Below are 72,089 nucleotides of genomic sequence, written 5' to 3' on the forward strand. Positions count from 1 at the left end.
TGCCATACATTCTATGTACGTTTCTTACTGCTTTTATATTTTTTACTCCTGGTAACTTATCTACAGTGGTTAGTCCAGTCTGTTACCTTTTTTCATGAATGCCTATCATTTTCTTTGCCATAAGCTCCCATCATTAGCAGTTAAATCCTCCTACTATTTAATGGGGGATATGGAAATTGTTAAGTATGAGCTATATCGTATCATCTATGATTCACTTTATTGTAAGTAACAGATAACCTGACTCAACCTGCTTAAACAGTAAGAAGTTTATTGGCTCATAACTGCTCTGTGTGGAGGTCGGTCAGGCTTTCGGATTGATCTGACTCTTTTACTGTGTGTGTGTGGAGCCTGTTCTTTCTGACTGTGCTTCGCTCTTTTCTGACTCATCTTCAGTCTAAGTCTGGATCCATTTGTAGTTCAAAGATGGTTGACAGTAGTTCCTAAGTACATGTTGTGCAATTTTGTAGTTAATTACTGTTTCCTAGTACCGTTTACAACATACCTAGTATGTTGTACTTAATTTGATATTTGGGTGCAAAATATAAACATACAATAATTGTTCATCCATTTACCCATTAATGGACATTTGGGTTGTTCCCAGTGTTTCAACTATTAAATATAAACGTGCCGTGAATATTCATGAACAAATCTTTAATGGATAGAGGTTCTCATTTCTTGAGTGAGTGCCTGAGTTTGATATGACTGGGTTATGTAGTTTGTGTCGCTTAAATTTCACTCTGTGAATAACTGCCAAAGGGTTTTACAGAGCGCTTGTGTTGTTTTCTGCTCCTTCCGACAGTGTGTGATAGCTCCGTTTGTGCTTCATCCTCACCAGCAGTGGCAGTGTCAGAGTTTTAAGTTTTAGCCAGTCTGAGTGGACGTGTGGTGGTATCTTACTGTGGTTTTCCTTTGCTTTTCCCTGATGTCTAATGATGTTGAGCACCTTTTAATTGTGCATGTCAGCCATTACTCTCACTTCTTTTGTGAAGTGTCTGTACAAATATTTTTAAAAATTTTGGATTTCTTTTTATCAATTTGTAAGTTCTTTATATGTTTTAGATGCAAGGTCTTGTGTCATATATGTGCATTGTGGTTACTCGCTTGTCTGTCTTTCCTTTTCCTTTTATTTTCCCTTGAAGAACAGGTTTTAGTTTTGAGGAAGTCAGATTTATCGTTTCTCCTTAATGATGACTGCTTTTGTGTCTTAAGACACAAAACTTTCGGCTAGTATCAGCTGTTTTTCTCTTCATTACTGTGTGTATCATATTCCCCTGCTAGAGTGTAAACTCCAGAGTAGGGTAGCTTATCTGCTTTTTTCATAGATGTATCTTCTGCCTAGGAAATGCCAGGCACATTGAAGTTGTTCAGAAGCAATTTTTGAATGAATGGGTTTTGTTTGTCTTATAGACTTGGAAGTTTTATACCAGTTAAGCAACAAAGCAGCCCCAAGCTCCTGGGAGCACCATTATACATTGCTTGTCTTGTTCTCTTCCATGCTCTGCGTCTCGCCTGTCCTCACACTGTCTTGATTGATTCCTGGCTTCCCCAGTCCTGCTGCTCGTTCTTTTGTTCTAGGCCCTTTATTTTTGTGTCAGTGGCGCAGTTATTTTCTTAAGCTTGCCAGATGCTACCCTCTTCCCTTTAGGGTTTACCTGTAAACCAATTTCAAACAAATCAGTATGATATTTACTCTGTTTCTCAAAAATGCTACTTTTTTTTTGTTACAAACTGACTAAAGTTTATTGTGGATGATGAGATAGAACCTGCCATCTTAATATTCGTCTTTCCCTTTGTTCTTATTTTTCATAGTGGTCACCTTTGTTTATTCTTCTCTATGGAATACTATTTCTTTCCCTCTTGCCAAAATAAATTCTACTTACTCTTTAGAACTTTTACTTATTCTTCAGATCACATCTTTGCCTGAATCGTCTTGGCTGAGGGTCTCATGCTCTCATGTTTTACCCTTCTGGATTGTTTCTTCTTTGTTAAGAATCCATATATTCTTCATCTTCGGTAAGGCTTTGGTTATAGAGGTGATGCTTCCTGGTTGATCACTTTTTTTTTTCCTTGAATGAATTTGATGATGACACTGCATGAGAAAGCAGTGCCTTCTATTAGCTTTTACCTTGTTTAAAAATCATTTTATTTTTAATTTTAAAACATACATAACATAAAATTTGCCATTTTAACCATTTTAAAATGTACAGATCAGTAGTGTTAAATACATTCACATTGTTGTGCAACCATTCTCTAGAACTATCCATCTTGTAAAACTGAAATTTTATACCAGTTTAGCAACAAAGCAACCCCATGCTCCTGGAAGCCACCATTATACTTCCTGTCTCTATGAATTTGATTCCTTTACCTCATATAAGTGGAATCTAGAAGAATCAGTGTTTGTTTTTTGGTGTTAGCCATCTCAATGGATGTGATTTATTATCTCATTGTGCTTTTGATTTGTATGTACATAATGAGCATCTTTTCATGTGCATGGCCATTTGTATGTCTTTGGAGAAATGTCTGTTGAAGTCCTTTGCTTGTTTTAAAATCAGGTTATTTTCTTGCTGTTGTTTAGCTGTAGCAGTTCTTTATATGTTCTTTGGTTATCAGATATGTGATTCAAAAATATTTTCTCCCAACAAATAGGTTACTTTTTCACTCTGTTGATTGTTTCCTTTGATGCACAGACTTTTAATTTTGATGTAGCCCAACTTATGCATTTTTACTTTTATTGCTTGTGCTTTTGGTGTCATATTCAAGAAATGGTGGCCAAATCCAGTATCGTGAAATTTTCGCCTTATGGGTTTTCCTGAGAGTTTTATAGTTTTAATTTTATGTTTAGGTCTTTGATCTATTTTGAGTTAACTTTTGGATATGATGTAAAGGAAGGGTCCAACTGCATTCTTTTTTGCATGCAGGTATCTAGTTTCCCCAGCACTATTTGTTGAAATGACTGTCCTTCCCCCGTTGAATGGTCTTGCCACATAACAATCATCACATAACACATACAATCATCTGACTGTATAGGTGAGGACTTAACCTCTGGGTTTTCTGTTCTCTCCATTGATCTATATGTCTGTCTCCATGGTGGTACTATACTTTTGATTACTGTAGCTTTATAATAATTTTTTTGAATCAGGATGTGTGAAAGCTCCAACTTTGTTCTTTTTCAAAATTGCTTTGGCTGTTTGGGGTTCCTTGAAATTTCATGTGCATTTTAGGATAGATTTTTCTGTTTCTGCAAAAAATGATGTAGGGATTTTGATTAAACCTGTATATATCCCTTTGAGTAGTATTGACATTTTAAATATTCCAGTCTGTGAACTCAGGGTGTCTCTTCATTTATTTGTGTCAGCTTTAATTCTTTAAGCAATGTTTTGTAGTTTTCAATATACAATTCTTAAGATCCCTTGGTTAACTTTATTTCTAAATATTTTCCATTTGTTTCTATTATAATATAGTTATTTTCTTAATTTCCTTCTCAGATTTTTCATTATTAGCCTAGAGAAATAAAACTGATTTTTTTTTTTTGGTTTTGATTTTGTGCATCTCTGATATACTGAATTAATTATTCTAATAGATTATTTTTTAGTTTAATATTAGGGTTTTCTATGTATAAGATCTTATACTCTACAGAGATAATTTTGTTTCTTTCTAATTTGGTTACTTTTAATTTCTTGCTAAATTGCTCTGACTTTGACTTCCAGTACTGTATTAAATAGAAGTGGCAAAAAATGGACATCTTTGCCTGGTTCCTGACCTTCATAGAAAAGCTTTTATATATACGCATTTCACTCTTGAATATCATATTATCTGTGGTATGCCCAATTTTTTATTGGACAGTATTGGTTACAACCAGTGTTCACAGTATACTGCTTCTAGATGTAAACTTACCAAGCTTATTGGCATTAAAGTTTTAAACTTGGTCTTCTATTCCAGTAAGCACCTCAATAATATATTTAATGACTTAACAGGTGTTTATATGGCTCTTGTGACCTTATCATTCTGTTTGGGAACATCTATTAAATAATTGATGGCATTTTACAAATGATTTAAGAGAGCTAATGTAGTACTTTTTGCCACTAATATTTGGCAGGTCAGCCATTTTGATTTTAATTTTTGGAGAAGTTACTGGGTCAAAAATAACATACCAAGAAATCTTGCTTCTATTCATTTCCATCTTCTTCCTTGCTCCCTATATGTAACCTGTGTTTTTAATGAAAATATAAGAAAATAGAATAATATATTTTTTCTTAAATAAAAAATAGTACTTACATAAAGAATGGCATGCTATTTACACAAAAGTTTAATTAGTATATATACTGCACTTTTATTTTTTTCATTTCATAGATCTCTCATAATACGATTATCTCTTCCATAAGATTGCTTTCATTGTTTTTTTCTCTCTTCTGTAACTGTGATATAGCAGTTAATTTTTTGGAAGTAGCATAATACATTCATTCATGTATGTACCTAATTTGTGCCAACTCTCTTGCTAGTACAAGAATTATTAGGTCAGTTATGCATTTATAATTTTGTATAAGTTTATTTGTAGGAGAGATTATCAGAGTAAGATTGCTAGTGCGGTGGGTACAAGACCTATGATGTTGGTAGATATTCCCGGATTCCCCTCCTTAGGGGCTGAATCATTTTGTGTTCATGTAAGCAGTGGGTATGTATTGAGAGTGATCATTTCCCACAGCCTTGCTAGTAGTGTATTGTCAGTCTGCTCGATTTTTGCTGTTTTGATAGGCAAGAAATGGTACCTGAGTTAGTTTTAATTTGTATTTATCCCTTTATGAGTCTGATTGGGCAGCTTTTCAAATGTCTAAAAAGCCATTTGGATTTCTTTGTGATTATTCATCATTGGGTTATTTTGCCACCAAGTTGCAGATCTTTCTCTCCTGTGTTCCTGAAGCACTTGTGTATATATATGTTATTAATTGTTATATATGTTATATACGTTGTTAACATCTTAATATGTTATTAATATATATGTTATTAATTCCTTGTAGGAGTTCTAGATTTTTTTTTCCATTTTGTCATTTTGCTTTAGCCTTTGCCTGTAGCACTTGTGCCATGCAGAAGTTTAATTTAATTTAATTTAATTTAATTTTATTTTTTTCCATTTACTTTTATTAGTTGGAGGCTAATTACTTTACATCAGTACAGTAGTTTTTGTCATACATTGAAATGAATTAGCCATGAATTTACATGTATTCCCCATCCCAGTCCCCCCTCCCACCTCCCTCTCCACCCGATCCCTCTGGGTCTTACCAGTGCACCAGGCCCGAGCACTTGTCTCATGCACCCAACCTCGGCTGGTGATCTGTTTCACCCTAGATAATATACATGTTTCAATGCTGTTCTCTTGAAACATCCCACCCTCACCTTTTCCCAGAGTCCACAAGACTGTTCTATACATCTGAGTCTCTTTTTCTGTTTTGCATATAGGGTTCTCGTTACCATCTTTCTAAAGTCCATATATATGTGTTAGTATACTGTAATGGTCTTTATTTTTCTGGCTTACTTCACTCTGTATAATGGGCTCCAGTTTCATCCATCTCATTAGAACTGATTCAAATGAATTCTTTTTAATGGCTGAGTAATATTCCATGGTGTATATGTACCACAGCTTCCTCATCCATTCGTCTGCTGATGGGCATCTGGGTTGCTTCCATGCCCTGGCTATTATAAACAGTGCTGTGATGAACATTGGGGTGCACGTGTCTCTTTCAGATCTGGTTTCCTTGGTGTGTATGCCCAGAAGTGGGATTGCTGGGTCATATGGCAGTTCTATCTCCAGCTTTTTAATTATTTTTTAAAGATTTTTTTTTTTATCTGCGTTAGTCTCCCACCTCCCCTTTTTGGCCTCTGAATCTTCAGTTACAGTTAGAAAGGTACTTTCTGAATGGACTGGACTATCATCAGCCACTTAAATTGTTCAACCTAGTGTGTGGGAGAGACACTGGAACATTTTCAGGACAATAGGATGCAGATATAGTCTTGTATAATAGCATTCAATACCAGTCTGCATTTGTGTGAGTTGGAGGCCACTTCATATGTGAAGAAAGTGTTTAAAGAGTGTGACCATTCTTTCTAATCTGCATTAATAAAAGACATGCATTTAAATTTGGTCAGCATTTGGGAAGAAGCATACTTCTTTGCTCTTGTATCCTCAAAGAAGAAGCAGAATAACTGTTACAAAGTTCTGAATATATCTCTAGCCATAGTCATTTCAATATCAATTTGTTTCAATTTAGTGCCTTATTAGTAATATATTCAGTAATTAAAGATTTTAAATGTGAGTATTGCTATAGATTTGAACATATTACAATAAGTGCATACATGCCACATAAGTAGTTGTAATAATATTATATTTATTAGCAACAGCTGTTAGGCAACATGAAAATTACGCTCATTAAGTACCACTGAATACATACTATTACGACACCCTTGCTAAATGAACCAATTGGTGATAATTTAAATTTAGATTTTTGTCATAAAGCTTTGTTTGCATAAATAGGGGTTAAACTTGTGCTTTTTCTTTAAGTGAATTTGTATGATTGTTCTGAAATTAAAATCAGCATTATCTGTTAAGTTGTTGCAAAGCTAATCTTTAAAAAAAAAAAAAAACTTTGAAAATAACCTAATCAAATATAATATGTTGAAAATCAAAGTTTCAAAGGATTATGGAATTACTTTAGCTGTTTATTTTTAATGCAAAATGTTGGATTTTCATTCTAGAATAAGCTAGAAATTACATATTTAGTAATTGACCCCCCATTAGTTCAAGCAGAAATTGTGAGAAGCAAAAAACAGTTTTGGCTTCTCTCAGATGTCAGTGTTTAATAAAAAATTGTCAAAACGTTTGAAGTCCTAGCTTATAAAGATTTTGTTTAAAGCATTTTTGTGTTCAATAGACTTGTAAATGTGATTGAATTATTATAGTCCAATTATTTTTTTAGTCCTTTTTTTCCTCGACAAGGGAGAAGAAATGAAAAAAAATCTTTGGATTCTTTCCAAGAGCTCTATGTGTGTGCATGAGAAGTTCTAATCACTTGCTTCAGGTTTGAGTTTTATTGGATAGGCTTGTCTGGTGGGTTAAAATCCCCTCATGCTGTCGCAGATGACAACTAGCTTATTTTCCTCCCCTTAAAAATAGTAAGGGTTTATTTTTTATAGCTGTCTCTGACCTGGGGACATAAGCCACTTTGGCTTCGTATGATGCTGGCTTAAAGAAAAGAGTGCAATGTGAAAAGACAAAAACAAGCAAGGGCGTGGAAGACAAGGTAAGGAAAGGAGCAGACTCAAGGTAGCATCTTTTCATGTGTTTGTTAGCCATCTGTATGTCTTCCTTGGAGAAATGTCTGCTGAGTTCTTTGGCCCATTTTTTCATTGGGTCATTTATTTTTCTGGAGTTGAGCTGGAGGAGTTGCTTGTATATTTTTGAGATTAATCCTTTGTCTGTTGCTTCGTTTGCTATTATTTTCTCCCAATCTGAGGGCTGTCTTTTCACCTTGCTTATAGTTTCCTTTGTTGTGCAAAAGCTTTTAAGTTTCATTAGGTCCCATTTGTTTATTTTTGCTTTTATTTCTAAAATTCTGGGATGTGGGTCATAGAGGATCCTGCTGTGATTTATGTTGGAGAGTGTTTTGCCTATGTTCTCCTCTAGGAGTTTGATAGTTTCTGGTCTTACATTTAGATCTTTAATCCATTTTGAGTTTATTTTTGTATATGGTGTTAGAAAGTGTTCTAGTTTCATTCTTTTACAGGTGGTTGACCAGTTTTCCCAGCACCACTTGTTAAAGAGGTTATCTTTTTTCCATTGTATATCCTTGCCTCCTTTGTCGAAAGATAAGGTGACCATAGGTTCGTGGATTTATCTCTGGGCTTTCTATTCTGTTCCATTGATCTATATTTCTGTCTTTGTGCCAGTACCATACTGTCTTGATGACTGTGGCTTTGTAGTAGAGTCTGAAGTCAGGCAGATTGATTCCTCCAGTTCCATTCTTCTTTCTCAGGATTACTTTGGCTATTCGAGGTTTTTTGTATTTCCATACAAATTGTGAAATTATTTGTTCTAGTTCTGTGAAAAAAACCGTTGGTAGTTTGATAGGGATTGCACTGAATCTATAGATTGCTTTGGGTAGTATAGCCATTTTGACAATATTGATTCTTCCAATCCATGAACATGGTGTATTTCTCCATCTGTTTGTGTCCTCTTTGATTTCTTTCATCAGTGTTTTATAGTTTTCTATGTATAGGTCTTTTGTTTCTTTAGGTAGATATACTCCTAAGTATTTTATTCTTTTTGTTTTTTTGAGGTGACGGAATGAAATTTTTTAAAGAAAGTAGTTTTTTTTTTTTTTTTAATTAGGGATATCAAAATTGAGTAATTTTTCATGGTGGATAAATAATACTCAAGGCCAACAGATCATTTTTGTTCCTTAGGACAGAGTTTTAGATTATACTTGATAGACTTATTTTTCATTTCACACATTTCAGATACACATATTTGAGAAATAATATTGCTGCTCACTTTTTGGTAGTATCTAGCCTAGGTTTTAGAGGCAATTATTCTAGTTTTTTTACTTTTAGAGTATTGATTTTTATTTAAAATATATAATTTTTAGGGGTGGTAATAGTAATTATTTTCAGTATTAGTTTCCATTTATTTAAATATAAAATATTTAAAGATATTTAGGAAATAACAATTTAATGCTGATAAGAAAATGTCAAAATCTTGACATTATTTCAAATGTCTTATGAAGTAAATTCTGTTGAAAAATTTTAATAATTCAGGTTTTTTCATTGTTGATACTTTCTGTATGGCAGTGCACAGCTAGCATTCACTGAATATAACTTCCCCCTAATGGTAGTTGCTTGTCCTGACAAAAATAGGTTTTTTAATCCAGGAAACACGATACTTAGTTTTTGTTCCACTGTAGGTTTAATGCCACACTGATAATTTAAATATCCAGTACATCTTCTGTTTTAAAAATATCTTTATGGGAATTTTCTTCTTTTTTTATGTTGATAATTCTGCTTGTTCTGCACTTAGAATGGTCCCTTTCAAGAATTAGATTGGTTATATAAATTTAACACCGTTACATGGAAGAAAACTAAGTGGAATGCCTTTTTTGAAAATATTTCTTTTGTTATCTGTATGTGTAGAATAAAACTGTTGGAAGGCAGCTCTGTTCGTCCTCAGCTTGTGTCTCTCAGGGGGAGTAGACAGAGCAGAATGTTCCAGCTGTGTCAAATCAGGCATGCTGTGTTTGGCCTTGATTTTGGGATTTGCTGTAATTTGTTTTTTAAATGAATATATAATTTCCATTGTTGATTTTTATAGCTGTAAATTTAAAAGAACTTTTAAATTATTAATTACAGTTGTCTTATAAATGTAATGGATGTTAGACAATTGTTTTTGTAACCATCACTTGTTTGGCTTATCATTTTAAATGCCATAAATGGGAATGTTAAATGTTTCACTATTTGAGAGCAGTCACATTGTATCCCTATCTTGTTGCTAGTGATTCTTTGTACTGGAAGTCTCTCAAACCTTTGAAATTAGACTGCTCTTTTCTCTTTTCTATTTCCGTTTGCATCCAGTGCCAGAAAAGCTTAATTAAGCACAGTTTTAGTGAAGAAGAATGAAAATAATATTTTAAGAATTATATACAAATAGTAAAAGACATCAAATGCTATCCATCTTTAAAACTAGTTTCCAGTTCTTGCGTAAAATTCCATGTCATTTTTGCATGTTGGTTATTGAAGAACATTTTTTTCGGTATGCATTTAGTCTTTTAGCAATATTGGATTATATGGGACCTGTTTAAAAATTGAAATAGAAATAATTGCAAATATATTAACATATAGCACATACCACAAATATATTAATACGTAATTGCAAATATATTAAGAAAGTAATAGGAAGTCGGTAAATATTTTTGCTTGATATCTGTACATCCTGCCTGCTGTTTAGCAAAGCCATAGAAAGGGTATAAACCTGCTCATAGTGCATTGTTACTGGATGTTGTATTCTATTTTTGAGTATGATATAGTCAGACACGACTAAAGTGACTTAGCATGCATGCGTGCATTGGAGAAGGAAATGGCAACCCACTCCAGTGTTCTTGCCTGGGGAATCCCAGGGACGGAGGAGCCTGGTTGGCTGCCATCTATGGGGTCGCACAGAGTCGGACACAACTGAAGCAACTTAGCAGCAGCAGCATATTGGATGTAGCTCTAAAATAATTAAGAATACTGGATATCTTTTTGTTTTGTGCATGGATTTTTTTCCTCTGTATTAGGGAATCTAACATTCATTTGTTAGAAAGGAAGAATGTTTAGTTTTTATATATATCTCTTAGTCTGTTATTTTATTGTATGTACAGACATTGAATTTTTATGCACTGTTTCATAGAAGTCATTTTGGACAAGAAGCATGTATTGAATTTTATAGTTACTTAGTGATCTTATTTGCTTTCATTTGGCAAATACAGTATCAATAAAAACAAGCCTTATGTGATTATCTGCAGATAAAGATACATATATTAAATGCCTTTGCATTTAAATATCCATATTTGTTTATGGATATACAAATATCCATATTTGTTTATGTATATTTGTAAGATTCTTGTTACTTTTACACTGAAGAATACTGTCACTTGATTGACAACTGACATTTTGAGTAGATCTTGGAATACATGTTTAATCATTTTGTTTTGGAATAATATTTTTAATGTGACTGTAAGCAGTATGTACCTACTTGTATAGTTTTTTTCATGAATCTGTCATGTTAAGATGTGTGGAAATGTTTTCTTACTGTGCTTGAGGTGGTTAACCTTCAGCATAACATTTTAATTTTTGTACTAAAATATTTATGGTATGTTCTTTAGCAGGTTGCAGAAAAATTATTGTCATTATTAAAGGTGCTCTTTGTGTCAGATTTTTTAAAAAGTTATGTCCAAGGTTTTGGGAATATGATTTTTAACAAATAAATGAATATACATAGGTTTAATTGTTGGAAAATGAATGTGTCAGATTTACATACATTGAAAAAGACTTTATAATGGAAAATTTAATGAGAAAAAAGTTAACATTTACCAACCCAACTATTCCACGTAAAATCTGATGGGATTTGATAGAAACATGGTATAGAACTAGATATTGAGATCATTATATAGAATTTGAAATTATTATTATAAAGATTTTAAAATATGATGGATAAATACTTTAGCAAGTAGTTTTTAAAGAAGCTAATGAGGAAATTATATTGGCTTGACATTAAAACTGATATTTTATATAATTATCTGGGTTTATAACTTACAAGGTCTCTAATAGTTTAATAATTTAGTGTGAATTAATCACTACTGATCTCTAAAATATCAACAACATGATTTCCAATATATACAATTTTTTGGTCTCTTTTGCTGTATTTTTCCCTAGTTCATTATTTGTTTATGGTATTAGGCTATTATTGTGCTATTTAAAAGTGACTATGTGATTGTCTAATAATAAATAGATTATATTGAACACAGGAAATAGGTGTTGTCTTCTGAATTTGAAGATGTTACTTTTTGTTTTGACATTTTCATATTAAAAATTTTACACTTCTTTTTCAAAGGCAGTCATTTATAAACTTTTGAATGTCTGCTAGCAGAATGATGACTAGTGCTTGCATTTTGAATGATAGGGTTTTATTAATCATCTATTAAGTGTCTTTTTTAGGTTTAATTTGTAATCTGTGACAATTTATTGTTATAGAGAATTATTTAATGAGAAATTAGAAGTTAAATTTTATATTGCCATATAAAAATGTATTACATTTCAACTATAGTTCTTTCCTTGTTGTTTACTTTTAAAAAAATGTATTTGTCTAGCAGGTATTTACTAGTACATCACCAGACTTTTTCTCATGTTAAGTTTTTAGAGGGTCAAGTAAGCAGGATGGACTTTACTGAGTCTTACTCTTTCTTAAGGATAGAATTTCGTTGGATACATAATGTAACATTTTTCATGGATCATAATACATCATGTTCGAGATAGGTCTGTGTGGACCTCTTTCAAAGAGGTTACATTGCTGAAGACCCTTGTTAAATAGATGTCTTAAGACGGCCTGATCAACAAGGTGTGTGTGTTTGCAGGGCAGCATTGCGATTAGACTCTAGTTATGTTTTATACCCACTTTAGGATGTTTAAAAAATGATTACCTATTAGATGTACTCTATGTTTCAAAGATGACTTTCCTAATGTTATAAATCTTAAGTATTATATAGATTTAGAGCATGTTCATTTGTTTTTAAGCAGTCTTATTATTTTAAAATATTTGAAAGATATTATTTTATATTATATGTTAGAAAGCATAATTTCAAGTTGTATTTGAATATTCTTTGAGTCTTTATGAGACTGTGAATTAAAAAAGCATCTGTTGATACTTTGTTACTTAAAGGTTCACATTTTGGGGAGAATATGAAAGGTCTCTTGGTTGTATTATAATTGGAAGAAAAATAGTGAAAGAGAACTGTTACCAGATTTAGCTAAAATTATGCACATTTGGGGTAACTTGTACTCTTTCTTCAGTTCATTGACAAAAGAAAAATATTTTGAAATTTAGTGTATTTAACATAATTTATAGTAGTGCTACTAAAATTATACATAAATTACATATTTTCTCATTATTGAAAAAATATTAAATGATAAATGAATCTTCATGATCTCTTTCTCTGATCTATCTCAATACTAAGATATTTCTATTTTTAACAACGAATTTTAAAAAAGTAAAACTGAGAATAAGTCACTCAAGCTGATTTTCTCTCTGTCGTCTTCTCTAGATCTCATAACTCTAGATAGATTCTTAAGAATGTACCTGAGAATTCTTTTTGTGAATTGGTTTATTTTTTTTTACTTCAGTGATAGAGTAACCTTATTGATATGTTATTTTTCTTCCTAAGTTTCAATTATTTTCCCCTTACTCTCTATAAACTGCATTTTTACAGCTTTGTTAGTTGATCAGTTCGAAAAATAATTAATCTCTCATCCTTGATTAATTTTTAGAAATAGTTCGCGTAGTGAACATGATGATACATTACATGGCATTTGTTGAGTATCTTTTTGTTTATGAAGCTATAAATAAAAATGGAAAAACTTTTCAAATATGAAAACAAGACAGTAAGTGATCTTAAATTTTATAATAGGTTATAAAACTTTTGTATTAAATGAGTACTATGATACCTATCTTACTTGGCTTGCAATGTTGTGAGACTAAAATATGATTGTAGATTTTAAGCATTTTATAACATATTAATGTTACACAAATATAGTAATTATCTTTTAGAACTACAGTGATTTTAAAATAATGAAATGAGGTTAAATATTTCATTACTCTTTTAAGCAGTAATTTCAGAATCTGAACGTTAATTTTTACTCTTTTTGTGTGTGTGTGTGTGTGCATACGCTTAATTTCTAGATAGTATAGACAGACCATAACTATTGAACACTGTATTAATTAAATTTATAATGTGGAAGAAGAAATAAACTAAGAATAAAATGGAGGATTATAGTAAATATTTCATCAGTGTGGCATTTGGAGCACAACATGTGCCATCTATATGAACAGGATACTAAATTATAAATTATTTCACTTATTGCACTAATTTTTCTTTTTTGCACTAATTTTTGAAATTTACCTGTGGAAAATCTTTAAGAATGTGCTGTTTCACAATAAATTATTTTTCTTTTTTAAATCTAGTCTTTATAAACACAGTCTTGATCAAACCATTTTGATGTTGGCAGGCTATGCAAAATCTGTGATTAAATACAAATAAGGGTGTATTATATTCTGAAGAATATGGAAAATGTTAGCATTTAAGGTTGGTTGATTGCTTTTTACATATTTGTTGTACTAAAGACAGTGTTTCATATCTGATGTTTCTTGCCTTCATTTTAGGTGTTTAAATTGTTTTATTTTGAAATAATTTCAAAGTAAATTGTTCTAAAAGTAGTACAGATATCTCACAAACCCTTTACCTAGATTCAGCAATTTTTTAAATTGAAGTATAGTTGATTTACAATATGGTTATATTTTGATTTACAATATGGTGTTTTGTTTGGTATTTGATTTATAATATGTATTTTTAGTTACAATATGGTTGTACACCAATTGGTTTTGGGTGTACAGCGAAGTGATTCAGTTACACATATGTATGTTGTTTTTTCAGATTATTTTCCACTATAGTTTTATTATAAGACATTGCATATAACTCCCTGTACTAATCAGTGAATTCTTGTTTTTATCTGTTTTATGTATAATAAATTGTTAATCTGTTTATTAGATATATTAATTTTTAATATTTTGATTGTCAAAGCATACATTTTTCTTGATGCTCATATTATTAAGAATTTCATTTTCAGATTTTTAAATCAGGTTGCCTTCACCTTTGCTATTTAAATCTTTTGTTATATAAAATAAAGTGAACTCTGTAACACTGAATATTCAGAAATGGTTTTCATATATGCTTTGAGACTAAGACTGATAGGCATTAAATAACTGCAAGGTATAGAATTGTAAATGGTGATATTTACCTACATATTTTACAGAATATGTTGTCTTCTTTGTCATTGAGACTGTTGAGTTGAAATGATATCTTGGTAATGAATAGGGAAGTAATATATAAATATAAATAATTGAGGACAGTCACTAAACCTGTGACTGTGATATTGACCTGTGTTTAATCTTTCTGTAGCTACTATCCAAGTCTGACTGAAAGGTTAATGAGCAGAATAATTTACTGTTGCTACTAAGGGTATGTTTTCAGTTGTTACCTTGCTCTAATGACTGACAGAATTAGGTCTCTCTGTTTTAGTTTTTCCCGAGATAGCACAGTGATGGACTTCTATGTGGTGGAAGGTACAGTTCAGCTTAAATGGCCTTAAATTTCTTCATTTTGAAGATGCTTGGTCTATCATTTTCAGATGGTTATATCTAGACCCGAAGTGTATGTGTCCAGTCAGGTTCCCAAGGCGGGAAGTAAACGTAAGTGGCGTGCAGGACGTACTCCAGAGGGGTTGTGATCTCAGGTGCTTCTCTGAATAGAAGGTGTATATCAGTATTGTTGGAAGGACTGTTTGTCAGGCAGGGAGCTGAAATAGATTAATTCTTTTTCCTAATGACTTTATGCATCATTTTTTCTTAAAAATTCTCCTGTGTGTTCAACGGATAAGAAGAACTAAAACTGGAAGATGGAAGGAGAAATAAAAGCAGCATGTACATTGAACAGTCAGATCTTTAGTAACTGAGATTTGGCTGTAAGTGAAATGTTTCATTTGAAAAGAGGACAGAAATCATCAGTTGGAGTTTGTAATTAATTAAGTTTATTTTCATGTTATACTTCATATGAGTAACTTGGGTCTGACTTAAAAGCACAGAATTCAGAATCTCTCCCATTATTATGGTGAAATTAGGAATATGTTTTAACTACTGAACTGACTATGCATTAGCTTAGAAATGGTCATTTTTGGAGCATTTTAATTAGAGGGTTTTGAAGAAATAGTACATTTGTGAGTAGATTATATAGACTAATTAAGTTGATCTGCAAATAATAATGGAGTAAAAGTCATTCTTTTGTATTTCTACAAAGTGGTAAAGTTTACATGGTTGTATTTTAAAGGCTGTATAAACATTTACTACTTTACCTGTACTTTTGAAGTAACAAATGCAGAATTAGAATACCAGGCTTTTTTTCCTTCAAGTTTTAAGGGACTCTTCAACTGAAACTTAGGTTTATGAAAGTTAATTTCTTTGCTCACACTTTGGCATTTGGACAGTGTCATAACATGTGTGACTGCTTAAATAGAAGATACGTGTGAAATTACTCTCATCCTACTGTTGGATTGCCTTCCAGCAATGGCTTGGACTGCTACAATCAGGCAATCTGCTACTGAGGATATTTAAGTTTAGAAAAAGGAGATCCATTTTTTTTTATATATGTAAGAAGAAAGGAAATTGCTTTTATCCATGGAAATGTTGCTATACTAGCTTTGATTGCATCAGAAACATATAGGTAGTTCATGATATACAAATGAGCAGTGTTTTAAGAGTTGGTTTTTTAAGGTCATATATTTTAGGAGTTGAACTAGGAACATGTTTTCTTTCTAGGAGTGTGTTATGTAATGGATCCCTAATCTGGTCTGTGGTAACCTTTTACATGAATTGTAATGTTGATATTATAATGGGATCCAGCCAAACTTTATAAGAATGTTTCTGTGGGAAAAAAATTCTTTAGAGCACTAGCTTATTTTAGGTGGTTCAAAGGGTACATATCTGTCTTCTCATGTCGGCTCCATGGTGCCATCTGGGTGTATAGGAGTGGATATTGGGGTCTAGGGAACAGGTTTTTTTAGTTTGAAAACCAAAGGGTCTGACTAGAACTCTTCCTTTGGAAATACTGGAGCACACTCAGCAGTTCCTGGCATTGAGCCTACATCTCTTTTTTTCTACTTCCACAGTTCATTATTAGCCTCTTGTTACCACCTGTTCTTTTTGTAGCTAGGATTTCTTTCCTCTTCAATTATAAGGTACAAAATAGTATTAGCATTTCTTCATTTTTTCTTGTCATCAGAGCAAGTTCTTTATCTTTTTGAAAAGTTTTCTAAGAGTTTATCCAGATACCAAACAAATAGGGATTTGGGAAAGGAATAAAGAGACTCCTAGGAAGGAATCAGTCCAAGAAAAGATACTAATGGTGGGTATGGGGGTGCCCAGAGACTGAAAGTCACTTTCTGTATATATTTGGAAGAATACTCAGACTTCTTTGGAGCATTCCTAAGGAAGAACGTGAAGAGACTTAGTGATAAAAAGCATACGAGGAAAGGGTAGGTAAGTTTCTCCAGTGGGATCAGAGGCAGAAATGCAGTGATTTCAGTAGTGCTTATCTTACCCTCACTCCCTTTCCCCCTTTAGTCCTAAATTTAAATTATGTGACTTGGTCTGGAATTATGCCTTATTCAGAACCAACATGGCATGGCTGAAGTTAACCTGGAGAAGTTTGTTGACAGGTTTAGCTGGGAGGTTAAACCTCAGCCAGCAGCAGCAGATGGTGAAGGAAAATCATCTGTGGACTTTTCATCCTTGGACTGTGTAGCACATGTGTAAGTGAGGGATGCTTGTAAGTCACACATGACTTTTTGTTTAAAACCAAAGACACTTAAATTCCACGGTATGATGCTTCTGTGATGGTTGTTTAATATGGCAGTTAGAGAAGGGCCTTGCAGTAAAATTGAAGAAATGTCCTGACATACATAATTTGTTAATTGTGAGTAGATACTTCTAAATTGGTTTTTTGAAATAGTTTAAAAATATCTCAAAGTTCTAATGGAAATTAATATTTTATTCTTTCAATTTATTAGAATATTTCAAATTCTATATATTGTAACCACAGTTAGGTTATGTATTTGAAGCTATAGAGTTTAAGTGGTCAGTTTCTGACATAATTAAACATTTAGAAATATAGATAGCCTGATGGGATCATTAAATGGAAATAAGGTAGCTAAATTTGGGGCAGAGAATTTTTAAAAAATGGTTTCTTAGAGTAAAAATAGCTTTCACATTTTGTAATGAAGAGATACTTGGGTAGTCAAGGAATGATTAGGTCATAATATAAGGGTCAGGGTAAATGGATATGTGGTAAGTGCTTTTTTCTTAACCTCACAGTCCTTTTGCAGCTATTAAAGAAGGTAGCCCACTCACATACTACCTGTTTTGTGAAACCTTTTGTAAAACTGATTTTCTATAGGAAATTCTATTTCAGAAAATCCTGGTCATGCTCAGGAAGACCTTGAATTTTCCTCAAACAGAATTATTTAAAAGTAGCCCTTAATGCACAGAAATTCACCTGCTTTAAAAAAAAAAAACCTTAAATATTTAATTTATAGACTGATGTTTTATATTTTGATAGTAATTTTCAATTTTAGAAAAACTTTTTAGTGAGTTTTAGCCATCTGTTTTACATATTCTAAATAGAATAGTTTTCATTTGAAGTGTTGGATATAGAACTTGGTGTCTTAAATATAAACAGGTAAGAGATGAAGAATCCTTATATTTATTTATTTCTTTAATTACAAAGTCAGTACATCCTCATTAAAGAAAGCTTGGAAAACACAAAGCACAAATGGCAGAAATCACAAATTACCCATAATTCATAACACAGAGGCAAATAAATCACTGTTTATATCTGAGTGAATGTTCTCAGTATTTTTTTAATGTAAATATAATTTATATTTTCCAAGAAAGTTATATTTAATTTATGGCTTCACTGATTAATATATTTTGAACATTATACCACAACAAGAAATAGTCTTGTAGAACATTAGTTCTTCATGGCTGGGAGGTATGTTTATTTGGTATTTAAATTGTTTTTTGCTTTTTGTAGTATGGTTCAATGAATGTCTTGGCACATGCATCTTCATAGGTATCTTGATTATTTCTTTTGTTTTTAAAGGATGTAAAATGCAAGAATATCTTGAAAATGGCCCCTTTTCTTATTATGAAAATAATACATGTTGATTGGAACTTAGTATAGAAAAGTGTTTCTTAAAGTGTTTGTTTTCAGAGTTTTTGCAAGTACACAATCTACTAGTAACAGTTTGGTCAACTCCATTTTAGCCTTGTTAATGTATATAGGCAGCAAATGTAAATATTTATTTTAATATAAAAATGGCTCATATTAAGTGTTGCTTTGTGTAATCTTTTTCCACATTATCTCAAAGGTATTTTTCTGTTAGTAGTTACAGGACTGTGCTGTTATTTTTAAAAGCTATTTTGTAATCCATTGTATTGATGTGCCATGTTTTGTGTAACTATTACTATTATTGCATATTTAAATTGTTTCTTCTAATTATTATAAACATCCCTGTAGTAATGAGCTATTGCTATATCAGTTTCTCCTGTTTTCTTTCAATTTTGTAATTATATCCCAGGAATTTGTTCTGAAAGTGAAAATTTGGAGTCTAGTGGGTATTTGTTTTTGGAAATTTGCTACCTGTTGGCAGAATATACTTCAGGGTGGATGGTTGTGTCAGCTTGTACTCTTACTCACAGTACCTCTGAGTGCTCATTTCCCTGTGTTTGCTCTCAACCGTTTGTTATCCATCTTTTAATTCCTGAATATCAGTTAATGAACAGTGGCATTTTCAAAAAATTAATGTTACCTATTTATTTCCTTTTCAAAGCAAAACAGTTTTCTCATCTATTAAGGGCAAAAGATGGAGGAAATGAGGACAAAGGTTACTACTAAATAGCAGCAAGAGATGCCACATTGCTCATTTAGATTCTTTTAGGAGTTAAGCAGTTTTAAAGAATAATTGCTTGCATATATTCCACAAGCGAGGTACCCCCAAAATTAGATGAATATTTCTGTTACAATTTTTATAAAGCAAAATCCGTTTTGACTGCAGAACATACTAGCAAGAGTCAGGGTTATATGTGGTGTTACGGAGGCCAAGTTTGTTTGAATTTCTGTTCCACTGCTTAGTAGCCAGGTAATGTTGGGCAAACTGCATAAGCCTCTCTGAACCATAAAATGGTAATAATAGTATCCTCATATAATTGTTTCATTTGAGAATATGTGTGTGTGTGTGTGTGTATAATATGCTTAGCATAGTGCCTATACATTCTAGATACTCAAAAAATGAAAATCACCATTATTTGTTGTTGTTCCTACTCCTGTTACTATTATTTTTACTACTACTACAGTCACCATTGTTACTTTTACTATTAGTACAAATGTTCTTTCTCAATCCTTAATTTTACTTGATATAAATTAAAAAACGAAAAGCAAGATAGTGAGAAATAGTTGTAGTAGCAATTTCCTTAGGCATATGGGGTAGAAAGGGGACAAAGTTGTGTTTCTGTCAATTTACAGGAAGAAACAGAACTTAGAACATGAATTCTTAAGGCAGTGTTCACTGATGGACTGATACTTAGGAAATGACATCTTCTTGTTACGTCTCTCATAACACGTACTACTGAAATAGTTTTATTGTAAACTGCATACACACAGACAAAACTTAAAGCAAACTGGAGGTCTTAGAACCCTTATAACGGTCAGTCTTTTCTTTATTCCTTGATATTTATAGCAACATATCTCAATAGAAGCTACTCATTACAAAGAAGATACCTCCATGGGTCAAGATTAAAGGTAATTTGTTACATAGAGTATTGTTTCCAGTAAAACTTATTGTCTACATATGGGCCAGTTGCTTTCATTCAGGGATCACTTATAAGCAAATAGAAATACATATGTTTAACAGAATCAGAGGTTGATATTTATAGTGTAAAACGGGATTTTACTTATACTACAAAGGAGTTAACATCTTAGACTAGACAACTGAAGGTCACTCATTACAATTTAAACCTCTTTTTAAAGGCAGTCTTTCTAAAATAGCATGTTAAAGAGAATGTATGAAGATAATTAGCCTTTTCTTGGTGGCTCGAGGTCATCACTGTAATGATCAGTGACATTACTATGTTACATACAGTGATACATGCAGGGATAATTGAAAGGTATGGGGTACTTGACCTGACAGTCAGTGGTTCCAGACTTGTTACTTTTTAGGTATACTATCAAAAAGTGAAAGTATAAGTACTGAAAAATGACAGCTACTGAGAAAGGCATAGTCATTAAATGGTAAGGGGCAATTACTAGTGTCAGTGTTTTGGATTTTTTATATACTCACAAGTGATAATTAGAGAAGAGAGTATGAAGGTTCAAGTTCTTTTTTATATAAGAATTTCAAATTGCACTTAAAATACTATGACTCAGCAGTCTGTGGACACTATGATGGGAAAAATGTCAGCTTTATTTGCTATACACAGGATGATAAAATACTTGACAAACCTCACAGTGAAAGCCGCTTCACTTAAAAGAAGTAAGACTCTAGTTGGATAAGTTAAATAATAATAATTTTTAACATTTCAATCCAACACTCTGTGAAGCAGTGTATGTATATTCCTTTGATTCCTTTAATTCTCACATCAACCCTGTGAAGTCGGTACTGTTATTATCTCCATTTTCCAGATGAGGAAACTTGCAGCTCAGAGATGACAGGTAGTAAATTTCAGGGCCGAGGTTGGACTCTGGGCAGTGTGACACCAAAAATCCAGTGCTCTCTGCTACCTCTGTTATAGCAAATTGCTGAACCTAGTGCAAACACCTCTTTGAGACCTTTTTCCATGAGTAATGTGTGTCAGACAGCTAACCACCAGTGCGTCTGTCTCATTCATTTCACAGCATCACACATTAAACCTTCAGGTCTACTTGAGGCACTGGAAAGCATATTCTCTCTGAATATTTAAGTGCTCACAGAATAAAAACAGTGATAAATATATACTGTATATACATTTTTCATGAAAATGTATAAAGACTTTAACCCTCAAAAGGATCCTGTAACAATACACAAATTCATATGCTCTTCTATGTACATAGCTGTGAATAAGACTTAAAAATTCAAATCTAGTGGCTCCTGGATATAGGAGTCTGCTCTGAGTACTGCAAGAGTTCCTTAAATCATTATTCTGTCAGTGAAGCCTCTAGGAGTGGGTTTTGATATAAATTTATTGGACCCAATTTGACAGTTTTTTGCAGTAGGAATGTAAGCTATCAGATGCATTACATAGTAAAGGTCAATATTGTTTTAAGAAACTTTAGTTTTAGAGGTTGATAGATAAATGTATGGATGTTTCTGTGGAGGTTGGTCTAAACAGTTTGAAAAGGACCATTTAACAACTGCTTGAGTTCTGACATGAGCTGCTCCCTGTATGCTGAAACTGCTGATGATTCTCTTAGTCTTCTTCTCTTTATAAACCATTATTTTCAGTTCAAAGTAAGCATGCCAAAACTCAGTGGAACTAAACTCATTATCTTCCCTGCCTCCTCCTCAGTCTGTTTTTGTGTTGTGTTCTCACCTTTGGGTAAAATCCCGTAGTGTTTTTTCCTCTCGCATAGGGCAGAAACCCCAGGCTCTCTCAGACTCGTCAAAACCCCCTTGGCTCGGTTTCTGCCAGGCAAGCCTTGTTCCTGCTGTGTCCTCGCAGGCCCGCTCTGCCTTCACTGAGTCCATGTGTGGTTTGCAGAGCATGCCATTCACACTCCTCCTTGCTCAAAGTTCTTTCCCCCCTGTTTCTCTCCAGGCTCATCTTGTAAGACTTGTTGATTTATGACACTTTTTGGTATTATTATCTCCCCGTTTTTCAGAGAAGGAAATTTAAGCCTAGAAAGTTTACCTAAGAACTGATCAAGTTTTTCTCTTGGGAATTAGAAATTGGAAAAGAAAAAATGGATCTTTTTTTCATAGAAAAATTCTATTGTAGATCCTCCAGTAGAGGATCAGTTTGAAATGACAGTGTTTTACTTTTCCCCTTTATTATAAAGAAAGATTCAGGAGGTCTCACTGTGCACAGGTAGGGAAATTTTTTTTTTTATCAAGTATGTATAAAGGGTGTGACGTGAGGTAAGAGAATGAACGCTGAGTGTGAGAGGCAGAAACAGCGCCTAGAGAGGAGTTGAAGAGCTCTCCTGTGCCTAGGTCTTTTCATTCTTGTGTTGGTCAGTGTTGAGATTTCCTTTCTCTGGAGTTCATTTGAATTGACTAGTTCTTCTTGGCAACCCAAAGGGAAAAGTAAAGCAACATGTGTATTTGTGTGTACTTGCCAGTTTAGTTTCAATTAATTAGAGGAACTCTTCACTGAAAAGTGATTGTATTCCATAGGTTGATTTATGAATTTGATTGGAATCTAGAAAGTGGTTTCTCATGAAAACAATTATAAGTGCTAATAATGTTCTTTGGTTAGTTTATAAATGTGGGGTTAACCTATTAGATTTAACTACTAAAAGTTATAGTGAAATAAAAATAGATAACACTACTGAAATATAGTCACTAAAGTAGAATCAATAATTCAAATTAAGACGAAAATAGTTTTTCTTGAATGCTGGTACTTGAAGAAAAACAGATTTAATTAAAGAAGCATAAAGTAATAGATATAAATTTGGGTGGAAATTGTGGCTGCTTTGTATTTATTTAAAATAGCTGTATCAAGAGAGTGTTTAGTGTTCCTGATAAATTGTTTTGTGTTTAAAACCGCAAATACAATTAAAAGGGCTGGAGATAGATGTCTTGGGGCTGTGAGAGAGATGGAGGAGGGAGCTCAGTGTCTGATCTGCCCTTCATGGATGAGAGCAGTCTTCCTGGGGACCAGCCCTCCTCGGTCACTGCGCGTGTTTCTCCGGCTGCACTGGGCCTTCGCGGCTGCGCCCGGGTTCTCTCTAAGTTGTGGAGCGCGGGGCACCGCCGCGCTTTGCGGCTCCGCCTTCTTGTTGCCGTGATTTCCGTTCTTGCCGAGCAGAGGTTCTGGGGTGTCAGGCTCAGCAGCTGTGGTTCACAGGTTCTGCCCTCACGGTGCCTGGCCTTAGTTGTCCACCGCATGTGGAGTCTTCTCCGACTAGGGATCGAACCCGTGTCCCTTGCATTGCAAGGTGAATTCTTAACCAGGGAAGTCCCTGTTCACTGGTTTTTAATCTCTTTGGTTTATGGACTTCTTGTTTACACTCTTAAAATTATTTAGGACTGTAAAGAGCTTTTGTTTGTGTTTTGTCGACCTTTGAAATAAAAAATGAGAAAATTTGAATATATGATCATATATTCCACCATTCATCCACTTACCTCACCACATGTCATAGAGTTTCTGAAGAACTTCACTGTATATTCAGAGAATGAGTGGATATAACAATTAATGTGTTATTATTATTATTCAGATAGTTTTGACATTGCAGATACCCTAAACAGAGAATCTCTGGACCAAACTTTAGAAGTTGCTTCTATAGTTAAAACACTTCAGTTTTGAATTTCTTTATTGTCAATAAGAGAAGCCTTTAGTTGAAGTAAAAATGTATATTTTATGTTGAGCGAACTCATATCTCTCAAATTCAGAGTTATTTTCCACAGTGAAATAAAGCAGTTTGACTTGTCTTTCTTTGCGTTTAGTCTTAAATTAGAAGACCAAAATATGGAAAAAAGAATGGGTGGTATTGATTGTGGGAAGTGTGTGTGTGTGTGTGTGTGTGTGTGTGTGTGTGTGTGTATGTGTGTGGTAGATGTGGTCTAGTCAAATGGAATCGAGGTCATACTAGAAGTGTGTTCTGGGGGATCATTTTGCTCTCTGTCTTTAGCCATAGGTTATGGTTCAGTGTATGGCTGTACTTCTATACCAGTAGTTTATAGAGGCCACAATTTAGTAAAGGAACTGTATTTTGAAGCGTTTCTTATATATGAGAGAATCTCATGATCTTTCTGAAGCCTCATGGAGGGTGTTTATATTAAGATTTCATCATTTTGTGTTGTTGCTACCACTAGTTGGATCTGAACTAGGTACTTGAATGTAATGGTTGAAGCTGTAAAATTTCATGTACAACTGTTTTCTTGCAATGGTAGTATTTGTAGCTTTAGGTATTAGATTCTGTCTTTTTAAAAAAATGAATGCAAATCTTGGTAATGTGTTTAGTTGTGACATTTTGGGCCTAAAGTAATTACGTGACTTTTTTAAAAAAATGAAAGCTTATTCTGAACTATGAATTATCACCGATTTGTCTTTCAGCATCAATTCTTCTTAAAAATGAAGCATATCTATGAATTCCATAGGTTACCTTATAGAAAAAAAACTGTTAGCGTACATATAAAAGTTACATGTCAGTTTCTGAAAAAAACTTCTTTTGTATTAAAATGCCCCACAAAATACCAACATTTTATTCCTTAAAGTACTATTTAAACATAGTAGAGCATTTAAATTAAAATATTTCTTAATGGTTCAGTTGGGTTTAAGGGTTTGATGAAGTAAATTATTATCTTAATTGCAGTTGTTTAGTTTGAAGAAAATTTTCAGACTTTGTATGTAGGAATTATATTTTGCAAGCATCTTAATTTTTTCAACACTTTTCTCATCCTAAACAATGATAAGCTAATTTACTTTTTAAGAAGGGTTAATTTGAAAGTGGTTATTTTCTCAGGCTAACTCATTTTGGGAGGCTTCTAAGATTAGAAGCTTGATTAAGGTCAGGAAGCAGTATGTGTTTCCAACTTTTAATTTTGGAGTTTTGTTTGAAATGGTTATTCCATAAACCATAGGTGAATCCTCTATCCACCTTTTTGAGAGAAATTGCTCTTCAGTTAACAATGGATTGATGTGTTCATGAAAGTTATTTTTGACTGCTGATGACTTTAGAGTCATATAGGGATAATCATTACCCTGTCTTTGTCTCTATTTTAGTGTAAATTTTTGTTTTTCCTGGGATGTGCTTGTTTAGTTACATTGACATCTTATTTTCAGCTAAGTTAGCCTTGACCAACTGCTTTATTGATTGGTCCAAATTTGTGGCATGTTTTTCAGAAAGACTTATGATGGGTTGGTGCAAAGAAATGTCATATTCCAATCACGACATGAGAAATGGTTGGATTCCCTGTCCTACTAGAAGGTATTCTTAAAATTAGTTATCCTGTTATATCAATATTGTTTCTACCACTGAGAATGAGAAATACCTGGATTTTGTTATTAGCAGACTTAAAAACATGATAGATAATTGTAGATCCATAAAATTATCTTTCTAGAACTGATGTACCAAAGATTTTTGGATCCCAAATTTTTTATGGTTCTCCTAAATAGAAAAATAGTGTCTCTTAGTTATTAACCCACTCCCATTTATACTGATACCTAATACATATTTTCCAGGAATAATGCAATTTTATTATTTATAATTCATTCAAGAATAAGTGTTATTCTCCAGTGTTTGTCTGTTTTCTTGGGGTTGGATCGATGGTAATGCAACTAAAAATGCAAAACTTACTACAACTAATTTCCATTGCATTCACATAGTAGTTAGTTAATACAGTGTTTACATTTCTGCCTGTTGGAATTGTAACTTAAAGTGCTGCATATGGAAGATGTAAGAATTTTGCAGCATGAACAAGCTGTAGTAATTGTGTGCTAAAAGAAATTTAGTAAAATTGCTGGCTTAGATTTGTTTTGCAATTCAAGTGATGCCAACAGTTTTCCATGAAAAGAACTGTTTTGTTCTTAAAATTTCCTGTATTAATTTGAATTTTTAAAGCTCTTAAACTCCTCATAGATTTTTATTGCTTAATTTTTCTATATAATTATGTGCCCCCTCCATTTTAAGACAGGGTAATAGAAAACTGAGCAACAAAGCCAAAGGTCACAGAATTAATAACTGGTGGAAATAATAGAATTCAAAGATCCCTGAGTTTTATCTGTTTCTTTTCTTAAAATCAGTAGACAAAAATGCAGTAAAGAGCTAAAATTAAAATGCTATAGTGGTTACTCCAGGAATCAATTTCATTTCAAAGGAAAAAAACCTTAGTAGATTGATTACTTTTTGTTATGTTCATGTATATATATACATTTTACTTTCTATGATCTGGCTATAGAGTATATTTTAAAGTACGAACATTTAAGCATATATACATATTCTTTAATACTCATTTTATTTTACTAACTACCATCTTTTTTGTAAGTCATTTTGAGTCATCAGTTTTTTGGAACTAGCGGAATTTTACCCTTATATATGTAAAGCAATTGCATATAGACCTTCTTTATAAAAATTTGAGGTAAGGGAAATGTAGCCAGAACTACTCATCTTTATTTTCCCCTTTCTCTTTGTTGCCTGTTTTTGTGTAACAGAGGCTAAGTGAGTTATTTTATACTAATGAATCATTTTTAGGTCTAGGAGCTGCCCTCTAGGTTTTCTCAAATTGCTACCATAGCAAAATAAAACTAAACAAAATTTCATAGAATTAATACATCTCTTCTGTATATAGAGCACTGTTAAACATACTTTACAGGGAAGAAAAGAACTCCATATGGAGATAATTAAGTAGTATAAAAGAAACAGCTCTTTTATAGTTATTAATTTTTTAACAACTATAATACAGTAGATCATTTGGTCCACACATTTAATTAAAACCATTACCTTTCTTTTTGGAAGCATTTATTATACAGTTCCAAAATTGTTCATGAAAACAAAATCATGAATCTACTTGTCTCTAAATTGGGGCATTGAACAAGCAGGGTAAAGAGAGTATGTCTTTTTATAAAGAATCCTTCATTTTAGATTGGAATATGTTTTAATTTTCAAATGAATTGAAATTTAATTTGCCGTAATTTTTTTCATCAAATAGAATTGTATCAATTGAGTGAAACTTTGAAACTTATTTAAGTCCCTAAAAGTTTTTTGAATCAGATGTCTAAACACTAAATCATTTAAACAGTAGCACAACCAATAAGTCATTTAAAATGTATTTTAAAAATTAAAAACGAGACACTGATACATCTCTTTGTGGCTTTAAAAATTCTACTTTAAAAATTTTAAATTCTACTTTAAAAATTATACTAACTCAAAATGTAATCAGAATTCTTTGTGAGAATGGACACATTCCTTGTGAGCCTTAAGAAATTCATTTTATGAAACTTTAAATGTAGGGGGTAAATTTGGACGTTTAGGTTCATTTACCCATCACTTCAGATGTTCTGGGAAGAAATATCTAATGATTTTTCCATGACATCTACCCTTTTTTTCAGATTCTTGACTGACATTTTATCGTGTTATTGTGTTCCACGCTATTTAGTTCCTCCTGGATTCTTCCGAATTTCACATGCACTGCTGCAATCAGCTCCTGCAGAGCGGATAACATACCTAGGGACCCAGGTCTTCCTGGACAAGCAGCCAGTCATGAACAGGGGCAGACTTGGCCTTAAAGTTTAATTCTGATTTTTTTTTTTTTTTGCATTTCAAAGTATAGATATTCATTTTATTTATTAAAAAGTAAAACCCAGTAAGTGTACTGTAGGGAATGTTTATCTTACAAAGGAAGGGTTATGTAAAGATGAGCCCACCTGCTGGTTTTACTTTCCTTTTCCAGTAATGTTTATATTGTAACTTAAACATTTTTCTGGCTCTAAAAATTAGGTATGTCTTTGTTTTCTAGTGCATATCTCTGTTATGTAAACCTGCTTGTGTACATATGAAGAAAACCGATTTGAAACATTTCTGTTTATGCACAAAGTGTACCTTAGTGGTGTCTTTGGCGGAGGGTAAGAACCTCACCTTTACAAGGGAAGTAGGAATGATGGGTTTGCTTACGGAGCTTTAAATTATGTAGCTGGAAATTGGGAGTTTAGTCTGTATGTCAGAAAGATACAGCCAACTCTGCCATCAGTTTAAAAGAAAAATAAGATTTTGGTGAAATCTTGTCTAAGTGGCTTTAACAGTATTAGAGAATTTAAAAAACTGTTACAATAAATCAGACTGTTTTAGAATAGCAACATAAAGTTGGGGTTACTGTTTCAGATGTATATTCATGTAAAAATTAGGTTTCAGTATTGGCACTTAGGTGATGAAAATATGGTATATTTGTATTTTAATGAAGTACTGGCACTATATAAAACGTTTATTTTTAAATCAGTGAGCCAGAATTTCATTGTGGATTTGGAAAAAGAGATTGTCATTTTATAAACTGCAAGAATAAATATATGTGTTTTAAATACCGAAGTATTCAGTTTTACATTCTTACTTCATTTTGAAAACATGTAAGAACTAAATTAGACTTTTAATTAGTGGTTAATAGCAGTGAATAAATAAACCTGTCTAAAAATTAAAGAATGACTGTAGAATAAGACTTCTGACACTTTAAATTTCTGTGTGAGGAAGATAGTATGTTATCAAGGAACATAGTGTATTTTGTGTTGATCATTGCTGTTTTAAAAATGTATATGTTCTATGATTACATTGTTTCCCATACCTCAGACTGAGTTTGAGTTGATGTCTTCTTAACATGATTGGGTTAGTAACCAGTGGCATTTAATTTTTGTAATGCAAAACTTAAGGTTTTAGGTGTTCCCAATAAAACTTTTATATAAGCCTCTTGAAATTTTTTTGTTTAGATTTTAGTTTAAACCCATTTTTATCCTGCTTTATTGCACTCCCTTTCACTAGTAGAGTAGCCACACCCCCCTCCTTTTTTAAATGCAGTTTATACAAAATAATTTTTCTTATTGTCATCTAGTCTTTTTTTTTTTTTTTTGGATATTTAGAAACCAAATACCATATGCCTTTTCCTACCTTTGTATTAAGAAGCAAGAAGACTGTTACATGAATAGATTAAATTTAGGGCATTTTCTATCATATATGCTATATTATTGCACAATTTCTATAGTACTTTGTGTTTCTCCCAAAGAAGAAAAGAAATTTAGTTATGTAACATAAATTAAATTTGTATAAACCCCACTTGGGCATTTATGGTATTGCAAAAGTGAAATTGTTTCATCATGGTTCAAATAAGAAGTAACAATATTTCTTTTGGTGAGAATAGCTTACATTTAGAATCTGCCAGAAAATTGAGTCTTAAGCTGTTTTTACAAATAAAGAATATAAAGCTGTATAGAAACCTGAATTTTAAAAAATAGGCTGATTCTATTTTAGCCAAATATTTCAGTTTTTTCTTAGTTTTAAAAACTTTCTAGAAAAGGATAGAATATAAGCATTATACTTAATAAGAATTCTAAAGCATGATTTAAGCTGGTATAAAATGACTTTAGTTATTTCTTAATTTATCATGAATACTGGCTAAATTTAAAAGTTTATTTCTGTTGTGTAAAATTTTACAGTATTGAAAGTTACTTTTTTAAAAGAAATGTTCCAGCAACATTTAAAAAACTTTTAACAAAGTCTTCTGTGAATGAATGGCAATCAGTATCAGTTTTAAAATTCTTTTGCAGTGTAACCAAAGTAATTTTCTTCTGCACAGTACAACATTTCAAATAAAGTTTATACATTGGATTTTTTGACGTTTGAGTTTTAAAATGGCCACGTAGTCTTAAACTGATTTCATTGTGTTGGATTCTTTACTATTTGAGCCACCAGGGGAGCCCATTTGGAAATGCCTTGGGGAACATTTATTCTCTTTATAAATGGAGATTGAGCACCACCTGTTGGTCAAACTAATGTATTTTAATTTGTGAATTCAGCAAAAATGTTTTTGTTTTAATCGAATGATTGCATTCCTTAACTGCTGATGTCTTACATATTATATAATGCTGTCATTGTATAGATTTATGTCTTAAAGTTATATTCATGAAATTCACCAGAATGCCTTATTATAGATTATAAAATAATGCACCTTTGCCACCTTTACTATTTAAGTTTTCATCTCTTTGCTCTTTGCCACTGAATTAGAAAGCTCCCCTTTTTTAAAGAAGTGAGTGGTCTCAAGGCTGTGTTTATTTATGAAGTTTTTTAAAGTTTTTTTAAGATGATTATTTTATGTGCCTCATGTGGAAATTATAATGAGAAAGTCAGTTAGACAATTCCTATGTTATTACCTATGTCTTGGCTTCCCAGGTGGTTCAGTGGTAAAGAATCTACAAGAGACCAGGGTTTGATCCCTGGGTCAGGACGATCCCCAGGAGGAGAATATGGCAACCCACTCCAGTGTTTTTGCCTGAAAAATCCCCTTAAAAGAGGAGCCTGGCAGAAAGAGTCAGACATGATTGAGCATGTACCTGTGTGTTAATTTTTAAGAAAATGAAATCATCTTTTAATTGTTTTTCTTATTTAATAACAAGTTGAAGTTTAAAAACAATGAATTCTTGTATTGAAAACAGCAATTACTAATTTTATTTCAGTTTTATATCTTTTATAATTTAGATGATTGAATGTTTTATTTCATTTGAAATGGATGCTTATAACTAGTATACATTAATAAAGCAAATTGATTTTAATAGTTATTAATGTTAATTTTAATATGTATTAATACAAAATTAAGAAAATAAAGTATTATTCAGATCAAAGCAGAAAATGTCAAAAGTGACATTTGATACTCAAAGGTATTAAAAATATATTTTCATTTAGACTAAGTATAGAAGGCAGCTGGGGTACTTCTACTACTGACATCAAAGTGAGTGCTACAGCTGTATCAAAGTCTTAACCTTCATACATTTATAATGTACAGTAAATAAATCAGTGCTTTTGGGTTTTAGGGAGGTTGATCTTTTTATTTTAGGTCATACTTTGTAAGAAGAAATTATTCCATACTTAGTATTAGATGTATTCATAGCAAGAAAGTGGTATAAATAAGGGTCAAAGAAAATAAGTTTCAGGAACTTGCATTAGTATTTCATATATGGTAACAGAAAGCAGCTCATTTTTTTAAAATATGAAAATCAAGACTTGTAGTGTCAGCTATATTGTTTGAAATCATGAATTATACCCCAGTACCCTTCAATTTCTGTTGCTTTTTTTCTGTATCCATTTAATGTTGTCACTTGTTAAGTCTTTCAGTGCAGAAATTTCAGACTTGATCTTGTCTCTTATCTTTCCCATCAAATTCAGTTTCTCTTATTTTGAAAATGACTCTTCATTCCTTCTTCTCTTTATTTTCTTTCTGAAAATATACTCTACTCTAGAAGGTTTCTAACTAATGTCATTGTCTTCCGTCCCTTTTCTTTTCCACCTGTCTTCAGTAACATTGAAGAGTATTTTTGCTTTTTTTCTTTTTAAACTGAATCACTTGGCTGGACAGAGTAAACAGCCTCTTTCACTCTCAGTTGCTTACACAGTTGAACCTAATGGAATAGCATTCCTGGGACCTTAGCATTTGTTTCTAATGTAGCTTTCTAGAGTTTCCCCTTTGCATTCCCACCCTTTGAAACCACATGTCACCTGCTTTGTGAAGAGTCACTTTGTTGTTCTTGTTCAGTCACTAAGTTGTGTCAAACTCTTTGCAACCCCATGGACTGCAGCACGCCAGACTTTCCTGTCCTTCACTATCTCCTGAGTTTGCTCAAACTCATATCCATTGAGTCAGTGATGCCATCCAACCATCTCATCCTCTGTTGCCCCCTTCTCCTCCTGCCCTCAATCTTTCCCAGCATCAGGGTCTTTTTCCAATGAGTAGCTCTTCGCATCAGGTGGCCAAAGTATTGGAGCTTCAGCTTCAACATCAGTCCTTCCAATGAATATTTCAGTGAATATTCAGGGTTGATTTCCTGTAGGTTTGATCTTGCAGTCCAGGGGGCTCTCACGAGTCTCCTCCAACACCACAGTTCAAAAGCATCAATTCTTCGGCACTCAGCTTTCTTATATAGTCCAACTCTCACATCCATACATGACCACTGGAAAAACCATAGATTTTGACTATATGAATTTCTGTTGGCAAAGTGATGCCTCTGCTTTTTAATATGCTGTCTAGGTTTGTCATAGCTTTTCTTTCAAGGAGCAGGCGTCTTTTAATTTCATGGCTGCAGTCACCATCCACAGTGATTTTGGAGCCCAAGAAAATAAAACTGCCATTGTTTCCGCTTTTTCCCCATCTGTTTTCCATGTAGTGATGGAACTGGATTCCATGATCTTATTTTTTTTGAAAGTTGGGTTTTAAAGCCACCTTTTCCTTTAGTTCCTTTTCACTTTCTGCCATTAGATTGTTATCCTTTGCGTATCTGAGGTTGTTGATATTTCTTCTGGCAGTCTTGATTCCAGCTTGGATTCCATCCAGCCCAGCACTTCGCATGATGTACTCTGCATATAAGTTAAATAAGCAGGGTGACAACATACAGCCTTGATGTACTTTTTCCCCAGTATTGAACCAGTCCATCGTTCCATGGCTAGTTCTAACTGTTTCTTCTTGACCTGCATATGGGTTTCTCAGGAGACAGGTAAGGTGGTTTGGTATTCCCATCTCTTTTAAGAATTTTCCACAGTTTGTTGTGGTCCACACAATCGAAGGCTTTGGCATAGTCAATGAAGCAGAAGTAGATGGTTTTCTGAAATTCCTTTGCTTTTTCTGTGGTCTGACAGATGTTGGCAATTTGATCTCTGGTTCCTGTCTTGTCTAAATCCTTTGTACATCTGGAAGTTCACAGTTCATGTATTGTTGAAGCCTGGCTTGGAGAATTTTGAGCATGACCTTACTAGCATGGGAGATGAGTGCAGTTGTCCGTTGGTTTGAGTATTCTTTAGTACTGCCCTTTTTAGGAATTTGGATGAGGATTGACCTTTTCTAGTCCTGTGGCCACTGCTCAGTTTTCCAAATTTGCTGGCATAATGAATACAGCACTTTCCCAGCGTCCTCTTTTAGGATCTGAAATAGCTCAGCTGGAATTCCATCATCTCCGCTAACTTTGTTCGTAGTGATGCTTCCTAAGGCCCCCTTGACTTCGCACTCCAGGATGTCCGGCTCTAGGTGAGTGATCACACCATCGTGGGTATCTGGGTCGTGAAGATCTTTTTTGTACAGTTCTTCTGTGTTCTTGCCACCTCCTCTTAGTCTCTTCTCCTGCTGTTAGGTCCTTGCTGTTTCTAGCCTTTGTTGTGCCCATTTTGGATGAAATGTTCTCATGACGTCTCCAATTTTCTTGAAGAGATCTTTAGTCTTTCCCTCTAGTTTTAAATTTTTTTCCCTATTTCTTTGTATTGTTCACTTAAGAAGGCTCTCTATCTCTCCTTCATGTTCTCTCAAACTCTGCATTCGGTTGGGTATGTCTTTGCCTTTCTCCTTTGCCTTTCACTTCTTTTCTCAGTTACTTGTAAGGCCTCTTCAGGCATCCACTTTGCCCTCTTGCATTTCTTTTTCTTTGGGAGGGTTTGGTCACCGTCTCTTGCACAGTTATGGACCTCCATCCATAGTTCTTCAGGTGCTCTGTCTACCAGATCTAATCCCTTGAATCTATTTGTCACTTCTACTGTATAATCATACAGGATTTGATTTAGGTCACACCTGAATGGCCTAGTGGTTGGTTCCTACTTTCTTCACTTTAAACCTGATTTTGCAATAAGTAGCTCATGATCTGAGCCACTTTAAGAATTAGTTACACCAATTTGAGCTCTTCAAGCAATTGGATCATATTGCTAGAAGTCTCTCATCGCTAGAAAAGTTACTGGTTTACGTGTGTATAGTTATGAACTCTTTAAAAGCAGTGACTGTGTGTTTTGTTTTTTTGTGTGAACTTTGAGTTGTTAGTCCCAGGTATAGACCTTGGCTCAGAAGAGGCTATAAATTTGTAGTCAAGAGTATGAATTCTGGAACAAGACTGCCTGTGTTCAAATCCCAGCTCTTCTACTTTGTCCCCTGGAGTAATTTATTTAATTTCTCAACCACTAAATAAATGTGTTTGTATGTGTAATATGCTTAGAACAGCACCCGATACAGTAGTAAACTTACTAAATGCTGACAGTTTATACTTTAAAAATGAAATAAGCTAGTTAGATAATATATTTTAAATTGAGAAAGTACACAAATTTGAAGCATAGTTCTTAAAGATCTATTTTTTTTCTGCAATAAAATACCACATTTTATAACTAATTTAAAGTCTTTCTTTGAATATATGTAAACCATTTCATTTGAAAATTTCTTAATTGAGAATAGAATTGTGTTAAGTTTAGTAACCTTATACTTAAGACTTTGGAGACTATGCACATGTGTATAAATAACTGTTTAATCTTTTATTAGTGTTGTTGCTTTATTGTTTTATCATAAAAACATTCTTAACTATGAACCATAATGGAGATATAGAGAAATATTGTTTGGAAATACAAGAAGAAATTGGCACTTGGTCTTTATAGGTAGATTTTTAAATTAAAAAGTGAAGATTAGCTTAGGCTTTTTTTTTTATCATAGGGTAACTATGGTCAGTGTCTTCAGTTTAATGTTTTGTTCTTACAACTTTTCTATCTTTGTTGATGTGATGAATTTTTTTCATCACTTCCAATCAAGTTGAAAGTAAAGATTTTCCTATTTCCTTTGCTTTGCTTTTGGAGGATGGAGGATAGGTGGGGACATAAGGAAATGTCGAAGAACTATTTTTTATACACATATACAATGTTATAGTTAAATCTGATTTCTTCAATTACTGATTTTTATTCACTATTTGGCTTTGGTAAGATGAAGGTTAAAAGCATCCATTGGGATCTGTGCTTCTGAATCAGACAGTTCTCCTCAAAAATTCATAAAAACATTCATTATGAATGAGAATCACTGAGTAGTGTTAATATTAACTTAGATTGTAAATGCAAAGTATTTTAAATGAGCTTACAACTTCTTGGAATTATAAAATGTATGTATTTCAGACAATAAACAAATTTGATCTTCTGTTTGATTGAATTGTATATTTTGCAATCTGATATCATTGAGTATACATACTGCATTAAGTTTTTAAAAATATTATTGATATGTATCATTTTTTCCTATGGTCGAATGTTTCTATTAGAAATAAGTATAAAATTGACCATCTGTGTTTGCTTAATATTGTGTGTGTCTGCATTGAATTATTTTTCTTAATGATTGACATAACATTACTTCTGAGTGAGATCCTACTGATAGTGTTTCTAAGTAATGTGTACAGTTTAAAATGAATAATTTAACTACAGATGGCTTTCTGCTTATTTTTGTATGTTGTTTCATCGTATGGTTATAAAATATAAGAAGACTTAGTAAATATAATTTATTTGGGGGATTTAATTAAACATTTGTGTGTGAATTTAGTTTAAATACAAAGTTTTAAAGTTATGTTTTTTGTTCAGTAAATTGAAAATTATTCCCTCCAGGTTGTATGTTCAGAATCAAGTAGGGACATTAAAACTTAGAGGAAACATTAATATTCCAGAATTATTTGCTGGGAACAAAATTATGCTCATCTCCATATTTGAAAATAGCTTTTAATTATTGGATTTACAATTTTCACACTTAAAGATTAGACAAATTTTAATCCTTTTTAAATGAATAAGCCACTTAAAATTAGTATAAAATAGTTCAATTTTATATGTAAATCATACTAGTAGGCAGTATTTCATTTTATAACGCAAATTCCTTATTGTAAGATGTAATGACTCTTACCCAGAAGTATTTTAATTTCAAAGTGTCAGTGGTAATTATATTTTCAGATTAATTAAGAAACTGATAGAAATACATAGTATTTATGCTGATGTTTTTTAGTGTCTGATGAATACTGGCACTGTGCTTAAGTCTGGGTTAAATGTTACTTAGGAAGAGAAAGACATTAATAGAGAACTAAAATGCAGTGTGATATGTGCTGTGTAATAAGTCATGGTTCAAAGGAAGCTTGAGAGCAGTGCCTGTCTTCTTCAGGGCTCAGAGAAGGTCTTTGTGAGATAGTGATGCTTTGTTTTACCTACGAAGAGTTGAAGAATATTTCCAGTTGGTAATAGAAAGCAAAGAAGGGATTTAGGGTAAGGGAACATCATGTGCAGAGGTGTGGAAGCATTTAGAGAGTAGGGCTAGGAAGAGGAGCTTGTGGACCTGGGAGGCTGACTGGAAACACGGGCTATAAAAGCTCTTTGGATGTTGTGCTAAGAATGTTGGGTTTTATCTTGTGAGCATTGGTTGGGCATTAAAGAATTTTTGAGTGGGAGAGTAACATGTACCTATTTGCATTTTCAAAAGGTTTTCTGGTGGAGGGTGAATGTGGAAAGACCCCTTATTTACTGCAGTAGTTAGAGGAAAGATAACCAGTGTCTGATGAAGGCCATGGTGGCGAGCAGAAAGGGGGAAGGCTGAGGCAGAGCCAGCATGTTTTGATGGTTAACGGGTGGTGAGGTCCCAAGGTCCCGTTGGATTACCCAAGGCCAGCTGACTTCCAGGTCCCCAGGTGCATGCGCCACTCACTGACGCAGGGACTGGTGGAGAGGGGACCTGGCTTCCGGAGCTGAGGAGGACTGCTCTAGTGAACAGGCGACGTCTGGGATGTCAGAGGGCTCTAGCTTAGGAAACGTTCAGGTAGGCAATTGAATATCTAAAGATTTGGAGCCCGAGAGACAGAGGTTTGGAAGTTAACAGGCTGGTTCCAAACTTGTTTCATCAATTGTCTTTTTTTTTCCTTCTAGTAATGACTCTTAAACACAGAGAATAAAGACATTTTAGAACTTGCATTAAAGAAATTTTGGGAGAATAGAGGTCTGTGCACAGTCCATTTCAGATCTTAAGGAGACTGTCTGGAATTCATTTCTGCTGCCGGCTCTCTGCCACCAGCTGTCTCATGTAGTCAGTGAAGGTGTCTGGAGGGAAAGGAGAGAAGATGATGACCCAGCTTTCTGGATGCTGATAAATTTAGGGGGAGGCTGATTGTTCAGTGTACTTTCAACTTCCTTGGGTTGGCTATCTGTTGTTTTCTGTTGCATGCGTGAGGGTATCTCTGTTGGTGTGAGCAGTTGAGAGTTGACTCTAATAAAATCACTGAAGTGAGCAAGAATAATTGTTTTGATATCACACTACCACTCCTGCCATTTATTTCAAGGTTGCAGAAATGAATCTCTTCCAGTATTTAGTAGCCCAACATTTTATAGGCATTGTATAATATTATGCATGAATATGGGCTTTGGGATACTCTGTTCTTTCCAGGGCAGTTTAAGTCTGTGCTTCACTTGTTTTAAATGAAATTACCTATGTTACCACCCTTTATTTGGACTTTCGAAGTCTTAATATTCTGTGTATCTTGGAAATGTTTTGTTAGATTTTAAATTATTGATACGTGAAGTATATAGAAAAGCAAGATTAAACATATTAACATTAGCCGTATTATCATATATGCTTGAGACTACGAAATAGTCTATCAATTTACAGAACACAATTTAAATGCCATTTGCAATAAAAAAAAATCCCCAACAATAAATACCAGGGACTAAATCCAACAAAAGATGTGTATGACCGTTATGGAAGAAATTATACAACTTCATTGAAAAACCCAAGAGCTAAATAAATGAAGTGGGATACTGTGCTTTTGAATGGGAAAGTATAAGAATAGAAATTTTCTCCCAAATAAATCTAATAAGTTCAATAATAAAAGTTTGATCAAAATCTCATTTAATATATATTTTTTAACAGCATTAAATAGTCTTAACTTTAAAATTGATATGGAAGTGTAAGGGGCAAGAAGAGCCAGATAATTTTGAAGAACAGTGTGACTGAATTTACCCCATCACAGACTAAGATTTATGCTCTGTCCCACAAAGCAATAGTTAATTAACGAGGATGCTAATGACCCAGGTAAACAAACTCGTGGAATAGTTTGCCCTTTCGCCCTTGTACAGACCCTTCATCCTTGTCTACTATACTTCACTGAATCTAAGAGCATTGCTGTTTTATGCAGCAGGAAGAAAAAATGTTGTCTGTAAAACTGATACATCATCATTGCAGGATACATTGTTTCAGAGAATATTTAAAATGCCAGTGTCTCCACAAAATTTAATCCCTCATTTCTCTTGAGTGAAGTGAAGTGAAAGTCACTCAGTCGTGTCTGACTCTTTGTGACCCCATGGACTGTAGCCTGTCAGGCTTCTCTGTTCATGGAATTCTCCAGGTCAGAATACTGGTTCTGCAGTCTTAAACTCCAAGCTCCAGTCTCTTATGTAAAAATCTGGATAACAGAAATTGCCTTACAGAGTTGCTTAAGGGTCAAGATAATATTCTTAAAGCAACTATCACGTGATTCACTGTAGTGCTCAATATCTGGTAACTCTCGTTCCTACTAGAATTGTAGAAGACACATACTTTCAGAAATGGAAAATTCAGTGGAAAAGCCGTCAGACACATCTGTCATTCTGTAAACTTTTGCAAAAAAGATATAAATAAATGACGTACAAATTCTTAGGGAATTTACTTGCAGGTAAGAGAAATGGGCTTCCCTGGTGGCTCAGATGGTAGCGAGTCCACCTGCAATGCAGGAGCCCTGGGCTCGGTCCCTGGGTTGAGAAGATCCCCTGGAGGAGTGGATGGCACCTGCTCCAGTGTTCTGCCTGGAGAATCCCGTGGGCAGAGGAGCCTGGCGGCTGCAGTCCACGGGCTCACACGGAGTCGAGCCGGACTTCCGCAGCTCAGTACACACACGTGCCAACCACTTCACTGCAGTGTCTCACTTAATTCACAGGTAGATACTGTTGCCACCCATACTTTCCACATGACAAAATGGAGGTGGAGAGCTGGTAAGTCATTCGTATGTGGTGTCATTGCTAGTTAACAGAGGAGTTCCAGTTTGAAACAAATTCTATACCCTTCCCTCTCTGTTTTGGGTTTCTGTTTTTAAACTTGTTATAAATGATTATCAGTAGTTTGCAATTTTCTTTTCTCCCCCCAATATCCCTTTTGTTATTTTGTCAGTGTTGATTCATGTGGCTCCACTTCATTCAATAATTTAAAAAATTTCAGAAAACTCAGTGTACATAGTTTAAAAAGTCAAAATATGTTAGGCTTAGAGTGAAAAGTGGGCAGCTCCCTTTTCATTCCTTAGATACACAGAGATAACTGCTTTCAATATTTTGTTTTTGTTTCTCCTTTTTATTTACCTCTGTATCCTGAAATTCATACTACCGTTTTCTGTCTTTGCAGTTTTAATAACATAGTGTCTTTCTACTATGAAAATTATTAAAAATATTTAGCTTATTATTATTATTTAGCATATTTTCCTCCTTTCCTTTGACCGTATTCTGCTTTCCTTTTTTTCTCTTCTCCTCTTCCATTATATTTATATCATACTATTATGACTATGTGAACATTTACAACAAAGCTATATAATGTACTATGTTCACTTTTTTCCCTTGTGTAAATTTTTTTTGACCTACTAACTTCCCCCCCATTTGCTTGGTTTTCTTTGTACCAGTTACTAGTTCTTACCCTGAATTCTGACAGAACTATAAACTATTTTCAGTGTGACGAAGCTAATAACATAAAGCGTGAGTGTGTCTGTGTGTTTCGTTGCTCCTGGAGTCCTAAGCCCTGCTTCAGTTTAGATTTCTTTTGTCTCTTTTCTGTGGTAGACCCCTGTTTCCTGATTTCTGTGTTTTCCTTTTACCTTTTTTACTTCTTCAATTTTAATTCCAACAGTGGTTTCTTAAGAAAGCATGCATGGAGTTTATATTCCCTACTTCCCCCAACCTGAAAGTTTAAGGTAATATTTCATGTAGAGTTAATTCTCTAAATCCAATAAAATCTGATATTTTTTTCAAATTGCCCAACAGTAAGTATAAGTTGTTTATTCTTACCCTTTGGTTAAGTAGTTTAGGAGGAAAAGTATTCTGCACTGCTCGCTTGTTGAAACTTTGCCTCTCCAGTTAAGCACTGTCAAAGATTTCAGGTTATTTGAGTTTAATAAGTGATAATATACATGGAGATTTAGAGAAGACATAGTTACTATAACTCATTGTATAGAAGAGGTACTGTCAATTACAAAGCAGTGTCATGCCTCTGTTTTCATTGATACAATGGCATTTATTTTAAGTAATTCTTAGTTTAAATGAAAACATTTAAATTGTAGTGTTTAGAGGCAGTTAGAAGCTAATTTCCATATGAAGATATTCAAGGTACAATCTAAATATAGATAAATTAAAAACGTCTTTTCTAATTGCCTATGGAAAAAATTTAACCAGAGTATGCATATAGTCTTGTCTTTTATGGTTTTTAAGTGGAAGCTTTCTGTTTCTGACATTGTGGAGAAGCCGTTTCACATAAATAACCTCTCATAAATCATTTCAAAATGTCTAAGTAAGGGCCTGAATAATTTTTTTCTTGAGTAGTCTGCAAATGACATCTCAGTCATTAACTACTTTAGGATAAAAACATTTTGCTAACATTGAACTTCACTCAAAATTCTTAACTTGTTTAGATTGGCATATGCTGTTTATAGTATTGTATTTGGCTTGTTTGTTAGATGTCTCTTTTTTTTTCCTTAGAAAGAAATTCTACTGTTAGTTTGTCAGACATCATTGTAAATAGGGATAAAAATCTTGGTGGTAGATTGCAGTGTTTTATACTGAGCATTATTGATCCATAAAGACTTACAATATATTATTCTAAGATTGTCATTGCTAGAAAGGATTGAGGAAGGATTAAGAAACTACATTGACAGAAGTCATCATTTTAATGACAGGCAATTTAGTTTGAGGTAACTGAAGCAGGGAAAAAAGCAATCAATCATCACAGCAAGGATTTTCACAAATGTTTACCAGTCTATAATGAATGTTGTGTGGGTCATCAAGGTCATTTGATAGCATCTCTGAAAGTAATGTTTTCATATTGTAACAAAGCAATTCAAATATTTAAAATAAGCTACTGTGTCCACTTTATAGAGTTTCGTATACACAATGAAGTCATGAAATAGAAAGAATTAAAAAGTTGGGAAATATGAAAAAAACCCCAGTTAATTCATTAAGCATTTCATTTTATCCTTGAAAATAGACATGTTTTCTCTCCAAGTGATAGTTTACTCAAGTCTTTGGTTGAAGAATACATACACATAAAAGATAATTTTATGTTGGATCACGTTTACTTTCTTGTTTTTTTTGTTTTCAAGTTTTAATACAGTGTTAAAGTTTACATTTTAATATCTTCAAATTAATTTCCCTTGATTACTTTGAAGGGATGATCTACATTCAGATTATCAGTATCAATTCTCTTATTTGGAGTCCTCATCCATAGTAATCCTGGGATTGTTCATGGAAAGGAGTGCTGAGTTGGCCCAGAGAAGGAAGTCAGAGTATGTGTTTTCCAGCGTGCATAGCCTAGGCTTCTTAGGGAGTCCCTGGTTGACGAGGCCGTGTAGTTAGTTTGGGGTTGAAATCTAGGCTCTGTCCTTAATGCATGGGCGATCTAATGCAGAGCCGTGAATATTCCTTTGTGCTCATTCTGTTTCTGCAGAATGGGAGTAACACCGTGCCCCTGTGGTGGTTGTGAAGGTTAATCTCACAGGGTTTGCAGGGGGTCGCAGAGTGGTACGCGACTAGCGCCTGAGCAGCAGCGGCGCGGCTCCGGACACAGACGGTGCCGCGAGGCTGTTGGCTCGCGCCTTCCCCCTCTGTGTCGGGAGCAAAGGTCGCGAGACGCGCCTCTCTTCAGGGGCTGCCGGGCGAGGCGGGTAGAAGGGAGGCGTTCTTACTCCTCTGCATTTCAGTGAACGTAAGGGTCAGTCACAGTAGGTTTGCCACAGGCCACGCCGCCTAGAAGGTGAAAATTGTGACGTGTTTTAAAGTTTTTCTTTTTTTAAATAATGATTTCATATAACTGTTTGGATTTAAATTATACCCCCCACCTCCACCTAAAGAAAAACCTGACTTTTTAAAAAATTATTTTTTAATTGACGGATAATTGCTTTACAGAATTTTGCTGTTTTCTGTCAAGCGTCAGCATGAATCAGCCATAGGTACACATATGTCCCCTCCTGAATCTCCCTCCCATCTCCTTTGATCAGATGGTTTGTTGGAATCTTGTGTCATAGGCACCACCTCCGTCAACCAGAACTCTTGTGGTTTATGGGGAGGGACGTATGCTTCTCATCTACTTTGTGAGGTACACATTTGCATTTCATTTAGCATTCTTGATAGGTAATTTTAAAGGTCTGTCTGTCTTGTCTCCATATATATTTTATATATAAATTCTGAGTGAATTGACAATTGTGGATGCAGAGTTCATTCTCATGAGCAACTCTGGTTTGGGGTTACACAACCTGGACTTTAACTGTGATTTAGTCACATTCGTTGTGTGGATTTGGGTAGCTATTTAACCTTTCTGTTCTTCCCTTATATCCTTAATTAGGATAATAATAGTACTGGCATTTGTGGTTTCATTTTTAGATAACTTAGGTATCTTGAGAAAGAAGAACAAAGCTGGAGGCATCATGCTTCCTGATTTCAAACTATATTACAAAACAGTAGTAGTAGATCAGTATGATATTGGCATAAACACGGGTACAAATGTAATGGAACAGAATTCAGAGAACGCAGAAATAAACCTGCGTGTCTGTGGTCCGTGGGCTTCCCTGGTGGCTCAGTGGTGAAGAAGCCACTGCTGGTGCGGGAGACGGACTTTCTGTCCCTGCGTCAGGAGATCCCCTGGCGAAGAAAATGACGACCCATTCTGGTATTGTTGCCTGGGAAATCCCAGGGACTGAGCCGGCAGGCTACAGCCCATGGGGTTGCAAAAGAGGAGGACGCGCCTCAGTGACAACCACACAGCAGCATGTGGTCCATTAACGTACGGCAGAGGAGCCGAGAATAGGAAACGGGGAAAGGACACTCACGCAAATAAATGGTGTTTGGAGAACTCGGCCTCTGCTCTTACACAGTACACAAAAACTAACTCAAAATGGATCAGAAGCTTGGAAAGCATAGGCAATAAGCTTCTTGATACTGGTCTTGGCAATGCTTTTTTGGATTTGACACTAAAAAGCAGGGCAACCAAAGCAAAAATAAACAAATGGGAGAAGATCAACCTAAAAAGCTTCACAGCAGAGAAAACCATCAACAAAATGAAAAGACAACCTACAGAATGGGAGAAAATATTTGCAAATCATGTATCTGATAAGGGGTTAATATCCAAAATATATAAAGAGCTCATACAACTCAGTATCAAAAAAATCCAGCTAAAAATGGACAGAAGATATAAATAGGCATTTTTCTGAAGACATACAAATGGTACAAATGGCCAGCCGCCTAAGTGCCCATGTGTGGATGAATGGATAAGGAAAATGTGGTCTGTATATAAATGCAATAAAGTATTCAGCCATAACAAAGGAGGAAATCTTGCCATTCACAATAACATGGATGACATTATGTTAAGTAAGACAGAGAAAGACAAATACCATATGACCTTGCTTATATGTGAAATCTTAAAAACCCAGCCAACACAGACATATGGAGAACAGAATGGTGGTTACCTGTGGCGTGAAGGTAGAAACTCCCAGTCATAAAGTAAGTACATGCATGCATGCTAAGTCGCTTCAATGGTGTCTTGACTCTGCGACACTATGGACTATAGCCCACCAGGCTCCTCTGTCCATGGGATTTTCCAGGCAAGAATCCTGGAGTAGGTTGCCATGCCCTTCTTCAGGGGATCTTCCCGACCCAGGGATGAAACCCATGTCTCTCATATCTCCTGCATTGGCAAGCAGGTTCTTTGCCACCTTGGAAGCCTTATAAAATAAGTAATGGGTTGTAATGTACAGTATGGTGACTATAGTTAGTAATACTATATTATATATTTGAAAGCTACTGAGAGAGTATATCTGAAAAGTGTTCATCATAGGAAAAATGTCTACCAGTCTGTTCACTGTGATCATTTCATAGTATATAAAAATATCAAATTATGTTGTATATCCGAAACTAATATAATGTTATTTTTTTTGTATCTCAAGTATCATATCTCAGTCATATCTCAAGTATTAATAAAAAAGATATGCAAAAGTCCAAACACAGAAAGTGCTTCATATTTATTAATTATAATTATTTTTCCATACTGTATAGATTATTTTATTTTTATATACACATACACACATGTATAAAAATATTCATAACATGACTTTTTACAGTTAGGAGGCTCATGATATATGTAATAGGTTTTTGACAAAGAGAATATTGGTTTTTCTCCTAAGTATTTTGGAAGGATTTTTCCAACTGAATGAAAGGATCTACATGAAATATTAAGATTTCACAAAAAGATACATGGTGAAACCTTGCATTTATAACTATCTCTCAGCATGTTATTTTATAATTGTTGTTTCATAGTGCATAATTTATTGCTAGATATATCCCCAAGTCATAAACCACGTAGCAGTCCACAAATGTGTCCTTAAGAAATTGGCTATAAAAAGAGTTTTATATTAGAGGCCCATCTTTCTTAGTGAGTGGGTTGGTGCACCTTCCCATTTTTTTTTATCCATAGTTTGAATCTGTGTTGTAATGAATAAAGCTTGTGACCAGGTGTCAAGGGCTCACCAACCCTCTTAACTTCCTTTGTTCTTCTATGCGTGTGTGTGTATTCCTCTCTGTTGTAGTTACTAGATTTCTGAATGAGTAGAGAGAGAACAGAAAAAGTCAGAGAGCCCATTTATATTATGGACTAAGTCTTGGGTTTGGAGCAAACTTTCTCCCTGATTTCAGCTCTCCTAACACAGCAGTGATCCTTTCTAGCCCAGGTCTAGGGTCTGAAACTTGGAAGACGCTTGTGATGAATACATATAAATGCACGGATGAGATGACTTGTTTGTTCCCTTTCTTTAGTGTGGTTTTCTTTTCTCATTGCAAACAAATACTGGGTGTAAAGTGAAGGGAGGAGAGGCATCTCCCACACATGAACGCAACTTGGACGTTTGTGGGATTTTAGAGAAGAAAGATCTTTTAATAGAAAGGGAAGAAGGCTCCAGGTTTAACCTGTTCATTTCACTAGTTCACTAGGGAAAGTCAGAGTAGCAGGTGACGTTTTTACCACGATTTGCTTAGGTATCGGTACTGATTTTCATTAACCATTTTCTTTCCTGTGCCATCCTTTCTTTTTTTACACTGTTTTACTTACTATATCATTTCTGTTCATCATGTAATTATGTGGAAAGGAGATGAGTTCCTGTGCATGCCAGGGTATGGGGGAGAGGGAGGGGAAGGATTGGGAGGGGTGTGTACTGAGAATAAATAGGCTTCGGGACTGAGTTTCAGCAATCTATTATGCTTTGTTTTTATGTGATTTCCCCCCACCCCTACTGATAATATTAATGGGATGTGGGAGACATAATTTAGTAAAATACTGTTAACGGAACTTTATATAAAGTTAATAGTGAGAGGAAATTTTAAGTGGCATTCATTCTCAGGGTTCATGTTTCTTTAATAGATGAATTTCCTTGGGGACACAAGGTTTTTTAAATAACCTAAAGCATGAGTCCTTTTCATTTTCATTATAATGGTTGTTCAGTGTACAATTTAGCTGCATTTGTAAATGTGCTAGGGGAGCACCCTTCTTGGAATCTGCCGGTGGAATGGAGTGTAAAGAAGTTATCACTTCTTTGTAGGATGCCTGCAGACACTTAGAGTTTCTCAGTATTCAAGGTACCCTTTTTGTTCTTACGAGCTCCTGCTGTTTCTTCAGAATCTTACCATTTATATGGCAACATGCCTGGCATCCCTTCTCTCTGCCTCCCCTCAGATGTCTTCTTGGAGGTTAACTTACTTCTCTGTTTTTAATCTGTATGTTTGAAAACTCTATTTCAGAGTTGTTGAGGAAACTTTCAGCTTTGGCTATTTGCTGGTGCTGCTTTTGTTTTTGTTTTGCTGGGGCCTGATTAGTCTCTTACTGAGGGGCTATGGGCATACCACTTTGCACTGATGTTCGCAGTGACAGGAGGAGGAACTGTGTCTTAGGGCAGTACCACAGTTCTACTGCATATTTCTAGTAATAATTGGTTGAGAAAAAAACTCATCTAAAAGATTTCAGGAACACTATTCTTTGAATATCTGTTTTTGTGGTAGTTTTGTCTTAAATGCTAGAGATTCAGAGGTGAATAGTACATGGTCCTCTTTTTGTTTTGGGGGGAGATATGAGTCTGGGTGGCTGAAGAGGGGCAGGGAGAGAGAAGTGATACAATATCCGTATTTGTATATTCTTGCCTCACCTCAGATCGCTACAGGATGGAGAATCAAGATTCTTCTTTTGTGCACCAGCTTTATGATGATATGAAAAATACTTATGAATGAAAGAATTTAGAGGGGATGAATAGGCAGAGCACAGAGGATTTTTTAGGACAGTAAAACACTCTGTGATACCATAGTGATGGAGATACCATTATACATTGTCTAAACACATGGAATGTACTACAATACTAAGAGTGAATCATAATTAAAATAAGAACTTTGGGTGATTGTGATGTGTCAGAATAGGTTCATCAGCTGTAATAAATATATGTATCAAAATACTCCGGTGGGGATGTTGATAATGGCGAAGTCTATGCATATGTATGAGGGCAGGGAATATATGGGAAGTATCTATACTTCCCCTTCAGTTTCTCTGAACCTAAAGCTATTCTTTTTTTTTTTTTAGCTATTCTTAAAAAATAAAGTCCCATTTACCACTGTATGAAGTGGAAATTAAGACTTTATGTAGTTTTTATATGTTGTAATATTTCTTCAAATAAATCTCTCCTATAAATAACAAAAAAAAATAAAGGAATTCACATAGTTCTTCATTTGTATCCAATATAATTAAGTTTGACGAAGTTAGTCTTTCTGTGTACATTCTTCCTATTAAGTTCTTCAGATTATTCCTGTCTTGAATTATCTCTAGATAATGCTCTCAGTACTCATATAAGTTAAGGACTGAAAGCTTTCATAACAGTATAAGGAAAGTGTACGTTCCAAGATAATTTAAGTTATGCAGTCAATTGCAAAGTCCTTAAGTTAAAAACCTACAGAAAGAGTTATAACAAGCAACAATTTATATCAACCTCTTGTTAGTAGTGTTTGTATATCTTTAAAGAAGATGAATTTCTCCCCTCTAAAGTCATTTTTTTCCCCCAAAGGTTGAATTCTAACTTTTTAGTTTGACACTTAAAAGTAACTTCAACATAGTTCTGATTGAACAGTTTATCAGGGAAGAAGTGAGGAATCAGGCTTTCTGCAGTGACTGAAGTATTGTGCTAAGTGGCTGATGCATCTCAGAAGGAAAACATGAGAATTTATATAATCTAAAGTTCTGGTCCTTTTCTGATAACGTTGAACCAGAGCCGTTTCATAGTTACAGATTTGCCTTTTAACCTTACACTTTGAGATAAAATGCTTTGAAAGTAAAAGGGGGAAAGTGCTGGGTGAAGTTTGGTATAAAAGCCACGGCACATACACGCCTGTGTGCATAGACGCACACCCCACTCCACTAAAATTATTGCCTCTTTGGAGTAAAATGACAATAGAAATGTCACTTACTTATGATTTATTCATGAACAGTTTATCCAGTTTATTGATCATTCAGATCATTTATTTCTCTTTATTTTTCCCCTCTCCCCTGTTTCTCACCTCTAACTTCCTAGCAGTAAACTTCTAGTTTTTCTTTCTCATTACTAACTCTTTACATACTGGAGGGTGGAACATATCTGGGACACACAATAATTTAAATTAGCCAGCTTTGTACCTTGTTAGCAGCTACTGAACTAAAAACCAAACCTTGGTGGGAACTGTCTTTGGCATGTAGTTGTTTTTGCCATCTCTGTTTATAATGGATAAATGAAAGTTAATTTTTCAATAATAACATTTCGAAAATATATTTGAAATGAAAAGGACATGATCAAGCATTCTAGGGATAGGTCTCCGCACAAATGTCGCTTTCTCAGATGGATCTTCCTTGGTGGTAGTGGTAGTTCAGTCACCAAGTCGTGTCTGACTCTTGCGACCCCATGGACCATAGCCCCTCAGGCTGCTCTGTTTATGGGATTCTCCAGGCAGGAATACTGGAGTGGATTGCCAGTTCCTTCTCCAGGGGATCTTTCTTAATCTAACCCTAATAGAGCAACCCAAGTCTTTCTTTATCTTTTCACCTAACTTTATCTTCATGGGACTGACTGACTTACCGATATCCCATGTTTATTAGAACTGACTGAATAACCAGTGTACCATGTTTGTTAGGACTGACTGACTGACCTGTATCCCATGTTTATTAGGACTGACTGACTGACCTGTATCCCATGTTTATTAGGACTGATTGACTTACCAGTGTCCCATGTTTATTAGGACTGACTGACTGACCTGTATTCCATGTTTATTAGGACTGACTGACTGACCTGTATCCCATGTTTATTAGGACTGATTGACTTACCAGTGTCCCATGTTTATTAGGACTGACTGACTGACCTGTATTCCATGTTTATTAGGACTGACTGACTTAACCTGTGTCCCATGTTTATTAGGACTGACTGACTGACCTGTATCCCATGTTTATTAGGACTGACTGACTTACCAGTGTACCATGTTTGTTAGGACTGACTGAATGACCAGTGTACCATGTTTATTTAGGACTGACTGACTTACCTGTGTCCCATGTTTATTAGGACTGACTGACTTACCTGTGTCCCATGTTTATTAGGACTCGACTGACTTACCTGTGTCCCATGTTTATTTAGGACTGACTGACTTACCAGTGTACCATGTTTGTTAGGACTGACTGACTGACCTGTGTCCCATGTTTATTAGGACTGACTGACTTACCTGTGTCCCATGTTTATTAGGACTGACTGACTTACTTGTGTACCATGTTTATTAGGACTGACTGACTTACCCATGTCCCATGTTTGTTAGGACTGACTGACTAACCATATACCATGTTTATTAGGATTGACTGACTTACCTGTGTCCCATGTTTGTTAGGACTGACTGACTAACCAGTATACCATGTTTGTTAGGACTGACTGACTTACCCGTGTCCCATGTTTGTTAGGACTGACTGACTAACCAGTATACCATGTTTATTAGGACTGACTGACTTACCAGTGTACCATGTTTATTAGGACTGACTGACTGACCTGTGTCCCATGTTTATTGTTGCAGGTAGTTGTCCACTCTAGCACATTGTAGCCCCAGACTAGGCACAAGATGTTTGTTGAACAAAAACCATCAGCAAGGGAAGCAATTTTCTGCATTTTATAGAAATGGAAGTTAATACTAAAATATAATAATTTTATTTTACCAAGGTTATATTACTACTAGTAGGGGTAGGATTAAGTAACATCATGAATCTTGTAATGAATATCCTGAACATTGATAATTTACATAATTAAGAGTTTCCAACCACTTAAATTTGTTAGTCTCTATATAAAGTAAAAGTTGAATATTTTGTGGTTATATATTGTTTCATAGTGGAACTTTTTGATTTTCAGTCTAGTAGTAAAAAATTTGGTCTAATTTATTAAGGTGTTGTGAAGTATGTCTTGGAAATATTGTCTCTGCTATGTTTGTAGGAGTCTGTGCATAGCCATTTAAGAAATACTAGATATTCTGTTATACATTATCTGAAGAGTCTATTGGAAAAAAATAATCTTAAGCATTTAGATTGGTGTGTGTAAATTTAGAAACTTTTCAATAACAGAAGGATATACCTTTTAGAAAACATTAACATTTCCAAATATAAAACTTTTTTCAAGGTGGTATTTGTAAGTTTTGTTTAACAAACTTATAGCTCATATCAACCCAAAAAAATAAAATTAGGTAAACACATTATGAAGAATTTGATAGAAAAAATTGAATATCTAGATGCAAACATTGCTAGATGTTTGATAGATTATATAACATAATGATATCTGTTACTGAAAAATCCTTAAAATATTATGCTAGTCTTTTAAAAATTTCACTGATATCTAAATGTTAAATACTTTTAATGGTGGAAAAACTGATTTTTAAATAATTTTTGTGGGAAATTTTAAATAGTAGCAACTTATGCTGTAGGATAAGCATAAATTTCTCTGCCATTAATGTTATTAAAAGTTATTTCTCAGTTGTTTAGTCGCTCAGTTGTGTCCAACTCTTTGCGACCCCGTGGACTGTAGCCCACCAGACTCCTCTGTCCATGGGATTTCCCAGCAAGAATACTGGAGTGGGTTGCCATTTCCTTCTTCCGGGGATCTTCACAACTGTGTCTCTTGTGTTGGCAGGTGGATTCTTCTAAGGGATTCTTGCCCACATGGTAGATATAATGGTCATTTGAGTTAAATTCAACCATTCCTGTCTATTTTAGTTCACTGATTCCTAAAATGTTGATGTTCACTCTTACCATCTCCTGTTTGACCACTTCCAAATTATTGATACATTGGTTCTAACCATTCTGCTTCAGCACATATAGAAAACTCCTCCAAATGACAGTTAAGGGAGTCTGAGTTTCTAGTGGTGTAAGTGCCAGAATGTGGGATACTGGTATTGGTGGAGTGTCTAGAGCAAGCCTATGCGTCTCCCCGGCTGGAAGGTCAGGGCCTGGTGGGCAATCTGGTCTAGGGCTGGGTGCGGGCCGCGGCCCCTAGTGGCCATTCCTGCGCCCCCGACCCCGGCTTCCATTTCCATGGGCGCAGCTCAGTTAACTGCTGGACAGCAGCGGCGGTGGCGGCGGCGGCGCTTCTCTTTGTGGGCCTGATTGTAACACTTAGGAGAAATCGGGGAACCCACTTCCTCCCTGCCTGCTTGTAGAAGTGGTTGCCTGACATGACTTTGCCCTCTCCTCCACTTCCCGTCTCCCATCCTTTCTTCACACCTATCAGAAAGGAAAGCCAATGTGCTTAGGGTCCTGTGTTTATTTCACTGTGGGTGTTTGTTCTTCATAGTCGTCTGAGTGTCTAGATTTCTAGATCTTTTCTCCTTCCCAGAACATAGCCTCTCTGTCTCTTAATGTGAACTGAGAAGCCTGAAGACCAGCCTCTGGTCATGATTAATCTTGCATAGTGAACTCCAGGCCCTGCTGACTTCCTGTGGATCACTCTTTGTCTCTTCACTAGCTAAGGGTTTTACTCCCACCTCATGAAAGCCTGTAAGCTGCCCCCCTTTACTCAGTTCAGTTCAGTCGCTCAGTCGTGTCTGACTCTGCAACCCCATGGACTGCAGCACGCCAGGCCTCCCTGTCCATCACCAACTCCCGGAGTCCACCCAAACCCATGTCCATTGAGTCGGTGATGCCATCCAACCATCTCATCTGTTGTCCCCTTCTCCTCCTGCCCTCAATCTTTCCCAGCATCAGGGTCTTTTCAAATGAGTCAGCTGTTCGCATCAGGTGGCCAGAGTACTGGAGCTTCAGCTTGACCCTGTTGACATCAACAGCCCGACCTGCTGCTGCCCTGTCTCCGTGACGAGGTGAGAGTGTGCCCGTTTCGCTCGTCCCCGGGAGGCGCAGGCCGGCCCTGCAGAGAGCCGGCTCCCCAGCCTGCCTGCAGCGCACCGACGCCAGCGCAGTTTTCTTTTTCCTTCTTTTTTTGAGTTGCACTGCTTCCCTTACTAAACTGTGGTTTCCCCTGAACTGATGTTTGTGGAGAGAGCCAGTGCTGTAGAGAGTTTATCCATCTTGATAGGAAATATACTACCTTATAAGTAACTACAGAACAAGTTTCATCTTAACCGAGGTTGAAAGACTAGTAGTCTCAAGTTAGAAAGTTTAAAAATGGTATTTTATTCCACTGCCTCTGGTCTTCAAAGTTTGATTTTACCAGATGTTGAAATAATGTTTTTTTTTAGGGTACTGTTGGTATCCTCATATGATTCTTTTGCTTTGGGGATTCTTTTTTACCTTTTGTTTTGCTGTGTACTTTTTATATCTCATATTATCACGTCTTTGACATGGGGAAATTGAGTGTGCCTTTGGACTTCCTAAAAGCTCTCCCATTTTTTCACAACATCTTTATGCAGCCCTTTACCATCTATTAGTCACATTAATTTCTAACCGATGCTGTGTGGAGAAAGCTGTGAAGCTCAGAGAGGTCGCTTTGCTGGCCACAGGGACACATCAGTACACAGTAAGCCGAGGATGTGAACCCAGGCCTGGCTTCAGTCCCAGGGCTCTGTCTAATGTGCTCCAGCCGTGTGGCAAGTAATTACATTAGCATTCTCTGAATTTTTTTGATAACTATTTGTAATTCTGTTTTTTTAATAGTAAAATGAGTTTCACAGTGTTTGCTGTTCGGAAACTTTTAAGCCAAGGATTGCCACAAACCCATGTATTAAATATTGATATGCATTTCTGATAGATTGTAGTTCCTTTAGACCAGCATACTTGCTTTGTACCTGACTCCCTCCTAGATCACATCTCTTCAATTCCTGAATCTCACAGCTTGAAAAAGTGTTGTTTGTGCTTTCTTTCTCTCCAACTCAAATTATGCTGTGAAAATAGCTGATAGCAGCCAAGGACTTACTGTTGGGAGGAGAAACCTGCCACTTTTAAATCACAGAAACTTGTTATTTAAATGGAAATTATGTAATTGCTTTCATTATAATCTATAGACTGCCTTGGAAATATGTGTACTCTGGATATAGCATGTCGCAGGTTTTTTATTATGTTCAGTTTTTCTCTCGGTTACTGGAATCTAATTTGTGTCATTGGAGTTTCTTTTAAATTCTCAGTGTGTTAACTGCTTTAAGAATATATCCTGAGCAGACTCTTCTGCTGACTAGTTTTCTGCCATCTACATTGTAGGATCCTAGGGTGTTTTAGCAGAAGAAACTTAAGAGATCATCTCGCTGACTTCTGTGATCATGTCTGAGCAAGTGGAAAGGTTAAATGACATGGCCAAAGCCAGCTCTCGAATAAGGAGCTCTTTATAAGCCAGGTTTTCTGATCCCAACTGTCTTGTTCTTTACACTGTTCCACATAATCTCCTTAATGAATGGTAAACAGAAACGTTGTGTTTTTACCTGAATCTGTTCCTCTTGTGGAATCTCACTTACATTTTCAACAGTTGACTGCTTCCTTGCTGCCTGTTTTTAGCTCCAACATAGGAAAAGGGAGAAAGAGGAAGAAGAGAGGGCTAGTATTATTACATCTCTTCTAAAGCCATGCTCTGTGTTAGTTTGTTTCGGCTACACCATAGACTGGGTGGGTTAAACAACAGAAATGTATTTTCTCATAATTCTGGGGGCTGAGAAACCTAAGATCAAGATCCAGTCGGGTTCCTTTTTTGGCGAAAGCCCTGTTCTTGCCACTCTTGCTGTATCCTTACATGGCACACGGCAGGAAGAGCAAGAGGTATCTGTCCTTTTTTTTCCCCTTTCTTATAAGGCCACAGTCCTATCCCATAAGGGCCCTTACCCTTGTGATTTCATTTAACTTGAATTACTTCCTAAAGACTATCTCCAGATGTAATCACAGGAGGTCAAGGTTTCAACATATGAATTTTGGTGGCGCACAGTTCAGTCCATTGTATTCTCTATTATCATATCCCTGTGAAGTAGCTAGCACGCCTTATAGCTGCTGGCAGGCCTGCCTCAGTGGCCTTCACATGATCTGTCTTCAAGGTCAGGGTGTGACTGGTCTGAGGAGAGGCAGATGGATGTAGGCACAATTTCTTCTGCAACCTTTGGCAAAGCAAACTCACGCACCCTTATAGGATTGGTCCGAATTCTCCAGTTCAGGCACAAATAGACCTGTCTTTTAAAAAAATTATTAAATCTCTGATGAGTTTAATATTATTTCACTGTTTGCATTGCTGTTTAAACCCTCCTGGGAGGCGTTATCAGATCATGATTGAAGACGCGCATTCGGGTACTTGGGCATCAGAACGCCTCTAAGTCTGGACCCTGGCTTTGCCACCAAGTGGCCGTGGACCTGGGCGGAGTGTTTGTCACTGCCTCAGCATCTCACCTGTAAACTGGACAAAATTCCCTCACAGCTGCTGGCAGTGGGGTTAAAGGAGAATAGTGCCTGCTAAATAGTCAGTATTCAGTTAGTAATAGTGCTTATCATCATCTTCATTTGCTATTCCTGAACATCGGGGCCCACGCGACTCGAACTGACTCTCTTTAGTCCTTCATTTGTCATTTAGGGCCTTGGTAAGTCTCAGTTGATTCCGTCTCCTATCTCGATAGAGTAAATGCTTATGGGTATTTTTATCCAGACAGAAACGACTAAGCAGCAGCATCTAGGTGTTTTTTTTTTTTTTTTACTGTAATTGAATTATTCCTGTAGGTCAAAAAATCATAAATCAACTTATGATATTCCAATAATCTCTTTATGGATGAAGAACCTGAGGCTCAGAGGAGTTAACACTTGCTCAGTTAGAGTGAGCCAGGATTCTGCCCCTGCTCTGCCTCACGTGTGCTGTTTCCATTTGTTGTTCAGTTGCTAAGTCACATCTCACGACCCCATCGACTGTAGCCCGTCAGGCTCCGCTGGCCGTGGGATTTCCCAGGCAAGGACACTTGAGTGGGTGCCATCTCCTGCTCCAGGGGATCATCCTGACCAGGGATCAAACCTGCGTCTCCTGTATCAGCAGGAGGGTTCTTCACTGCTGGGCCACCAAGGAAGCTGGTTCCACGATACCATATTAAAAACAATTTAACACTTTTGAGTGATGATCTGATTAGCATAAAGTTTTGTAACATCTGAAATATCTGTGGCCCATATAAAGCCCATGCAGTTTGTGACCCGGGCCTTGTGTAATCCTATTCACCGAAGCAGCATGTTAGTAACTGAAACTCTATGAAAAATAGCTTAAATGTTTGTGCTGTTCCTGAAAATGCCAAAGTGCTGCGACAGTCATGATGAGCATAAAAACTTCTAAAAATTTTCTCTGGCAAAGAATTTGGTGTTGAAGTCACAATACATACTTAGATAATTAAGCAAGGAAGGTACAGAACCATCACCACAACAAGCTCCAAGACATTGATTAACCTCACGGAAGTAATAACACCTCACTAAATGGTGTGGCTCCGGATATTGCTTATACAGTCATAATTACACAAACACTAGTATGGATCTAACCAAAATTATAATATAACTAGGTAGGAAAGATTGTGTGTATGTTTGATTTGAGTGGAGGAAATAGAACTCAACCCTTGTTTCATATTGGAAAGTCAACAGAGAATGGCCTAAAACTTGAAATCAAGAAATAGAAACATAAGCATGGTATTAATCCCAAAATCATCTTGTGAAAGAACTGAAAATGCTTATTACTTCTTGGAAGGGGGAAATTAGGATGGAGGAGAAGACCCTGCGGTTTTTTAAGAAAAGAAACCTTCTGAAATTATTTGCTAATTCGTCAGATGCATATATAATTTTAATAAAATGAAAGCTAAAAATAAGAAAGAAAGCAAAAAAAGCAAACTAGCCTAATGTTAAATATTTTGACATTAACTTAGCAGATGCTTTGTTTGAATGTCAAGATAAGCATTGATTTTCTTTAGAAGGCATCACACTTAATTGATTTGCTTAATATTAATTTAATATCTGCAAGGTACTAGGCATGGCAGGGAATGTAAATGTAAATTAGACAGTAATCCTTGCTTCCAAGGAAGTTGTGGTCTAGTCAGGAGATGAGATATATGCAAATAACCTGCATGGAGGATGGTACAAAAAGCCTGCTGGGAGAGCAGTCTTTCCGGAGCCTTCCTGAATCTGAGCTTTGCCTCAGGTCTTGGGTTAATCATGCGGCTCATGTTTCCAGTGATCCTGGCCTCATTTATGGATTTGCAGAGTTGACTTTGTTCTAGACTTCAATCTGTTTCCATTCTTGATGGTCTTGACCCTTTTCTCACAGTTTCTCAGGACTTTTTTGAGTGGGCTTCACCTATGAAGATACTTGGCGGGTTAGAGAAAGCCAGTAGGCAGGAACAGAATATCTTCATTAGTAGATCTATTTTTAGTTCTAATTTTACTTGTATAAGAACAGATGTTTTTTGAGCACCTATGGTACAGCAGAGGCAAATGTTCTGAAGGTTGTTTATAATATTTATGTGAGATAGGAGCCAGCCGTCCTCTCTGATTTCCTTCCAAGACTGGTCCTTTGAGTCAGGCACTCTTCTGACTGCAAGGGTTGGAATCCAGGAGCATGGTTTACACGTGAAAAAACAGGCGTAGAGAGGTGTAGTGGCTTGCCTGAGGGCAGAGAGTTGGCTATTTTTAGAGTCAACAGAGCAGTCAGTATTCAGAGTTATGGCTGAAAATTTTTCCACACTTCTCCTGTGCCTGTTTTTGGCTAAGCACTTTTACGTAGATTCTCGCTTCATCACCACAACTGCTTTGTGTTTTAGGCATTATTTCCTGCCCCTCCCTGATAGCCAGATAAAAAGTTTGAGATCTGTTTTTAGTAACATCTTAAATGTGAGTTTTTCTAAGTGGCTTACCTAGGATTGCCAAGCTATAAAGAGGCTTTAGAAAAAAAGTGATAATGTTGTTGGGAAAAATTTCATTATTTTGAATTTTAAGAATTCCATCATCTGATTTCCAACCAATTCAAAACAATGTAATATATGAAAATAACAAAGTGTGGAAATAAATTGACATGTCTCACATGTTAGAAATGATATCCTGAGAGGTAGAACCAAAACATGTTATGCACTGGGTCAGTCTTTCCGTGAACTCAAGCTCAGGATTCATTGGGGTTGAGCTTCAATATGAACCCAACATAGTTCTGTTATATCCCCAAGAACCAGGGAAGCCTGTTGCTACTGAATTAAAAGTCTGTGATTGGATTGCTTAAAAATATTCTGAAATCTGTTCTTTCTCCTTTATGAATTTACCTTTGAGTCTGCCTAAGTGTAGGGATCAGTGAGCACATATTGAAAAGTGTACCATTTTCTAAATTTATGATTTTATGAATACTACAAAAAAGGTAGTAACAACCCCATGAAAAAGTTAAGATCAGTTTTACAGTGTATATGTATTAAAATATGCTGCATGTTAAGCCTTCAGGACCCTAGAACATAACTTATTTTATTAATAAAATAATTATCTTCTGCCACAATTATCCTCTGTCTTAATGTTTTTCAGGATTGTGGAAAAATATCTTTCAGTATGTTAGAGAATAAACAACAAATGTGTGTTGAGATACATGTATATAAATTTCCTTCCAGATTGATTAATCTCTTTGACAGAGAGGCTACTCAACACGATTCCATTGTGTTGTATGAATTTATTGTGCATTCACTGAAGCCACAATAAATTATTTCTAATATCGTAGATATGTGTGTAAAGCAACGTAGTATGCAGGTTGCGTGGTATCCAACTTCGATAAATCTGTGAACCGGTAACCTGTAATGAGCCAATTTGAGGAGGATGTTAAGATTAGCATAAGCACTGATTCTGAATAATTTTCTTTTTTTCTTTTTTTTTAATTTTCTTTTTTTAAAAAAATTGAAGTGTAATTGATTTTACAAGATTATGTTATTTTCAGGTTTATAATGTAGTGATAAATATTTTTACATGTTACAAGATGGTCACCACGATTAAGTCTAGTTACTGTCAGCATACAAAATTATTACTGTTATTGATTATATCTCCTGTGCTGTACCTTACTTCCTGTGACTTATTTTGTAACTGGGAGTTTGTACCTCTTAATCCCTTACCTATTCCACCCATTCCCCCCACCCTACCTCCCCTCTGTCGACCACCAGTTTGTTGTCTGAATCTGTGAATCTGGTTTTATGTTTCATCTCTTGTTTTATATTTTTAGATTTCACATATAACTGAAATCATATGGTATTCGTCTTTCTCTGTCTGACTTATTTCACTTAGTATAATACTCCCTAGGTCCATTCATGTTTTCTGCATGATTTTCTGACGGGCATAATTCGATTCCACTGACAGCCCTATGTAGGGGAGAGCAGACAGTAGGCTTGACTTTTGTCCTTTGTTTTTACCATTCTAACTTAACTCACCTTTGTGGGATAGAAACATATTTTTGTGAAATTAGGGCTTATGTTAATTGACTGAGTATTCTACAAGTTAGCATGTTGTCTTTCCTTGGAATACACTTAAGTAGGAATCTGTTACTCTTTAACATTACAGAATTAATGATGGAGAAATAATTAGAGGCATTTATGATTTCTATTTTCTCTCAGTATTCTGTTCATCCCTTGGGAATAAGTGATGTCTTTCGGATGTCTTAATGATTACTTAGAATTCATATTGGGTCATCAGCCTTAGTCACGTGGGTGACTTAAGTAGTGGAGAGAAGGAAAGAACGAGGGCCGTTTTCTCCTTAGGTGGGCACTGGATTCAGAAAGAGGCTGTGTATGGTCAGAGAGTTCTGAAGATGGGTCATTGATGTCTCCTCTGAAATACAACCCCCTATATAATTTAGCCAGTTCAAGCTCATTTGAGGGAAATCTGCTTGAATATGTTGCAATTTTTTTACAACTGTTCTTCTCTATTTCTTAGAAGCAGAGTTTGGCATTTAAGAACTGATTCACCAATTATTTACTGTAATGAACCTTGAAAATTTTTTACATTGGAAGTTCTGGATTCTATAAATTGTATTCATATCTTAATTAGTTTTTTGCTTGAATTCAAAACACAAATTTAACTAACATACCAATATTGTAAGAAATGGTGATTTCATATTTATTATTACTTTCATGTAGATACTTGTTTATAGATTTTTTATTATTTACCTAAATATTTCTTACATTATTGCTCCTTCTAACTATCCTCAGTAGTTAATGCTGGATGTTAGAAGCAAGGAGGATGAGTATCAGCTGGTAGCAAAATCTGACCTACTGGGAGAGGGAGCCGGAAAGGAGAGGGAGAGGGGAATAGTTTCAGAAGTGATACTGGTAAGCCGTACGACACGAAAGAAGCCATAGAATGGTGAGATAGTGCTTCTGCAATCCAAAGGACTGTGGGTGGAGAGGTGGCATCTTATGCTTTAACAAATGCAAAAATATTAGTAAAGATTTAAAGTAATACATTTAGCAGGTATGAATTATTTGAAGGCAGTCTCCAAAGAACCATTCCACATGCTTAAATACAGGGATTACTGTTAGAGACAACCTGCCGCGGTGCAGAGATGAAGATTAAAAAAGCCTTGTTTTCTTCGAGTAGAATGTCCTTTCTGTAATTCATGTCAGTTGTCTTTAAGGAGAAATTTCATAGACAGGTTAGGAAAGCTTTGCTTTTCTACATTAGCTTCAACATTGCTTTGAACATGCAGTAACCATTTTGAATGTTTTTTCCTGAGAATGTTTTATGGACTCGGTGGTTTGCTTTTACTTGCTGAGCTGATTTATGAATGTAGTTTTTTGTTTGCTTGTTTTCTTGTGTTCTTTGGATATGCAGCTCAGCATGAAGGAGTTTAGCTCCTCAACCAGGGATCCAACCCGTGCGCCCTGCGTTGGGAACACAGAGTCTTAACCCCTGGACTGCCGGGGAAGTGCCCTGTGAATGCAAGTGTAGGATTCATCTGATGGCGGCCCAGGTTCATAACGCATAAGCGAATTTGAGAATTTCCCAGTTAGAACGTAAGGAACCGCAGCAGTCCCTGTTACCTAGCTGTGGTGTGGGTAAAGTAGTGTTTGCTCCTCTGCTAGCATGGAAATCTGGTGTCGGTAAAGCTCTCTTGAAGGCCTGGAGTTATTTCTGTGACTTTTACCTCATATCAAGTCAAGGCGTTGTCTGATATGTGCTTCACGTATCTTTCTATATGTCGCATAGGATACTTAAATGGTGTTTAAATTCTCAGACATGTGCACTGCCAACTTTCAGAAAAGAAATGATTGCTGGAATCCACACCAAATATATTACTGTGTTTTTCCTTGTTTTTGTAGTTTCACTTGCTCCAGAATTTCTGGAAACAGTTTGAAAATAGTGTTTTTTTAAGAATATTGTTTTTCCAAAACTTGTTATCAACATGATTTTCTGATTTAACAAAACACTTGCTGAGTTGACTTTGTACTTATGATATTTTTTAATCTGTCAAGCACTATTCTTCAATCATGTATTAGTATGTTTCCCATTTTTGCTTAATTGCTCTGGATGCTGTTACAGCCTAAGCTAGTTTTATATCTGGTAACAAGAAAATCCTCCCAGTTATGAAATTATAAGAGTGGAAGAAATCTTAGTAATAAACTAAATCGGTACAGATTTAGAAACTTTAAAGATATGTCCAAATTGCTTTCCAAAATGCTTATGCCAATTTATACTCTCAACAATAATGGAAAGGTATTCTCTTTTTTAATATTATCTCCAACACTTGTGCAAAGGACTCAGCAGTTTCATTTCTGGTTACAGTGTGTGTGTATCTTGCAGAGGCTTCTGTGCATATTTCAAAGAGATATGCAAAAATGTCCACTGCAACACTGTTTGTGATAATTTAAATATAAATTGATAATATAATTGATAAATATATCACTGTTTATTAAAGAATTGGAAGTGGTTAAATTAATGGAGTAGATTTATATATATCAATATGTCTACATCTCAACAACATAATGTTGATTGAAAAGCAAATTGTAGAAGGATGTATAAAGTATACTTTTTATAGAAAGAATAAAACCTGTAAAATACTACTTTATAGGATTGGTGTAGTATTATTTAGCTTTTCAGAAGGTTTATATAGTATGGAGAAATGTGTGTTGTGTATAACAGGGTAGATAGTCATCTATGATATAGCTATAGGAAAGCAACTATATGATGTATTTACCACTGTATGTCTTTTTGTTTGTAACCTACTTGTCTTATAGTCTTGCCAACTTTTTTTACTCACTGTCAACAAACCTTGTGAATTTTGAAAACCAGATATTGGATTTTATCAGGACAATAAAGTGTGGCTGTAGAAGGATTTCTTTTAAACTGTTTGATTCAACTGATAAGGGATCAGCCATTTATTGAGTTATTTATTTATCAGACCCTAAACTAAAGGGGTCAGAGTTGATTTTCCTGTTCTAACTAAATAAGGAAATAATAGCTAAGAGCAGCTATCTCTGAATAAACATGAGAAGATTTATTTCCTCCTTATTAATACTTAAAGAATTCTAAGAGAGAATACCTTGAGATCTTTTGTATCTTGCAGGTTGGTGAAAACAAGAGGTGTGATAATACCTGGAGGGTGCATATGAGTCAGTATAGTGTTTCTGGAAGATACTGTAGCAAAATCTCTCAAAATTAAAAAGAAAATGTTCTTTACCCAGAAATGCTGCAGATAACTTGCACAGGTTTTTCAAAATATATGTACAAGGATATTCATTGAAGTACTGTTTGCAGCAACAAAATAGACAACAAAACAATAAATAACATAAATATAAAACTGGTTAAATAAGTTTGCATTTTCATATGATAGAATACTTTGCAGTTATATAATTGAAATAAGCCTACGCATGTTGATGTGGAAGATCTCCAAGATATTGTAAGTGAAAAAATGAAAGCTGCAAGACAATGTATCAAGCTTGAAACTGTTGGAGGAAATTAGAAAGAAAAATACACAGGAACATATATTATACATGAGCATATGCATTAAAAATTTTTTTGGTAAGAAACTTGAGTGATTACTTTGGGAAATGAAAGTGAGGAGAAGATGGATTTTACTATTCATTTGATACTTTTCAGTACCCTTTTTATTTTCTAAACTAATGCATAGACATGTATTAGTCTATTAATAGTAAAATTAATCTAAATTTAATCTAAAATAGTATTTTTTAAAAAATGCTGTTAAGAGTTTATCTCTGATTTTCCGTTTCTTCATCCACCACCCTTATTTCTGCTTTTATGATAAAGCACACAGCTACCGCAAGGAAACAAGCAAAAATCAACAGTGATTATATAAAACACAAAAAACAATTATGTTTTCAGTGAGTATAGATGGTCACTGAAAAATGCCCTTCAGAATAGGTTGGTATTAGTAGTTATTTATTGTCTTGTTAGTTTAAAACATGCTGTAAAGGTCAGGACTGACTGGCTGAAGCCAGTTGGTCATTAACTGTGGTAATCATTGACCTTCAAGAGAATCGGTCCTCTGAATGATTCTCTGAAGTTAACAACTATATTTGAAGATTAGCAGTTATGTTGTGATGGTGGCGAGCGTGCCAAAAGACACTGGCCCCATTCATATGAAGAATTATGTTCTTAGTGTGTAATTTGCAATGGCATTCATCAAAATTATTCATTCTTTCTAAAAGGAAAAAATTGATTGGTAGCAGTCACAGTGCCAAGGTTAGCATTAATGGTGCTAAAGCATCTAAATTTCCTGGCTTTTAAACCTTTTAAAAACATTTGAAAAGATTTATATGGCTTCTTGGATATGTAACAGTTCTTAAAAAATAATGTCACTTTTTTCTTGCATGCAAAAAAATGTGTTTCCCTGTTGTAGAAGAGAGATGTCAGGCTTTTCTAACTAGTTTTACAATCTCCTCATTCATTGGGGTTTACTTTTGGGTAAAGGGAACAGAAGTTGGTTTCCCTGCCCTAATGCGGTGGCCTCCAGTGGGGCCTTTCCCTGAGGTCATATTTTGTTAGTATAGAAATATGTCTAATTGTGGGCAGGTGGTCTCTAATAGCGTGCTTCAGAAAGTATGGGTCGCACATGTTCTGTTTTTCGCAGCTCTGCGCTGCTCCTCGGGGCATCTTGCTTGGGCCGCTGGACTATGGACCAAGGCCCGAGTAGAGGGCATTTCTGAACACAGGGGCGCAGTGCTCCGTTCTCATGCTGTGTCTGTGTAAGTTCGTGGCTTTACAAAGGTATTACCAGACAACCAGCTTCACTATTTGAATAAGTTAAATATAGAATTCCCCGAGTAATAAAATATGCATGATAACTGTTTCTTAATGTGGATTCAGTGTGTTTCTAATAAATTAGCATGTTGATACAGAATAAAGCAGTATATTTAGTAGTGTTTGGCCAGATTATAAGTAGGAATCAGCCTTTGCTGTTAATCATGTTTTAAAAATCATAGTTAAAATAATGTTCAGAGGTCTTATATGAGATGCACTCCTGGCTTGTCTCACAGCGTCCCTAGCAGGGAAAGGGATGAAATCCTCCTTTCTTAAAGCAGTAACCGGGATAAAGCACGTCTAGACATGTAGTCCAGGGTCAGGAAGAACTTAGGTCTCTAGGCCAAATGATGAAGATAGTGTATCCCTTTGCTAGTTGAGAAAGAGAGAAGAGTAGGATGTGGGGAGGATTAGGATGGGTTGGACCTGGCTTTGGATTTTTCTCAGTCCATCCTTGCTTGAATGTTTCAGTATCAAGTGTAATTTAGAAAACTCAAGAGGAAGAGTGAAGTTTATTGTATTAATCCATTTTTTTACTTTTTCTCTTCTTCTTCCTTACTTCCCAATGTTCCAAGAGTAGTTCTTTTATTGTTTATTTTCCTTTTCAAGAACTATTTGCTATTTTTTTAGGGTAGGTCTGCCAACAACAAATTTTTTAAGTTTTTCTTCATCTTTGAATGAATGTCTTGGTCTCCTAGTCACTTCTGAAGGATATTTTTGCTGGACATAGAATTCTGGCTTGACAGTTCTTTTCTTTCAGCACTTGAAAAATATTGTCCCATTTCCATCTAGTATCCTTGGTTTCTGAGGAGCAATCTGCTATAATATTGAATTTTTTTTCAAATTCCAGCTTTAAAGAGATTTTGCTGCTTTCAAGATTTGTTTGTCTTTAGTTTTAAGAAATTTGATTATGATATGTTGTAGCATGTGGTTCTTTGTGTTAATCCTTTTTGGGGTTCACTCATCTATTTGAATTTGTAGGTTTATTTTTTAACCAAGTTTGGGGAAATTTCTACCATTATTTCTTTGAGTACTGTTTTAGTTCCACATTCTTTCTCTTTTTTTTTCTTCTGAAATACTTATGACATGAATGTTACATTTTGCTCAGTCTGTTTTCTCTTTTCATATTGGATACTTTGTATTTTTCTATCTTCCATTTACTGGCTCTTTGCTCTCTTAACTTCATTTTACTGTTGATAACGTCCAGTGACATTTTTTCTTTTGGATTATTTTACTTTACAGTTCTAAAACTTCCATTTTTTTTTCTTTTTAATATTTTCTATATCTTTCTGAGACAGTTTAAAAATTTTGCTTCAAGAATGTCTGTACTTGTTTATTGGAACATTATTATGATGTGTGATTTAACATTTTTGTTGGATAATCCCAACATCTCTTGATCTTTCCCTGGGAACCTGAGGACAACATAGTAGTGAATTCTCTGTATTATTTTTTGTCTCACACATCCCTGATTGAGTGCTAGAGAAGCTAGCAGTCTGGAAACATCGGTGAACATAGGCAAAAAAACCAAAAAACAAAAAAAGCAAAACTCAGGAAAGCCCCGCTGTTCTGCTTTTTCTGGCCATAGTGTCAGAGTCTTCATGTATTTGTTTTATTTGTATATAATGCCCACTTTTTTTTTTTTTTTTTTGCTGTACTTATCAGGAAGAGTAGGCTAATCCATTCTGTTCTGGAACTAGAAGAGAAGTGAAAAGCTGTGTGAATGTTAATCCTTGACATGTGGGAAATGTGAATCATGTCACTTCCTAGCTTAATGTAGATGATGATACAAGCCTCCAGAAGCCATGAGTGCCCTGAAGATGTTCCGAAGGCAGTAAATGTTAAATGCCATGAGTAAAAAGTAAAATGTGCTCAAAACTGTAAAAAAAATCAACTTTGAATATCAAAAGTTTAGATATATTCACTTTTAAGGAAATCTTGTTAAAATTTTCAAACCTGATGTTAGAAGAAATAAGAAATAAATACAGTTAACAAAGTTAACTGTAATCATTTGTACTTTTAGGAAAATGACCTTATGTATGCCAAAACTCTAGTCTGATAGTCTTATCTCCATTTCTACAGAATATAAAACTGAGGTAGAGAAGATTAAGTAATGATAAAAATTCCAAGGTGGCTAGGGCAAAACCAGATTTTGATGCCTGGATGTTTTCATTTTTACCATGTATTTTGCACATTCACATCTCTGGGCCTTTGTACTGTTGTTCCGAGTGGTCCTACCTCACTTCCTGTGCCTGAAATGGCCTTTTAAAGGTCTCTCCTTTGTGACTTTCAGGATACCGTTTGGTATCCTCATACAAGTGCATGTGCACAAAAGCAATTTTTATGGAACTATTTTAGCATTTATGTCATGTTGTTATGGGTACCTGTGTAGACCGCTCTCCACCACCATTGCATGTACATATATACTATACAGAGCATTCACATACTTGATGATAAACATTTATAAATTGAATTAAAATTAAAATCTGGCTCCCAGTTAGGCCACGTCTCAGTGCCTCCTCTAAATATAATGGACTCTACAATGTTAGGCAAGGACAGAGTGCTTAAGATTTAGAAAGACCAAGCGTCTTCAACTAAGTAAACCAAAAATCTCATTGAACAAAGATATATTTCTTTTGATGCTTTAGTGTTCCTTTTTTTTTTAAATGAGATTCCAAGAACTAGGTTTTCACCCAGATTAAGATATGATCTTTTCTCTCTTTTGCCAAATTAATGAATTCATTTGAAAGCAGTTGTATTGAGTTTGTAGTATATGAATTCCTTTCATGTGTTGTCTTTTTTAATCCTCACACAGCTCAGTGGGGGTGGGTACTGAAGTAGCTAAGTTGAGAATATTGGGATCTGGAGAGGTTAAGTATGCAGCTGGTAGGAGGCGAAATGAGTGACTCAAGTCTCGTCCTCGTGACTTCAAGCCTAGACCGTCTGAAGCTGTAGAGCCGCCGCCTGCCCATTCTTCTGTATAGGTACATGCTCGTGCACATTAGATGTGCCCGATCTTGATGTCCGTATTTTGAAAACACGAGGAAGAGGGAGAGGTCTGTGGTAGGGCAGTAAGCAAAGCTGCAGGCTGTATGGCCTCATCCACCCCTTGGTGCGCACGTGCTAAGTCATTTCAGTCGTGTCCAGCCAGGCTCCTCTGTCCATGGGATTCTCCCGTTAGGAATACCGGGGCTGCCATGCCCTCCTCCAGGGGATCTTCCCGACCCCGGGATCGAACCCCCGTCTCCTCTGACTCCTGCGTCGGTAGGCGGGTTCTTTACCGCTCGCGCCGCCTGGGAAGCCCTCAGGCCTTGGTGCTCGGTTTTGATTCCTGTGGTTAGAGGAGAGGACCAGCTCCGGAGGGAACGGTCTACGGAGAGACAGGCGTTGTGAGGTGGTGCGCCCCAGCGGAAGGCTCTGGAGCTCAGGCGGTCAGGGTTGGTGCAGGACCAGAAGCTTTGGCCCGTGGAGGGTGGAGGGAATCACGCCAGAGCAGTCACGAGAGCAGGAAGAGCCGGGAGCTCCGCTGAATGGCGAGGAGGCCACGGGAACCAGAGCTGGTGGCAGAGCAGGGCAGCGCCCTGGGCAGCCGCAGCTAGTAGCCAGGCGTCTGAGCAGCAAGGAGGGCCTGCTGTGGCGTCTCAGCAGCTGGAGAGCGTGGACAGAGGCCGGCGCCCACCAGCCAGGCGGGTGGGGAGCTCGCTCCCTCACTAGGTCAGTGAAAGCGAAGGAAACCTGCCTTATGACTCCATGCACGTGAGGTCTGGGATGTATTTGATTATTGTTTTCAGATAAAATACAGATGGGAAGCCGTGTAATGCAAGCACATTATCACCATGTCGCTAAAGCAGTTGGTTTGCAGAATTCCTGGGTTGCATCTCTCCACGAAGCACCTCATATTTGTGTACATTTGAAGTGTTTTTTAGTACAGCGTTGTTTGTTATCCAGTTATATGTTGGAACAGGGATTCAGTGTTTATCATCTTTTTGCTCTATATTTTCATTCCAAACTAGTGAACTGACTCTATATGGTATTTTTTTTATGTTTCTTAATATCTGTTAATATATAGGGGAAATATGTAAACAGACTTTCAAAAACGGTTGTTTTTTGGCTTACCCAAGCAAAGTGTATTTAGGTGTATTGTTTATTGTTTTATAGTATATTTTCTTACTGCATGGAAGAATAATGACTAGGTAGAAATATGGTACTGATTTATAAATAAAAAAATTTTATATGTTAAAATAAGTTCTCTTTTTCTAAATTCTAAGAAAATTTTCATTTTGTTTCTTAAAATTTCTAAAGTTTCAAGAAGATTATTTAGGTTAAAATAAGAATAAATTTTATTTTATTTCTATTATTATTTTCTAGCAATTGTACAAACTGTATTTATTTCTTTAATGTATCTAAAATTAATCTTTCAGTTCCTTTTTGGGAAAAATGCCTCAAGTTCATGTAGAGAGTAAACTTTCAAAAGCCTTATCCCATAGTTTTTTCCTTTTTAAAGCATTTATTTTCTGTGATCATAAGAACATAAAAATATTGATGTAGAACTCTGGAAAATAAGAGGAACATAAAGAAAATTAAAATCACACTTATATAATCCCACTAAGCAAGAGGCAGTTAACATTGTATCACCTGTTTTTTCACTCTGCTTATATACTTAGCAGAATTTAAGCTCCTAATAATTGTATAATCCTGCTTTGTCACACTGTATTTTTCTGACTTCATTAAATATTTAAAAAGATGTGATCTTTCATGGCTACATAGCAGTTTATTAAAAATATACCCCGTAATTTAGCCATTATCCTGTTTTAACACATCTGAGATTTTTCGGTTCTTTCATTACTGTAAATACTGCTGTGGTGAGTGTCCTGGTCCACAAATCTGCCCGCCTCTCTGCTGGGCCCATTGCCCAGAAGCCCCTAGATGTGCTCCTTCTGGGTAAAAACATGTAAACACCTTTAAGACCTTTACACTGTATTTTACATAAATGTAAATAAAAATTGTCTAGTACAGTGCCTGGCAAATAGGTACTCAACTACTAACTTTTTCTTAGCAGTAGAAATTCTGCAGTATCCTTATTTCATCCTCAGTGAGCTGGTTTTTCTAGTACCTGCCTTTCCTAGTTTGATTCATTCATGTATTCAATAAATGCATAGTGAGCAGCTTCTGTCTTATCAGGCCCCGTGAAGGTATATGTTGACTTGGACTTAGACGGGATGTTTTGAAAATAATGAAAGACCTCCTTTGACCCCTTTTCCTAGAGAGACGAATCTGTGTCTTGACATTGTTCATGAGCTCTGCTCTTTCTGAGCTTCTAATTTGAAAAATGAAATTCAACATATTTATACATACTTTTTTCCCCCTCTGCCAAAATTGACAAGGAAAACACCTCCTTTGCGTTCTTGTTACTTAGCGTGGCTTCTTTTGTGAAGGTTAAGTATGCAGACCAGGTGGACTAGGTCAGGGTGGTTGGTGACTTGCTGTCTTGCTTCGGGTTATTGTGGGAACCTTATTAAAGGAGGTGGGGTTTTATGAGCTGTTTGAAATGTAAGAAGGAACGTTTAGCGAGCTATGAATGTATTTGTCTGACATGATGAAAAATGTATAACCTAATTTTAGGTTTTGTTTTTTGATAATAGGTTTTCTTGTTTAAAGAATGTTAAACATGAATATGTAAGAAATGTTCTATATTCATATATTAGGGTGTTGGTACACTTTTTTTTTTTAAACAGGAGATTATTGGCTTTCATTTATGATTAAAACACAAATTGTTAGGACTTTATACCTTGGTTAGATTTTATTCATCCTGGGAAGCGTTTTCTGTTGTTAAAATATTAAAACTTAATCTGAAATATTTTCACAAACACGAGTGACTTTTTGAAGGTTGTTCTCTTGCTTCTATATATTTTCTCTTTGCATATTATATATCACCCTCTTAGGGAGGAGGGTAGTTCTTTTCTGTTATAGAATATTATACTTTTAAATCAAATCTTCTCATATATTGATGAGTTAAGTTCCTTAAAATCACAGGTAAGAAGCTTCGCCGTCCTAGTTACTGTCTGACACATCATGTGTTTAGGAGTGGCACCACGCCCAGTTTTGGCATATATACTTTGTTGTGCTTTGCAAAGCTGTAAGAATACTAGTAATGTACTGTCATATCCAAGTGCTGTTAGACTAAAATAGTTTGCAAGTGAAAACATTAAAAATAGAGTCAGTGTACCCTTAGAAAATACAGAGTTGTTTGGGTTGCTTCCTTTTATTATCGGCAGTTTTAGATGTGTATTACAAAATATAGGTAAACCTGTGTACAATGAAACTTGCTACTGATATTTAACCCACTGAAAGTCTCATTTAACTTCCATTTTTCTCCCAATATGTGACTTCAACCTGGTGAACAAGTATAGAACCATTCATTTATTGTTATTTCTATTTCTAGTGACTTGGTGGTAGGTGGGACATATCATAATGGAGACTGTCATTAAATGCTGCTTTATGTGTTAGATCAAGTACAGTGATAGGAAAAGAAGTTAATTTTGTACAATAGTGTTCAGAGCGCCAGCTGCGTGGAATTGGCTGAGTAGGCACCCCTCTTTGTTAGGTGCACCGTGTGGCGTGTGTCCGGCACATGGGGATTTTCTTGGAATGCTCACAGGAAGCCTTTTAGGTTTCTATCTCATTTTCATACTTTAGGAAAGCAGATAAATTCTTTGAAGTCAGACAGCTAGGAGGACGAGGAGCTGGATTGCAGCTCAGGCTGAGTCCCGTGATTTCAGATCATCTTACATTTCTTTTTTTTTTTTTATCATCTTACATTTCTGAGATAAAGGAAAAGTTTAATGTCACTAGTTTGAAATTAATACAATGATTATATATAAAATCCTTCGTTCTGTATTGTGAGCAGCCAGTTAAGAAAAGGTGCCGTAGTGGGCATAAAGGGTTCAGAAGAAACGCGAGGAGAAGGAAGGAGAAGACCCAGGGAGAGGTAAGGGAGTAGGTGGCAGTGGAGGGAAGGGGAGAGGACGGCCCCTGCCCGGGGGGAGGAGGTGTTCAGGAGAGGCTGGGAGAACACCCGGGTTTGTAGATGCAGAGAGGCCTAGGTGGTGTGGGAGTCTAAGGAAGTCACCTTTATCGTGCTGGTTTTCCTCTTCCTCCGTGACCTTTAGCGAGCCTTTTGAAATACTAACTAGCTCTTCTGCTGTTCTGAGCACCATTCTTTGTGTGCGAGTCTTCTGAGACTTCAGTTCATTTTACCCTTTGTGATGAAACCCCATTCAAAGTTAGATGAGTCAGAATTCAAGTTGTGTATACGACTTCTATTTTCCCCTGTTTTCTTGCATAACACGTGATGCATCCACACAGATTTTGGTAAGTAATCTGTCTGGTGGATTTAATTTAGGCTTCAGTCATATTCTTATAAATTTCACTTTATACTCTTTGAAATGAATCCTCAAACTAACCATATCTGTTAATTTAAAAGTTCTATTTGGAAATGAAATAAAGCTTGACAGAATGGAAGACGCTTTACTTTCAGAGAATTGAAACATTTTTTCTGTAATATGACCAAAGAATTAAATTAGCTGTATGTTTATGAAACACGGACTTTGTTATCGGCTATGTTTATTTATTACTTAATGGGTCTCAAATTTCACACTCGTATAGATGCTTTAATTGTATTTTAAGTACATTATTGAGCATGTTGTAATGCAGAGGGCACTGGCTCACATGAGAGGTGGGGCCGGTTACTTTAACTTCTGTGTTTCTTCATTTGTGAAATGGAATTTGCACCCGCCTGTGTATCTAACTGGGTGATTGGGCAGATGTGTATGTATACTAGAAAATGCCTTGTAAATATCGTTGCTAAATACAACTATGATTGTTAAGTTTGGAGATTTCTCTTTAGATTTATTGCTTTCTTTAATTAAAGGGTGAGCAGATACAGAATAGACTAATTGTTCTGTTTCATTTACATTACCCAAGTATTGAATTTCAATAAAATAAAGTATTAGTCAAAGAAACTTGGTCAGCAAATGAGAGGGAAATGGTTGAGTCATAGCTAACTTATCATAGATCTTTTTAATAGGGACACGTATCTGTGCTGTTAATTCTGGACCAGTGTCTTTCCCTTTCACAATGCTTTAATGCATAACTTATAAATCTCTTTTTATCAGCCAATCTGACTTCTCTAAACCCAGACTAACATTAAGCAAGACAGAATGAGCAAAAATCAGGCAAGGTCAAACAAGCAATCAAATGATCAGATTCTCATTGGTCGCTAATGGAATTTTAGACTTTTAGAAAATGATTAGTTATGAATCTCAGTGCCCTTGTTGACAAAGGGTCAGTTTTTATAAAATTGTTATAAATTTTTAATGAGATTTTTAAATTACCATGTTGGATTATTATCTCCATAAAACTATACATAGTTCATTTTTCATATTAAGTCTCACATGAACATTTTTGCTGGAATGATGAGGGTATTATGGCTCTTATTTTTAAAAGATCCTATCTTTTAGAGATATACTGAAATATTTACTGATAAATGTTATGTTTTAGAGGTGGATAGGGCTATTAATAAAACAAACTTGACAATGAACTAGTAATTATTGAAGGTAGATGATTGGTAAATGGAGGTTTATTTTATTGTTTTTTCTACTTTTTTATGTTTTTGAAATTTTTCATTATAAAATGTTTAAAGATTTTACTGTCTGTGCTTCTGATTTACCTAATGAAATAGTTGAATCATGCTAATTAAAAGCCAAAGTTGTAGTAGTAAGCATGAGTTCTTAAATAATCCTTGTTTTTTTTTCATGATTTATAAAAGCAATATATATCCTAGCTCTCTACTGAAATGATATTGGGCATATAATGATAGCAGGCATACAATAACTTAAAATATTTGAAAAGAACCTTATTTGTATAATTGAATATGATTTTTAGTCATAGTTTTGACTTCTTTCTATGAGTTGATGTTTTGTTGCTAAGTTGTGTCTGACTCTTTGTGACCCCGTGGACTGCAGCCCTCCAGGCCCCTCTGTCCATGGGATTTCCTGGGCAAG

The 72,089-nt window shown here is 35.3% G+C and overlaps 1 long non-coding RNA gene across 1 annotated transcript; it reads left to right on the forward strand.

The window, feature by feature from the left end:
- Positions 1–17,365: 17,365 nt before the first annotated feature.
- Positions 17,366–36,474, forward strand: LOC110150467 (uncharacterized). Its single transcript, XR_002317734.2, has 2 exons — positions 17,366–25,526; positions 27,647–36,474. It is a non-coding gene; the product is annotated as an uncharacterized lncRNA (long non-coding RNA).
- The last annotated feature ends 35,615 nt before the right edge of the window (positions 36,475–72,089 follow it).

Source organism: Odocoileus virginianus, unplaced genomic scaffold (genome assembly GCF_023699985.2).
Source record: "Odocoileus virginianus isolate 20LAN1187 ecotype Illinois unplaced genomic scaffold, Ovbor_1.2 Unplaced_Scaffold_8, whole genome shotgun sequence".
Classification (NCBI taxonomy): Eukaryota; Metazoa; Chordata; class Mammalia; order Artiodactyla; family Cervidae; genus Odocoileus; species Odocoileus virginianus.